We start from the raw sequence: 59,771 nt of genomic DNA, 5'->3' as shown, positions 1-59,771 counted from the left end.
TCTATGCTTGATAGCTGTGAATCAAATCAAGTTTTATTTATATAGCACATTTATAAACGATTTTTGGTCGAGTGCTGTACATATAATAAAATTAGCCTACAGTAGAGATACTTTACAGCAAATACAACAGCACAGATTGTTCAGAATATCAGTATGAGAACAACGACACCCTCTGCATGTATTATATGTTATGCTTATACTTATTATATATAATATTTTTTTATTATTATATTAATATATATTATATGTTATGCTACATTACTAGTTGGCTAAATATACTGTCTATGCTCGATAGCTGTGCATGTATTATATGTTATGTTATATATAGAGATGTCCAGATCCGATCACGTGATCGGGGATTGGAGCCGATCACGCGATTTTTAAAAGATCGGAATCGGGAGAAAAAGATCGGGGATCGGGAATCCTTACAATTTTTTTTATTTAATGTTACAAAACAAAAATGACCATGTTCACGTCTTAAAGTCATCCTGAGGCCTTAGTTTTGGTTTAAAATTACACAACATCATGTATGTGTTGCTTCTTTTGGGCTTGTTTTCAGACCTGGTTGCTTATTTCTCTGAAATCTGGCAACAGAGTGGGCAGGGCGCAGTGTCTAATAGTAGCAGTAAGCTAACGAGAGGCTACGTTCAGCTGGTGACTCGGGAGTCGGGACAGAGCAAATGTCAGGAGTTTGGAAGTATTATAAAATTGAAAGAGAAGGCAGTGTAACAGCCAGATGCAATGTTTGCAAGAAGGAGGTTCCGCGTGGTGGAAAGAACAGAGCTACGTTCAACATGACCAATCTAATACGATTGTTTGTTTTTTCTAAAACGAAGAAAACTGGATATAAACTCCCCAAACAGTTGAAAACCTACCAGTTTCACCAACTGTCTCTGCCACCTCCCGCCATGCCTGGTTCCTCCGGTTTAGGTCCCGGTAGGTGAACAGAGTACAGTCATACAAGACTGGGACATTTGCCCCGGCAATGATTAATTTGTCCTCCATTTTATGACATGGAAAATAGTCAAGACCTGCGGGATCAGCATACACGCGGTTTGATTGGCTAGCGCTTGTACTGGCGGGAATTGCATAAACAGGATTTGATTGGCTGATGCCAAGCATCGAGCCTCAAAGGTTGAACATTGTTCAACTTTTGATGCCGATAGATGCTCGCGATGCTTGCAAAGCCATGCCATGCTCCCCACAATGCAGTTCAGCGAAATTTAAAAATCTTCTACGTCACCCCATTCAAATGAATGGGCGAAGCGTTGAAAGCATTTTTTGATGCCTGTAGTGTAGACGGGGCGTAAACCTGTTCTGCCTTTGGTTCGTTCCCTTTTCTCCTGCTGCCAAGACGAAGTAAGTAAGCTTTCCCAGCGGGAGGAACCAGGGCCGGGGTAATCCGGATTACTTCGTGAAGTTGTATTATTGTATCTTTTGCCATAATCAGCATATTTGTTATAACCTTACCAATGGTTGCTGTGAATTATTCCTCTGTTAATCTAACCCATTCACAAAAGGACGTGCGGGGGCAGAGGGGGGCCTGACGGCCCGTCTACACTACAGGCATCAAAAAATCTTGAAGCTGGGCGTGTCTGAGGCTTGGCGATTTCTCGCACCCAAGGCGACGAACAACCAATCAGGAATCTCCCGCCCGCCCCCGGCATACAAAGCAATAGCAATGTTAAAACGAAGTAAACTGGATATAAAATCCCCAAACAGGCGAAAACCTACCAGTTTCATCCACTGTCTCTTCCATCTCCCCACAATGCAGTTCGGCTAAGCTTAAAAATCTTCTACGTCACCCCATTCAAATGAATGGGCGAAGCGTTGAAAGCATTTTTCGATGCCTGTAGTGTAGACGGGCCGTTAGAGCCCCCACCAAAGAATGGCGTCTGCCACAACAAGGCTCATTTGCTTCTTGACATTATTTCTGGCAATAATACAGTATAAATTAAAATGTTAACCACGATTTGTCCTTTGTGCAGTTATTAACAGCTTACAGTAGATATTAGCTAAGTTAACACTAGATATGTAGCCAGCTAGCTAGCTTACTTTGCATGCTAACTTGTTGTCCAACCGATTCAAATAATGTAAAGCTTGCTGGAGAGGTGCAGCATAAAATACACAATTACATTACCTTTTAATGCTGCAGTTGCTATAGCATCCATGCCCGGATATGTGATATCTCTTCCATTTTCATCCATGGCGTAGTTAAATGTGAAATCACGGAGGTTCAGTCTTCTGCCTGAAGGAAAGCTAGCCAGCAACCCTGAAGCTAACACACGCCCTTAATGGACCCTTTTCGCGGTTCCCATTGGAAGGTACCATTTGTTTAAAAAAAAGAGGGGTGACAGAGATATTGTATATGTTGCAAACATTAGAAATATTAATAACTGATGCGGTCATAGGTAACATTTCAAACATCTGTTTCTAGATGCACATCATTCCACAAGTTATTCCCAGGTATTTTTATGACGCGTGTATATATATATATATATATACAGTGGCGGCGGGTCATTAGGGGCAGGTGGGGCACAGCCCCACCTAGTGTCAGAAGAAAGTATTACAAATAATGATTACAAAAAAATACTAAAAAAACATATAAAATATATTTTAAGGTCATGTTTAATAATATGATTCGTCTGTACATTGCTGTTTTAGTCTGTGTTCTTCTAATTAGTGTCTAGAGTGCCGTTTTGAGCTGTTTAGAGCCATGTGGGACAAAACCCGATCCTGCCCCTCCCTCTCACAGTCTAAGTGAACGGCGATTGTAAAAACTACACTGCGCATGCTCAGAGTATTTTTCTATTTAATGTGTGTGGCAAAAAAATAATGACCGTAGGGGCATAGTGCTCCCATCCCCACCATACGTCATCTCACATAATTCAGAATTGATTGGCTGTAAGTACTCACGTGCTGCGAAACGTCACGTGTAGTTTGAAGAGGAGACGAGAGAGCAGCATATAGCTAACATCACCAGCGATTAAAAGAAGTAAAAAACGGAAAGAAAATGAATGAAGTTGACCATTTACTGGAGCACACATTTGAGACACTTAGTCTCGGAGAGAAACTGGAGGTAAAGCGCCTCGGTGCCCACCATCCACCGGATTTCCAAATGGTCCAGACTGCGGGCAAAGTTAAACGTGGGTTTAACGCTGAGTGGTTTGCTAAAAAGAAATGGCTAACGGCGAGCATCCAGAAGAATTCCCTCTTTTGCTTTCCTTGCCTGCTTTTTGGTGAAGATCAAGGTACTTGGTCGAGGACAGGTTACAAGGACTTAAAGCATCTTTCGGAGAGGACAATGAAGCATGAGAGCAGCAACAGTCATTTAGAAAATTGGGATTACTTGGAAGGGTGAATGTTGCAGCTCAGATTGACAGCGCCTACAGACGCGGCATTGATTCTCATAATAGGAAGGTGGAAGAAAACAGGTACGTGCTTGGTCGGATCATCACCTGTATTAAACTGTGTGGGAAATGTGAGACAGCACTGCGGGGCCACAATGAGTCGGCGGACTCTCTGAATCCAGGGATATTCAGGTCAATTTTCGAGACAATGTGTGAGGGCGATTCCAGGCTTCAACGGCACTACGAAGCTCAGCTTGTTTTCAAAGGGACATCAAGCACCATACAGAATGAACTCTTGGACTGCATGTATGAAGTGTACAGGGAAGAAATAGCCAAGCAAGTGGACAACACATCATTTGTTGCCGTTCAGGCCGACGAGACAACCGATGTCTCCTGTAAATCGCAAATGGTGATTGTGCTGCGATACATTATGCCTGACCTCACAGTTACAGAGCGTTTTTTGGAGTTTGTGGAAGTAAAGGACAAAACTGGTGTAGGTCTCTCTAACAGCATCAAGGCTGTTCTGGAACCCCTGAAGCTGAAAGAAAAGCTAATCGCTCAGACCTATGACGGGGCGGCCGTCATGAGCGGTAACGTGCGCGGGGTACAGACGGTGATGAAGGAGACGGTATGTAATTTGACACTCCCCCTCTCTCTGTCCTCCCCCCCCTCTCTCTGTCCCCCCTCTCTCTCTCCTCCCTCTCTCTGCCCCCCCCTCTCTCTCTCCCCCCACCTCTTTCTGCCCCCCCAGTTTTGTACACCTAGAAACGCCACTGTATATATATATATATATATATAGGAACATGACTCACCGGCCTCCCCCATACAGCTAGAGAATGTGATAAACCCACTTCATTAGTTATTTCCCCCAACGTTTCCTGCTGCAGCAGAAACGTTTTAATAACTTATAAATTATTATTGAGCCATATTAATTGACTGCACAGTCTCAGCCCTGACTTCAGGTTGCTCTGTGGCGTTGATGGATGCACTGAGGAATATAGAGTGTACAACTCATTCTACCATCATGTAAAGAGAAGACACTTTCAGCATCTTCTTGAAGACACCAGACCTTGCGACGCCACACGTGGAGATGAAAACCGACAGGAGGAAACCCAAGCCCAGCAGCAAAAAGTAAGTAACGGCTGCTAGGTCAGCTAAGATTGTTAGCTACAGTGGTTGGGCCACGTGCTTAAAAAACTCGGATACAGGGTTAGTTTCGTACGTTTTGTGATGTTACAGATAGCGTTAGCCAGTACTGATCATCCTGGCCACATTTAGTTATTATAAATCCATTAGCATTAACTAATTAATCTGCTAGGGCAAGGCTACAAGCAGGCGGGTCCGTGTACGTTTTGTCAGTTTGATTTTTCGTTTAAACCAAAAGCCAAAAAACGAAAATACCAGCCTTTTTCCGTTTTTGATTTAAAACGAAAGAACGGAAAACCAAAGCCATTTTCCCGTTTGTGAAGTCTGAATCAAAAGATGGATAATGAGAAAACCTAAAAAAAGTCTGTACGTTTTGTTAGTTTGATTTTTCGTTTGAACCAAAAAAACGACAATACCAGCCTTTTTTCGTTTTAAATCAAAAACGAAAAAACGTGAAACCAAAGCCATTTTCCTGTTTATGTTGTCTGAATAAAAAAACGGATAACAAGAAGACCTAATAACATATTTCAAAATAAAAGACAGGAGGATATAATGGCAATGCTGTAAAAGACCCAGAAGTCTGACGACCCTTGACCCCCCTGCTTCCGGCACCCATGCTGACGAGGATACGTTTATTTCTGCATTCACATGCAGATATGCGTTTATAGAGATTAATACAAGTATACAAGCTCTGTGCATAACTTTATTTGGCTGACTTCCGGTTTGTGCTGTGTCGGCAAATCCAGTGTCCATTGAACAACGTCATGTTTGTTGCATACCTGCAAGATTTACCTGTGACAAATGTCAGCGATGTGAACAGAACTGTCACCCTACTTTCACCTGCACCCAGCAGCAAGCGGGAGAACAATATATCATACAGTCGACCCCTAAAACAGTTCACACAGTAATGGAACAGTTGTTAAGCATTATTTTGTCCAACTAGTCTCTACTACATTATGAATTTGATGTTTGTCTCAACTGCTAAGAAGCTGACAGCTGAGTTAGAACAGAAAGAAATGCAGGACATAATCACTAGATGCTCAAAAGAGTGTGTGTAAGGCTTACATGAACTGAATTGAAACACTGTCCATTAGTTGATTAATAAACAAGACATTCAAGTCAAAGTTTTATGCATTTGCATTTGTAGCATGCTGTAAATATGGACTATGAATGAACACATGCAATGTGGAAACACACAAATAGGTTTATTCTCAATACTCATAACAGTATCAGACACAATGACTTTACTGAGAGTGAAGATGACATGAACATATAGTTACTGTATGGTACTGAAGACAAAATACAGTATATTGCATTTACCTCTTCCTCTAACTCTCTCTCCAAAAGTAGCCTCCATTGTTGTGCACAACAAAGTGTTCAAGCTCAGGTTTCTAAGTGATATAATTTTAACATGTGCATTCTGGGGGCAGGGGTTTGATAATTGAGTGTGGTATTTCAGTGGCAGTGTTTTACAAACAACACACAGGCTGTCGGTTTTGAATAACGTGTCTAATGTAAATAAGAGTGTGTAGTTATTTGGTCAATCCAGTGTCCAGCTTGTCGCTGTGTGACAACGTCATGTTTGTTGCGATACCTACAAGATTTACCTGTGACAAATGTCAGTGATGTACAGAAATGTCAACCTGCTTTCACCTGCACCCAGCAGCAAGCGGGAGACATGTTTCAAGTTGTACTTGTGAAGTTACGTCTACAATTAGAATAATAGTAATAGAATGGTTTTGAATAATAAATGAGTAAAATTTACGTCACTTTACAGCCCGCCCACTTTTGGGGAAACCACGATCAAGCCTGCCCTGAAGCCACAGAGATCTTCTGTTACTGTCCTTTCTTCTTAGAGGAAGTACAGAAACACACACACACACACACACACACACACACACACACACACACACACACACACACACACACACACACACACACACACACACACACACACACACACACACACACACACACACACACACACACACACACACACACACACGCACACACACACACACACACGCACACGCAAAGAAAACCTTTTGAATTCATATAGAGTTGTTTTTTCTATTTCTTCTGAATTGTAGAAATCCTTGGTGTTTCAATACCCTCGTATTATATCATTGTTGCCCTGAGGCAACAAACCAACCCCTGGTTGAGGGGTGTGGGGGGGTCACATTTTATAATTGATATAATATCATTGACCCCTAAGCTCCTAAAACACATGGTGAAACATTGTTTTTCCTCACAAAATAAAAAGTCAAACAAATGGACCGTAGATACACGGATTGGCCGTCCTCATCTGCGCTCTTATTTTGAAAGACAACTTCCGGTAGAAGAATATGAAAAACCGGGTTTTTTGTTTGTTTCTGTTCTCTTGTGATTTTATTTTTTGTTTTGAGAAGTAGAAATTGAAAATCATCCCGTTTAGTAAATCCATTTCTGATCATGATAAAGAAAAACACCTTGTATTTCAATTTTGGTTTTTCAATTTGAAAACGAAAATCAAATATCCAGTCGTTTTTTGTTTTTGAATATCCATTTGTGAATGCAGGACTTTTTATTGTAACCGAGTATTCCTGCACTCTGGTACTTTTACTCAAGTACAAGACCTGAACCTCTCCCAACAATATTTGTATCACTCATTGCAGGGAAAAAATGAAGAGCAGTTCATTTGAAAAAAACAACTCGAGAGACGGCTGACCCTGGTGCCAGAAAGCCACACGTGGGATACACTGTGAACCTCTATCGCCTGTCAGCGCAATTTACATGATGCCTTTAAAACATATAATAATAAAGGGCGGTGCCGGCCGTCAGCAAACCGAGCCGGCACGGTAGTTTTTTCATATTCTGTTTTCTATTGATTTAGTTTTTCTCAAAACAAAAAATAAAAATCACTAGAAAACAGAAAGAAAAAACCCCCCCGTTTTTTCATAGTTGTCTTACAAAATAAGAGCGCAGATCAGTCGTGTGTCTCTATCGTCTCTATCCATCCATGTGCTCGGAAGTAGAAGGTCAAAAAGTGCGGTGCTAGTTAATAGACATGGATCAATACGTAGTCTTTCGCAACAGTAAAAAAGTGTGTCTCAGAGTAGAAGATATGACTGCAGAAAAACTAAGCCGCATTTTTCAGATAAAAATACAAATAATACTATATAGACAGACTACAATCAGAGAATTAGCTAGCTACTAGCTAACATTACAGCTCTGTGCCTTTGTGAAGCCTGTTAGCCTAGTTGTTGGGGATTTTGCATCCTTGAAGTCCGCCTGAACCTGAATTATTATTATTATTATTATGTGAATAATTATAATAATAATCACTTAATTTTGAGGTTCACCATTTGGTGAGGTTTCCTCAGTAGTCACTAGGGCTGTCCCGAATACCATTTTTCGGGCTCCGGATATTCGGTAGTAATCAGCAGCGAATATTCGGTGCGGAAGGATTTTTTATTTTTTTTTCACAAAAAAAATTCATAACACGCTCCGAGACACCTGGCAACATGCTGTGAAGCAGAAGTGCAGAAAGAGCATACTATTACGATTTATATTTATTTATTGTCTCAGTACTCGCATACATTAAAACTAAATGTGTCCTCTGCATAAATGAAGAACGAAAAATAAATGAACGAACTGTATGCCAATAATTGCCTTAGTCCCAGATGTTCCCACATTGCTCCTATTATTTTCACTATTCGGATCAAATTGAAATTCGGTTGCTTGCTTGCAACTATTTTCCAAGCAAAGTAAGTGCACGATTTTATCATGTGTAACGTTACTGTTTAAACGGCGGATAAAGCAGCTTCATCATGGCAACTTGACAACAGCTAAGCTAAGCTAAGCTAGGCTAGTACTTACAGCATCCGGTGACTTTTCAGAGTTGTTGTGCCACCGTGGTAGGCCAGTTTCTTGTCGCATATTTGGCACACTGCCTTCTTCTTACCATCGTCCAATTTAAAATGGTCCCACACAGCTGAAGTCTTCGGAATTTTGTGTTCAGGTGTGTGAAACGAGGTGAAGCGTGCCGTTTGCGTTCGTGACTGTGAGTGAACGCGATGTCAGGAGCACAGGCTGAGATTGTATATATTTCCACATTTTAACAGTGCAATTCAAAAGTATAAATATAGTATAAGAATATGGAAATTCGCCTTTATTGATAGCATACATTTAGGATTTTTTTTTTATTGAAAATAAAAACGAAAAATCCGAATAATGAAATTAAAACCCGAATAGTTGACCAACGAACGAATAGTCGAATATTCGGGTACAGCCCTAGTAGTCACAATCATATATAAAGGTTTGGAAGTAACGACTAGCACTAGGAGTTAATTGACTTATGATTGTTTTTGACAGGTCTCATCTCAAAGTCTCTATGTGAGTGATGACGCGGCCTATGTGAGTGATGACGCGAACGTGGCCTTGTTTCCTGGAGCATCAGGTGTTTTCAACTCCTCTGATCTCACTCCCAGAGGTCACTATGAGGTGCATGGTGAGGACGATGTCCCGCCATCAGCTTCAAGTAACATGGGCCAACGATTTTCTTTCATGCGAACACCTGCAACTACTTCTGCTAGTTCACCTGCACAGCGAGCTTCAGGCCCCCCAAGGGCCACTGTCTCCAAAACATTTCAAAGGTAACCTTAAAGTCGCTTACTAAGTTACTGTGAAACGTTATTTTAAAATGTACTAATTACGAGATGGGAAATTAATTCTAATTTCATTTAGTTGAAAAATCGATAGATAAGATTTGAAATGAGGAAATTATCATTTCAAATCCAGTTTCCATTCTTTATATAATTCGTAGTTATTTGTGTAATAATAGTTAATACCACTTTATGCACATTTTAACATTATTCCCTAAAAAATGCTCGACGTTGTCTTTTGTTGATATAGAAATGACACATATATATTAACCATTGCTATGATTATTAATGCCTTCAGTGTCATAGCATTTATGTGGGTATGATATTTTTACAGATCAGTGTACCTAGCTGAGCTGGTTGGTGGGAGACTGAGTCCCAGCAGAATAATGGTTATCCGGTTTTTGGAATGCGAGGCTTCCATTCAGGGGATCATTGGAAAGGTGCAAGATGCCATTGGAAGTCATGACCCCATTATATTAACCGATGCCCAGGGAAATGAAATGTTGGAGTCAGAGGGAACAACAGGTGGTCAATATTAATGAATCATGTGTATATATTACATGCCACAATACTACTCGTGACTGAACTAGCCACTTAAGTTATATTGTTTTGTTCTACTCCTAAGGGTCACAATACTGGAAACAAAATGCAAGAAGAATTCTTGCTGTAGCAGAACGGGACTTTCAGGACTTGCAAGGCACAAAGCGGAGAAGAGTGAGGTATCTGTATTCATATTACTCGTATACATAATTCAATCATTGAAGTACATTGTTTTTTTCTTGCTTTTATCCTTAAGCTTTCTTATTCCGACTATTAAAAACAACTGTTTTTTATTTCAAATCAGCACATATCTTCTGGCCATTACTGCTTATTTATTAACACTTTTGCATGCTGCTAGTGAACGGGTTCCCCCACCAAAAAAAGTGCCTGTCAATAAAAAAACTAAACTTTTCCCCACAATCAAGATTAGCAATTTACCTTGATACACCCTATTGCAATTTTGCTGTCTTGTTTTGAACTATGTATAACATGTAATATAAACCCCATAGAAAACAGCCCTGACTTGGCCAAGCTACATTCATAAATAAAACACTTGCATTTTATAATATTTCAAACAAATGGTAAGACCACGATTAGCATAAACAATTTAACAGTACCATTAACTATGTGTTATGTTGTTTCTGTTTAACAGCAGAAACGATGAACATGCTGCAGGCATTGGAGAAGTGACGAAATTGAAGAGCTGGTACTGGCATCACAGAGCTTATCAGATGTCACTGCATCAATCAGAGAGCTCACCAATCTGACTGCCACTCAAAGAGTCACCCTGAGTCCTTCCCAGCTACAGATCATCAAGCAAGGTTTTTGCTGTGTTGTTTGTTTGAGTAAGTATGCAATGGATACTTGAATAATTTTCACACACATAAGGTAACTTTAAATCCATTTAATATTGTGTCTACCATTGTACAAATACGCATTTTTACATTCACATAACAAGGTCATTTGTGTCTTATACACTACAGGTAATTGCATGTACTGACGTAGACCTTTGTATAACAGGCCATAGTATGCTATAATAACAAAGACATTTTCCACAGCATTAAAGTTGTGTTATAAGTAAACACTATCACCCAATACACCAACAATATTTAACAGGGACATGCATACAGAGAATGACTAGATTTTCTCAATTTTCTTTTTAGGGTTCATCGAAGAGCCAGTCTTCACACAATGTTGCAAGAGCATCATTGGCTGCAATAGATGTGTGGAGCAGTGGCAGGAGACCTCTGACTACTGTGCAAAATGTAGGGGGAACTCCGATAACAGCACCATAGTTGAGGTTAATGGACTGTCAGAAGTATTTTCTGTTCTGAAATCCCTTTTTGATGAGGAGTAACATGTTTCCCTTTTATACACACGGACAGGCATGGTGTTTTTGAGTTGACTTTAGTTACTGATATTTGGGTCACAGTTCTTGTTTATTATTTCTTAAGCATAAAGAGTAAACATGTGACCACTGTTTTTATTGACATAATTATTTGATTGACATTAACATTTGTCTTTACCAGTCACCCACTGTCACCAAGTTTGTGTTGCCGTTACTAATTTACATTCTTCAAAGGAATTGTTCAACATTTCAATGTTTTAGCTTGTTGCAGATCTTTTGCCTGAAGCTACAGATGCTGCAGACTGCTATCATCAGGAAGTGGGGTCCTCTCTGACACGAGTGTCGCTGTTTGGGAGAAACCCATTTGCCACTGTGGAGCACCAGACAGCAGCTGAACAAGAATTTGCAAGAAACTATGTGGACATTGCTGAACTCTTTGAACGTGCCATTCCAAAACGGGATAAAGGATCTCATAGGCATTGTAAGAAGATATGTGTAAAGGCAAGTGCAGGGATCAGGAGCCAGTGTATACCCAGGTTGCTGGACTGTCTGCAGCACTGGATGCTTTAAGGGCCCTACCCTAAAAGTTATGAAAAAAATTATGTTTCTAAACACAAATAGCTGCATACGTAAGGCAATACAATCAAACACTATTATTTTATCATCCACGCACCAACAGAACATTTGGAAATCAACCATTAATCAGAGGTTGTCGAAGTAATCAGATCTTGTACTTGAGTAAAAGTAGAAGTACTCAGATCTTGTACTTGAGTGAAAGTAGAAGTACTCAGATCTTGTACTTGAGTCAAAGTAGAAGTACTCAGGTCTTGTACTTTAGTAAAAGTAGAAGTACCAGAGTGTAGGAATACTCTGTTACAGTAAAAGTCCTGCATTCAAAATGTTCCTCAAGTGAAAGTAGAAAAGTATTCTCATCAAAATATAGTGAAAGTAGCAACAGTAAAAGTAGTCGTTGTGCAGATTGGTCCATTTCAGAACAATATATATGATGTGTTTTATAATGATTGATCATGAAAGTGTTCTCAAAGCTGGTAAAGGTGCAGCTAGTTTGAATGACTTTGTATACTGCAGGGTAGCTTGTGAATGTACTCCAGGTGGAACTAAAGTCTGATTTAAGTGTTGATTACATTTCACATTATTTTCTATACTTACATCTTCTTATACATACTGATATGAATTGATTTACTTTTATACTATGAACGAAGAAAAATGACTCTTTAACAACAGAACAGGAACAAAACACAACTGTGACCTCTGTGCAGCACACACAGACCAGTCAGTCCATTTCTGGGGAGTAGCTACCTTGTGCTAGTTATATTAAAGTTGATGTTTTACTATTGGCTGTGTCTAACCTGTCTGAAATGAGCCGAATCCCCAGGAACATGTTGAACCAGACGGTAACTAAGACAGTAACACTTCATCCTGAACTCACTGTGGGGCCTGTCTTCATGGACCTGTAGCATAACACCCTGACACATACAAAAATACATGGTATGTTCATTAATACATAATTAATCCAAATCTGTAAAGTTACTAAAGGTTTTAAATACATGTAGTGGAGTAAAAATGGCTACGCTTTAAACTCTAAAATATAGTTACAGAAAGACAGACAGACATCGAGATAGAAAGACATCGAGACAGACATATACATAGAAAGACAGACATACGGACAGGCTGTCTTCTGTACTTGTATGTATGAATATAATAATATACGTATATTTGTAACGCAGTCTAAAGGCAAAGACGAAGAACCTTTATTTTGAAGAGTACAGCGCAAGCATAGGGCACACTAGCCAATCAGAAGCAAGGAGGCGCTGGAGACACACCCACTTATGGAAACGAAACATTGAGTGGTATACTTGTTTTAACAGTAAGAACAGAAAAACGAAAAAACGAGCTGAATTTCCGTTTTTTCGTTTTGGGGAAAAATTGAAAAACAAAAAAAACGACCCGTTTCTGCTTTTTTTTTCTTCCAATTAGAACGAAAAAACAAACGGTTAAAACGTACCTTCGTATCTACCGTCCAATTGTTTTTCTTTATTAAACACGTAAACGGAAGAGCGTTTGAGAGGCCTTTTTGCTTTTTACCTTACTAAATGGTCTCATGGTCATTGGAGCGAGGGGCGGGGCGAAACTCACGAAAGTGATTTCAAAACAAAAGCGGTGATAATATTATAAACAAAGGGAAACAAGGTTTTAGCGATCACAACGAAAACGGCGAATTGAGCCCAGAAATGGATGTTATTAAGGGCTGTAAATATAATAAGCCTCTGTTTAAAATGGACAACGTTGTTAGGAGATTTAAACTAGGCTACAGCGATTCTGCACTGCGGTCACTCGGCCGCCTCTCGAGTTTTTTCAAATCAGCTGCTCTTCATTCCTGCCAGGGGCGGACTGGCCATTGGGAATACCGGGAGTTTCCCCGGTGGGCCGGTGCTGTGTGTGGGCCGGAGGGCCACAAAAAGAAAAGAAAAAAAAGAAGTTTATAAAAAAAAAAAAGATTCTTTTTTTTTTGCCTAAATCCTACCGGCCCACATTTGTAAGTGTTCCGGCCCAGCCCAGCCCAGTGGGGTGTGGCCAGGGTTGGGTTGTAACGGAATACATGTAACGGTGTTACGTAATCAGAATACAAAAATCAAGTAACTGTATTCAGCTCGCGTTACATTTGAAAAACGAGTAATCTGATTACAGTTACTTTCGTAAACCTGAAGTGAATACATTTTGGATTACTTATTGGAATTATTGGTGGAAAGATTTCCTCACAACATTTAATATTCATTACTAAAGGTACAGCCGAATTACCACAGCGCACAAAACCGCGCAGATGGACCAAAAAGGGGAGCGTTTGAAAAAAATGTGCGGGTCCGCTCAGTGAAACAATAACAACGTAACATGGAGGAACAAAAGTCTGCGTTTAAATTGTGTGTGTGTGTGTGTGTGTGTGTGTGTGTAGAGGTGTGTGTGGTTAAAACACATCAGCCACACCGCTCTTTAGCCTTTCTAATGATTCTGAAGGTAAACACAGTGAAAGGCGGTGCGTGAAAGGTGGTGCGTGAAAGGCACTGCGCGCTCGTCTTCTCAGAGGCTGAGTTAACCCTCCCGCTGCCTCCTGGTGCTGCAGAGATTTCATGAAGTGAAGGAGGTGTTCCTTCTATAAAACAGCTGCGGGCAGCAGATACTGTGAGAGTCACAGACATGAATACATAGATCAAGGCAGACTGGTGCACACACTCTATAGCTCTACACCCCTGGCCGAAATGTCCATAAAATGAAGTCCGAGTTCGACATTTTAATTAATGTCCTGCCAACACTGGCAGGACAGAAGGCGACACGCCCTTTCTAAGCCATGTCCTCACATCCCAAGCTGCATCCCGAAAAAGTGTATTATGTTGTTACAACAGGGTTCAGGGGGAGTGGCTGTACAGCTGTACCCGTAGGATAGAAAAGGGGGAAGTGACGTCTGACTCAGAGGTCGCGCGGCTGTGGAGAAGAACGTGTTGCCCACATTCTGTTACTGAGTTTAGGCTAGTTAGCTAGCAGGTTTATTGTTTTGGGTGCAGTCACTTTTGCCTCCACTTGCTGTTCAAATAAATGTTGAAAGAAAAAGTTAATCTGTTTACAGTTCTGTTTTATATGGGTGTTGAAGAAGAAGAAGAAGAAGAAGAAGAAGAAGAAGAAGAAGAAGAAGAAGAACTGGGAGGGATGAAACCCTCTTTAATGGTCACACATGCAGAGCACACAGCACACACAGTGAAATGTGTTTTCTGCTTTTAACCCATCCTAGTACCAGGAGTCTAGTACTAGGAGCAGTGGGCAGCTCTTGTACAGCGCCCGCAGAGCAATGGGATTGACGGGGGAAGGGGGATGTCTTGTGCCTTGCTCAAGGGCACCACGGCAGGAGGTGAACTGGGACCTCTCCAAGTAGAAGTCCATACTCCAAATAGGTCTGGTCGGGGACTTGAACCGGCGACCCTACGGCTCACAGTCCAAGCCCCTACTGACTGCCATAGATTTAGTCCCTAATTTTGCTCTCAAAATGGACCAGATTGATGCATTTAACTTCAACATTTAAAAAAAAATCTTCCCGGGGGAGCATGCCCCCGGACCCCCTAGAGGAGGTGAGGTCCACCACATGCCCACACCCCCTGTTAAATTGTCTCACCCACATTGAGGATGCTTCCTACGCCCATGTTTTATTCCATGTGTCAAGTCAGGCAAATTGGGTCAAAATGTTATTGCATCAATGATCTGTTAACATTAAAATCACTAAATATATGCCGTAACTATTTTGCTCTGGCAACTCAAGGGCTCAGGTAATGTGATTACTATATGAATAATTGTCCAAAATAACATAAAATGCATAGGGTTTTTTGTTAAGTAACATACTTTCGTCGCCGGCCGGCCGATACATGCCGCGCATTAAGTGGGCCTGTCTGTCAATTAATCCCCGGGCCACTTTTTCCCCCCAGTCCGCCCCTGATTCCTGCTATATTTGATGAGTGATACAAATATGTTTTACCACAAGTTCTTAAGGAAACTGACACTGTTGGACTCGGTTCTAGTTTGACTTCTACCAGAAATAAAGTAGCCTACTTTTACTGTGTAGCCTACGAGTAATGTGAGTAATCCTCTGTCAAAGTCCCCTCCTTAGTAGCCTAGTACATAATGCATGTTTTTCTGCTATCTTTGATGAATGATAAGAATATAATGTTACCATTAGTTTGACTTTGTTTTACTTAGCCTACTACTTACAATACATTGAAGTACTTTTACTGTGTATTTTTTGAGAAATCCTCTGTCAAAGTCCCCTGCTGAGAACAAAATCAAGCCACTTCTGCTAAATTTGATGAGGGAATTCTTTTTTTGTTGCCATTAGTTCTTCGTGAGGTTGATCCTGTTGGACTCAGTACTAGTGAAACTACCCCCACAAGTACTATGAAGTACTTACTGTGTACTGTTCCAGTACTCCTCTGTCAATGTCCCCTCCTGAGAACAAGCATGCATGTTTCTCTGCTATTTTGAATATGTGTTAAAACAAAACCTTTCTTCCTGAGACTGATATTGTTGGACAGAGTATTTTAAGAGGATGGTAGACATGATATCAGCAATACTTCCAGTCAGTACTCCGGCAGCAGCATTTGTACCCCTTGGAAAGTCTGGATAGCTGGTCTATCCTTCAGCAAAGTGACACACTCTGTCACTCTTGTTGGCCTCTTATGAAGCTGCTGTCTTTTAAAATATGATTATTTCTCTGCTCCAGTTCATTCCTAGCAGATTCTTTCTTCAGTCCCAGTCATTGCATGTCAGTCAATAGAGCTTTGAAAAATGTGTCCAATTCAACTAAATGTTTTTTTGTGAGTGAAGGCCAGAGCTAAATTATAGATTGTTTGATTGTGTGAAAGAAAATAAATCCACATCCTCCTATGAAACGTATTTTATTTCCTTTTCCATGTTATGTTTATACTTACTTGCATTAGAACATTTGCATGTTGAACTACATGATATCTTCCCCAACCTCTGAGCCTCAAGGAAATACATTAAAATATAGATGGATTCATCATTTTTTTTAAATTGATACAAATGTATAAATTAATAATGTTGTGTGCAAACATTTCAAATTTAAATATGAAATGAAAAATAAGTTTACGTTTGAAATTATTTCTCACAAAAACCTTTCTAAATTATGGTAAACTATTAAAAAAGGTTTGGTCAATATACGTTTTTCTGCCTAAAATAGTTGAAATTGAACGTAAACTATCAAACACCACATGCATGGCAATTAACCCATTTTTTGCCCGCTATTTAAAGGAATGGTCCACTCATTAGATAATTAATCAAAACTTCAGTATTTAGTGAAACGTTATGTTTAAACCATACCCTGAAGAAATCAGCGATATTCCCCGGTAAATAATGATTTTATAGCTCTTTTTTATCAAGACCTGTATATTCCGTCTGGCCGCCGCCATGTTTGCCATTTTCAGTAGTCACGTGATGGTCGTGACGTCATCCATGCGTTCACTTTGTCAACACACGGAAATATGGTGGAGTATTTCAGTTCGAACTCGTCAGCAGAGGAACAAGTTTTGACCAATGTGAAGAGATTGGATGGGGGAATTCAGCCATACATATCAGTATGACAATACGACACCCTCTGTCCTAAGACCCTCACATCGTACAAGGAAAAACTTCCGAAGAAAACCCACAGTTTAAAGGGAACATGGGAGAAACCTCAGGGAGAGCAACAGAGGAGGGATCCCTCTCCCAGGACGGACAGACGTGCAATAGATGCCGTGTGTAAATTGAAAAGATAATACATTTGCAACATAGGTAGTCCAAATGTTTGGAAATGCATGTGTGTATAATGGGAAGATGATATAAGATACTATATGTATGCATGTAGTACCACCCTTGCTAGCGATTCCCTCTCTAGTTTAGCATACTCAGCTTCGTTGTCCCTGGCCATAGAATCACGATTTTATGGGGCCGGAAAAAACTGGGGGAAAATACACACTAGCCGGTGTTGTGTCACATTATGCCTCCCCGTCATGAAATGCCCCCCTTGTCACGGGAACGCGCATTTCTAAATGATACGTTTACGCCTCTAAATGACACGTTTACACCATAGGTTTACACCTTAAAAATATGTTTAAAATGAAAAGTAAACGTTCAGGGGTTTTATTAATGGTAATATTCAGACTGTGAGTTGTTTAGTGGTAGCTCATAGTCTGATTCTTATGGTTTAACTTTCGCTCCGTATTTGAGATGTCGAAATGCATTCGTCACTTCCTTTTCAGTTTTTGTTTTTTTTAATCTTTTTTTTATCATTATTGTTACGTCCTGTCTGTATAAACGTGCTTTAAAATGTATCGTTTAATTTTACATAGTTGTCATCTAATAATCAAAATATGTTTACAAATGTTACATAGTCTTTGTCAGCATATTATTATATACGCTATGCGTACAAAATAAAAGTGTGACATTCATGAAACTTGCTCCATTTATTGGTGCCAGTCCTAGAACCATACCCTGAAAAGTGCTTGAGGGTGGGATTCATAGAAACCTCTTTTTTGGGGGGGGGCATTTTATGACAGGCCTGGCCATCACGATATGCCCCCCCTTGCTATCTTACAAAATAAAAGTGTGACATTCCTGAAACTTGCTCCATTTATTGGTGCCAGTACTAGTACTATTTCTTTCTCATAACACAACATTTATGTTTTTGAAAGATTTCGATAATTGAAGGAATGGTTAGAATGTTAGTGGGAAATACATTAGAGATATTCTATTATCATAAAAAAAATCCCATAATGCATACCTTACATAACAAGTATTTATTGTTTTCTCAGATTTGCTGTGACATTTGTCAGCGGTGGTACCACCACCAATGTGTACAAAGGCCTCCAGTGGATCAACCGTACTTGTGCCCTGGATGCACATAATGCCCTGAAGGGACGATCATTAACCCACTGTCATTGCAACCAATACAACTATTGTTTGGCCTGTCATTACATTACATTACATTACATTACATTGCATTTAGCTGACGCTTTTATCCAAAGTGACTTACAACAAGTACATTCGACCAGGAAGACACAACCTTGAAGAAAACAGAATCATATAAGAACATCAGGTTTCAAAGAGCCAATCGTTTCAAGTGCTACTCAACCGGCTTTAGATAAGCCAGTCCTTTATTAGTATATAAGTGCTCTGTTAGCAGTTCTTTGTTAGTCATTCTATCACTCGAAGTGGAGTCGAAAGAGATGAGTTTTCAGTCTGCGCCGGAAGGTGTGTAAGCTATCTGCGGTCCTGATTTCAATGGGGAGCTCATTAAAATGCCCCCACCCCAAAAGATGTTTCTATGAATCCCACCGTCAAGCATTTTTCAGGGTATGGTTCTAGGACTGGCACCAATAAATGGAGCAAGTTTCAGGAATGTCACACTTTTATTTTGTAAGATAGCAAGGGGGGGGCATATCGTGATGGCCAGGCCTGTCATAAAATTCCCCCCCCAAAAAAGAGGTTTCTATGAATCCCACCGTCAAGCATTTTTCAGGGTATGGTTCTAGGACTGGCACCAATAAATGGAGCAAGTTTCATGAATGTCACACTTTTATTTTGTACGCATAGCTTATATAATAATATGCTGACAAAGACTATGTAACATTTGTAAACATATTTTGATTATTAGATGACAACTATGTAAAATTAAACAATACATTTTAAAGCACGTTTATACAGACAGGACGTAACAATAATGATAAAAAAAAAGATTAATAAAAACAAAAACTGAAAAGGAAGTGACGAATGCATTTCGACATCTCAAATACGGAGCGAAAGTTAAACAACTCACAGTCTGAATATTACCATTAATAAAACCCCTGAACGTTTACTTTTCGTTTTAAACATCTTTTTAAGGTGTAAACCTATGGTGTAAACGTGTCATTTAGAGGCGTAAACGTATCATTTAGAAATGCGCGTTCCCGTGACAAGGGGGGCATTTCATGACGGGGAGGCATAATGTGACACAACACCGGTACTACGCTATATGTAAAAGGCCACCAAAAACTGTCCTGGCCTGGACGCTAAAGGACGTTAAAACGGGGCTAGCCGCTGCAATGGAAATGCGCTATAACATACCTTGCAGAGGGCGATTTCTTAACTGGCCGAACTGGTGTCCTGGTCGGTGATGACACCAGAAAGACCGATGGTACTGCATCTCCATTGAGTAATGGTTGTTCTTTAAATCCCATGTTATGTTTGATCATACTCTCAGAGTAGTCGTCCGGAAATGTGAAATGTTCGCTGCATACATGAGCCTGTAAATCTCTCGGTTCGGGCCGGCCACATTTCGCTAGCCACTGCCTCCGAATGTACTTCTTACGCTTACCTTTTGGCAACAGATGGAACCGAGCATTCCGTGGATTGTTCCTATCCGAATTATGGCAATATTTCGCGATACAGTGAGGCATATTTGAATAGAGAAACTACAGTAAATAACATGGAGATCAAGTGTCTTCGAAAACCAAACGCATGGATTACGTCACGTCCGGGAAATGGCGGCGCCCACAGTGTTGATGTTATTTCGGTATATAATCAGTTTAAAATCACTGATAATGTCATCGGATTAAAAAAAAAAAAGAGAGAGACTGGCAGAGACTGGTCTGTTTTATCGGATGATAATTTTTAAAAAATGAGTGTCATGAGCATACCATTCCTTTAAATTGACTTTGGTTAGTTAATAAAAATATTGATATTATATATATATATATAATTGATGCAGTCTTTCTGAACACTTTTTTAAAAAAATACTGCAAATGAAGAATATTTTAAATGTTAACTTGAAAAGATTTGTGAAAGGATACATTCTTCATGGGCTTCAATGGCTCTAGTAAAGGGTGTGTTATGGTTGCTTGTATTATCCTCAGATAGTGGTTTGTTTAAATAACTAGTGACATTTTAATAAATATTGCAAAAAAGGGCTCCAAAAAAGGCATATATAATCTGGCCGGCTTAACCAGTGTGTATTTTTTCAAGCACCACAAGATCCAGAGTTTATAAAGTACAATTCTGGGCCATTGATTGTGTCATTTCTCCAAACACATACAGTAAAAATGCCTGTTTTGAAGCCTTAAAATGGTGGAGGAAAAAGACTTTACATTGGGTTATACTTAAAGACAGGGCTATTCAGTTAAGAGAAGAGAAAAAGGAAAGAAAATTGTTATAATGGGTGATGTAACATTAATGACAGACATAATATGAGGTCCTTGGCACTGTGTGATCATGGGGCATCACCCTTACAGCATCAGGACAATATCATATGGAGTCAGACACTGGAAGTGTGCTGGAGGCGTTGACTGGGACTGATGGAATGAGACTGAAGAATCTGCGAGGTACGAACTAGCGGCGGAGGAATAATCATATATTAAAAGACAGCAGCATCATAAGAGGCCAACAAGAGTGACAGAGTGGGTCAGTGTGCAGTCTACCATCCTCTTAAAATACTCTGTCCAACAGTCTCATTTTTAACGCTTATTCAAAATAGCAGAGAAACATGCATTCTTGTACTCAGGAGGGGACATTGACAGAGGATTGTTGGAAAAGTACACAGTAAGTACTTCATAGTAGCCTACTTGTGGGGGTAGTTTCACTAGTACTGAGTCCAACAGGTTCAATCTCACGAAGAACTAATGGCAACAAAAAATAATTCCCTCATCAAACTTAGCAGAAGTGGCTTGATTTTGTTCTCAGCAGGGGACTTTGTACACAGTAAAAGTACTTCAATGTATTGTAAGTAGTAGGCTAACTAATACAAAGTCAAACAGTATCAATTTCATTAAGAACTAATGGTAAAATTATATTTGTATCATTCATCAAAGATATAGCAGAAAAACATGCATTATGTACTATGGAGGGGACTTTGACAGAGGATTACTCACAAAGTACACAGTAAAAGTACTTCATTTTATTTCTGGTAGAAGTCAAACTAGAACCGAGTCCAACAGTGTCAGTTTTCTTAAGAACTTGTGGTAAAACATATTTGTATCACTCGTCAAATATAGCAGGACAAATGAAGAGCAGCTGATTTGAAAAAACAAACGCGAGAGGCGGAACCGCTGTATAGTTTAAATCTCCTAACAATGTTGTCCATTTTAGACATAGGCTTATTATATTTACAGCCTTAATAACATTCATTTTCTGGGCTCAATATGTGTCTTGGCCGTTTTCGTTGTGATCGCTAAATTCACCTTGTTTATAATAATCACCGTTCCTTCAGCAGGATACTGACAAAGTGTGATTTTAGCAAACGAGTGCTTTTGTTTTGAAATCACTTCCGTGAGTTTCGCCCCGCCTCTCGCTCCAAGGACGCAAAAAGCAAAAACGTCTCTCAGACGCTCTTCCGTTTACGTGTTTAATAAAGAAAAACAATTGGACGGTAGATACACGGATTATAAATACACTCATATAATTAATTTTATCTTAAATGGACACCTTTTGAATAATTAATAGGATTATTTTACTTTTGCCATAGTCTACGTATATTAAGATGCATACAGGCTGCTTATTGTATGTAGACACCCAAAGGCAAAGACCTAGGCTACTTAAACAATATTTTTGAACGCATTACTTTTACTTGTAACAGAGTATTTTTACACTTTGGAATTTCTCATTTTAAATGAAAAATCTCAGTACTTCGGATTTATTTATAATGACAACGTATCATCATTTTGAGTCATCACTAAATTGTCGCAGCCAGCAGAGGGGACTGTCACTTTCCCCTCTCTATTAAAATGCTTCCCCACCCGCCATCTTTATTATGGGCAAACAACGTCCGGCGTTGACGTAGAGATGTTCTCTTGTGTGATTGGTGGAAATGGGTCATGCCAAAGGTCACGTATATTTGGCGCTCTTCATTCACTAGTAATCTGGCGCGTTTTTGAAAGAGCAAAATACGTCAAGAAGAAACATGTTTTTGAAACCTTACTCGGAAACAATGGAGATTATAATCGTTTAACGCTTTCCTTGGTGCTTTAATATGTCCGTCGCTGACATGTTGGAAATGTTTGGACCACTTTTGGAAGCTGTGAGGAGTGGAGTGTGTTTGAAAGTAGCTTCCATTGAAGTCTGCTAGCTTGTTGTTTTACAGAGACATTTATAAGTCTGGTGGCAACACACACAGCTGTCCGTCTCACACAATGAATTTATACTGTTTGTTCACATTCTCGGGGAGGTGAATAAGTAAGAGAAAGAAGAAGACGAAGTTGCAGAAGGTTCTGTTTTTATTGGTAAGTAGTTTCCTTTATTTGTATACTTGCTCGTCATTTGTCACAAACACTGGAGGAAGAAGCAGTTAGGCACAGGGCGCCATGATGATTCTAATGTCAGCTGTTACTGGCTGTCCGTGACGCCTATACGATTTATACTAATATGCTGTTTATAAACACTTCATACTGACTTTGCTTCACTAAAACTAACTTCCTGCATTGTTTGGTATTATTGCTTTTTTACAGTACTGTTTTGTGTAGGACTGTTTACACTGTCGGATACCATGGCGGTAAATTGACTAACATTAAAATGTATTGATTTGATCATTTGTATATTCTTATTTGAAACATCCAAATACATTTTTACATTACAGTGTTGTGTTTTTTCACTTTTCTGTTGAAGCAAGAAAGATTATTGAAATCTATAATAATAATAATTGCCGTGTTACTTTTGATAAAGCTTCCTAACTTCTCAGGGCAACTCGTTTTTATGGCATGGGATTTAGACCACTGTACTCATTTGAATATAATTAGAGTTCCTCTCTATATTCTCCAAGCACATAACAGTATTTCCCTTTTTGATTTAGGTCTCTTCAAATGATGGCTGGTGTTGTGGCTATGGCATCTGTCATTGAGGACTTTGACACCCAGGTATGTCTATGACACAGATCTGTCCCATATCTAAAATGCAAAGCAGCTTTTGGGAAGTGTTCTTATTATTTCCTTTTGCATTATGTAGTTGATAATTTTGTCACTCCTTTTACAGTCTTGCAAGAAATCTCACAAAGATGGCAGCAGTCCTGTTGTCAAGACGATCAAAAACTACTTCTCTCCTGTGCCCAAGCCTGAGGAGAAACCCTTTTCACCTCCGCGCTCCAACAACATCATGGACTACTTTAACCGTAAGGCTCCGTCCTCTAAAGAAAAGACCAGCTCACCTGAACTGTCAAAAGAGAACTGTCGGACTTCTCAACCTGCTGGAAAACACACCAGCCCACAGGCAGCAGTGAAAAAGCCATCACAGAAACGGACTAGAAAGGCCAGCAAAGTTGCAAGAAAACTTGTGGAGGCTGAAACCATAAGTTTTACAGAGGAACCAAGCTGCCTGATTGTAGAAGAACAACATGAAAGCAGAGACTCAGCATCAGAAACCATCAGCAGCTGTGGTGTTCTTGGCAGTGATACAGCAGCCCTGATCGCCCAGCTTAGTGCTGAGGCCTATATCACTGGGGGGGAATGGGAGAGTAATACCACTAAGACTGTCAGTGTTGAGCAGGCTGAAGAAGATGGTTCCAAATGTGGAAACGGTGTCGAACCTAATCTGGAACTGATTGGTATTGAATTATCTCCAATTGTACCATCAAAAGATAAAGCAAAACGAGTCAAAACTGTGGCACGGAATACTAAGAAGGCGAAGCACTCGGAACCAGAGGAGAACGAGAGCCCCTTGTGTGATGTTAGTATGGAGGTCAATTTGGATGAGGCCTCTCAGTTAAACCACAGCACTGTCACGGTCTCCTTTGAGGAATTTGTGCGGAACCAGGACAAGAGGAGGGGTGCAGAGGACAAAGAAGATGCAAGTAAAATCACACCTGAGGCAGAAGGAATAGCCCCTGACCAAATGGAGATCCTTAAAGCAGAGGAAAATGTTATTTCAGGGGTGTCACCTTTCCATGTCTCGCCCCGAACTGTCACCATCCAGGCAGAGGTGCATGTAGTCTCACCTAAACACGAAGTAGCGAAGGCAGGAGGAAAGTTAGCTACAATCTTCAACAGGAGAAAAGGTCAGATGAGCCCTGCAAAGGTTGTATCGTCTCCTCACACAGAGTCCGGACACCAACTTCCTTTTGCCTCTTTGACTGTCAAGCGTAAATCTAACGTGGTTCTTCAAGAGGAAGACTTGGAGCTGGCTGTGATCGAGAGTGAATCCACACCAAGGAGCAGCGAGGCAGTGAAGAAGCAGTTCATGGCTGCCTTCAAACAGCCCGGTCTGGATGGGTCCAAAAGCAAGCCTGGAAAGAGCCAGGGCAAGCAGAAGCAAGCTGGAGAGAAAGCTGCAGATGATGCAGACAAAGCTGCTGAAGAAGTAACTCCAGCCTCTGCTGAGCAAGTCCCTGCTGCTATGCAAGAAAATAAAGTGGCTAAAAAGAAACAAGCAAGAAAAGGCAGAAAGAAAGCTAAAGAAGAAAAGGATGCTCCACCTGCTGCTGCTGAAGCTGAAGAAACAGCAGCCATAGTTGTTGAGGTTGATGATGAGCCTCCCATCACTTCAACTCCCTCCGTCCCAGAAGCGAGGAGATCCAGGAGAGAGGGGGCAGTAAGGCAAGCTCCCGAAGCCCCCCCAACATCCCCTATCAGGAAAACCAAGAAACGAAACAAGTCAAAGGATGCTGCTGCGGACAGCCCTGCACATATTTCCACCTCAAAGACACGCAAGTCCAAACATGGAGTCTTCTTATCGGAGGTTGTGTGCCCACCTGACACACAAGAAAGTCCAATAAGGTGAATGATGATGATTATTTATTTATGATTGTATGTATGTACTGTTACACATGCATTTATACACACCTGTAACTGATTTACTTTCACGAAGGTTGTCATTTTTGGTCTCTTAGTGAAACTGTTTTAAAGAGGTCTAGATTCAACTGCATGAACACTTAAAGGTGGGGTAGGTAATTCTCTTCAGAAACACTTTGTTATATTCCATGGAATGCTCTTAACATCCCGATTACAATGAATATATGAAATGCTTTGACAATAAATAGAATACTTAACAATAATTCATCTGTGGAAGCCGTGGCGCTGTAAAAAGCACGACCAATCATCTGAGCCGGCCCGGCTAAAGTAACTGGATGGCCTACCTGCCTGTCAGCCTTCCATCTGTGCACAAACTTATCTCGTGCCCTCATTGGTCATGTGCGCTTTCGTGTGTGTTGGAGGAGGGGCTCTGTAAGGAAGTCTGAAGGAAGGGGCAGATTTTTTCCGGTTGTGTACTTTCAAATTATAGTGCACTCGAGCTGGTTTCTCCATTCTTACCTACCCTACCTTTTTAAGGATGTAGTTTGTGGTGCTGTTGAATAATATTGGATCATACAGGAAAGGGTTTCTGTTGTTTAGAGTACTCTCATTGTATAGACAGAATAGAACAATTATAGAAACACTTATCACTCAAATATAATTGAGCAGCACTGAAAACGACATTCTCTGAAATTCATCATACGTAAACATCTTTCATAAACACAGTTTGTGCTAAAACTGAACATCATAACCTTCATAAACTTAGCATTTATCAACAGACTGTTCTGTTCCAGGTGTGTTTATGCATACAGTGGGGCAAAAAAGTATTTAGTCAGCCACCAATTGTGCAAGTTCTCCCACTTAAAAAGATGAGAGGCCTGTAATTTTCATCATAGGTATACCTCAACTATGAGACAAAATGAGAAGAAAAAAAATCCAGAAAATCACATTGTCTGACTTTTAAAGAATTTATTTGCAAATTATGGTGGAAAATAAGTATTTGGTCGATAACAAAAGTCCATCTCAATACTTTGTTATATACCCTTTGTTGGCAATGACAGAGGTCAAACGTTTTCTGTAAGTCTTCACAAGGTTTTCACACACTGTTGCTGGTATTTTGGCCCATTCCTCCATGCAGATCTCCTCAAGAGCAGTGATGTTTTGGGGCTGTCGCTGGGCAACACGGACTTTCAACTCCCTCAAAAGATTTTCTATGAGGTTGAGATCTGGAGACTGGCTAGGCCACTCCAGGACCTTGAAATGCTTCTTACGAAGCCACTCCTTCGTTGCCCGGGCGGTGTGTTTGAGATCATTGTCATGCTGAAAGACCCAGCCACGTTTCATCTTCAATGCCCTTGCTGATGGAAGGAGGTTGTCACTCAAAATCTCACGATACATGGCCCCATTCATTCTTTCCTTTTCACGGATCAGTCGACCTGGTCCCTTTGCAGAAAAACAGCCCCAAAGCATGATGTTTCCACCCCCATGTTTCACAGTATGGTGTTCTTTGGATGCAACTCAGCATTCTTTCTCCTCCAAACACGTCTAGTTGAGTTTTTACCAAAAAGTTCTATTTTGGTTTCATCTGACCATATGACATTCTCCCAATCCTCTTCTGGATCATCTAAATGCTCTCTAGCAAACTTCAGACGGGCCTGGACATGTACTGGCTTAAGCAGGGGGACACGTCTGGCACTGCAGGATTTGAGTCCCTGGCGGCGTAGTGTGTTACTGATGGTAGCCTTTGTTACTTTGGTCCCAGCTCCCTGCAGGTCATTGACTCGGTCCCCCCGTGTGGTTCTGGGATTTTTGCTCACCGTTCTTGTGATCATTTTGACCCCACGGGGTGAGATCTTGCGTGGAGCCCCAGATCGAGGGAGATTATCAGTGGTCTTGTATGTCTTCCATTTTCTAATAATTGCTCCCACAGTTGATTTCTTCACGCCAAGCTGTTTACTTATTGCAGATTCAGTCTTCCCAGCCTGGTGCAGGTCTACAATTTTGTTTCTGGTGTCCTTTGACAGCTCTTTGGTCTTGGCCATAGTGGAGTTTGGAGTGTGACTGTTTGAGGTTGTGGACAGGTGTCTTTTATACTGATAACAAGTTCAAACAGGTGCCATTAATACAGTTAACAAGTGGAGGACAGAGGAGGCTCTTAAAGAAGTTACAGGTCTGTGAGAGCCAGAAATCTTGTTTGTTTGTAGGTGATCAAATACTTATTTTACCGAGGAATTTACCAATTCATTCATTAAAAATCCTACAATGTGATTTCATGGATTCTTTCCCCCATTCTGTCTCTCATAGTTGAAGTGTACCTAGGATGAAAATTACAGCCCTCTCATCTTTTTAAGTGGGAGAATTTGCACAATTGGTGGCTGACTAAATACTTTTTTGCCCCACTGTATGTGTGGTCTCTTTCGACTCCACTTAGAGCGATAGAACTATTAACAAAGCACTTATATACTAATAAAGGACTGGCTTATCTAAAGCCAGTTGAGTAGCACTTGAAATGTTTTTGCTCTATAAAACCTGATGTACTTATATGATTCTGTTGTCTTCAAGTTTGTATTTTGTTGGTCGAACGCACTTATTGTAAGTCGCTTTGGATAAAAGCGTCAGCTAAATGCAATGTAATGTAATGTTTTTTTAAAGGTTGCCGTTTTAATTCAATGTTGTTGTTTTCTTCAAAAGGATCAGATTTACCAGAGTCCATAGAAATGTTCCCAAGTCCAAGGCTAACAGTGAAAGTAGCAGCAACACCTCTTTAGCTACTAAAGTAAGTACAATTGTGTTTTTTTTACAGATCAATAAATGTAATGAATTTATTACCAAATGGAAAAACACATTTGAATATTTTTTAATGTGGGCTTTAGATGATGAAGGAATGGTTTTATTTCTTTCAGCCATCAAAGGACTCTAAAACAAGGAAGCAGGCAAAGAAGTTGGTGAAGAAAGCCAAAGTGATTCAGCAGAGTAAAAAAACTGCCGTCAAGGAGAAGTGCACCTTAAGGCGTTCGTCTCGAACTGAGGCCGCCTCCTACGACAAGAAGATCTACTGTGAAGACGAGGTACAGTGAAAGGCCACAGGATGAATCGCACTGTAGTGAAGGGGATGGTTTACATTATATATACACATGAAGAGTCAATGAAACGCCATGACGATGATGATCAGATAAACGTACATGCAGGATCTTTTTATTATTTCACATTGTGTGTTATCTTTCCATTTTTCAATTGTACATGAATTAGGGCTGCTCAATTCATCGTATTTTAATCGCAATTACGATTTTGGCTTGCAACGATTATGAAAACAACATAATCGAAATAAAACTTTTTTTTTTTTTGGTTTTTCAGTTGAATTATACTTAAAGTTCAGGGTAATCAACTGTTAAAAACATACTGTTCACATTTTTTTTATCAATAAATTGATGTTTTCAAAGTAAATGAATAATCGTTTTTAATAATCTTGATATCAATTATTGACCCAAATAATCGAGATGATGATTTTTGCCATAATCGAGCAGCCCTAACATGAATGCATAAATACAGACTAGCACACATTAGGGTAGCAACCTTATTACAGTTACATTGACCCTGTTGAAACATGCACAATTTATTATACACCATCAAATCTTTTAGCACCATCAGTTGTCCTTCCTTTGAGAAAGTGCATTTTAGCCCAATATGAAGCATATGCAATCACACAACCCTCAATGGCAAAGCAGCTTAATAAGGCATGGTGTAGAATAAGTGTTTCACTCTTATTTGGGATTTCTAAACGTAATGAGCAATAAAACCATTTGATCATATTTGAACAGTCGCCCCATGAGCTGTACATAAACACTTGGGCCATTTAGGGACTTCCACAATGGGACAACTTTATAAAAAATGTACGCCAAAACTTAATTTGTGTATTCACTTGTTTTTCTTATCTTTGTTGTTTCAGAACTCTGTCATCTGCGTGGAGAACGAACAGACGGCCACTCCTCAGAAGGCAAAAGAAAAGAGTAAAAGCAAGAAGCATTTACGGAGTCTGAATGAAGTTCTGGGGAAAGCTTCATCTGCCAAGACTAGCCCAGGTAGTCTTTCGTATTTTGAATCACCGTTTTCTGTTCAGCATTTCTTTTTTTAAATCTCTCCGAATACAAAATGAACCACCAGAAAGTGGCTAAATCCATAACCACCGACTTGGAAACATTGGTGTGTAATCATCTGATTCATATTTACATCCAAAACGTTACTTATTCTTTGAGCATCAAAACATGGATTATGGTGAAAAAATAATCGTTTTATTTTGATTACGTTGTTTTCGTAATCGTTGCAAGCCATAATCGTAATTGCAATTAAAATATGATTAATTGAGCAGCCCTAACCTTTACCACAAACAATAGAAATGTCTTCTAATGGTGCGGTATTTTTCTTCCTCCAAGGCTCCAAAGGGGCCGCGCTGGTCCAAGAGAAGAAGGTCCCCGCAGTGATTTCCATCTTTGATGAGAGCGGCTCTGAAAACTCCCAGGATGACGAGCAGTTCAGGGCACGCAGAGATTTCTTAAAGAGCGGCCTGCCCGAGACCTTCAGGAAACAGATCGCCAAGACAACTGCAACCAGAGAGGCCTACTCGCTGTCCTGCTCCTCCTTTCAGACTGTTACTCACATCCAGCAACAACCACAAGGTGAGCTGTTCCTTCACAGACATACAAAGACTTTCATCTCCATTTGACATTTCTTACACTTCATTTCAGAGACACATTTTAATCTCACCTCACATTATTTATTTGATAACTTATAAGTGTATGGATTAATAATGCGAAACATCATTTACATCATGATTTATTTGTACAGATTACAATTGCATTCAAATGATCTCGTTTTAGACATCACAAACTACCCCTAAAGAAATAGCCCTACCTTCAGCAGCTGCAACACATTAAAGTATTGATAACTTGAATTCAATTATATAATATACATTCTTCCGAAATGAGCCATTTGTCCAAAAGCTAAATGGTGCAAATACTTTTACTTTTGTAGTTATAAATACATTTAGACGATAATACTTTCTAATGCAGGACTCTAACCGGCAACAGAAAATGTCTACACTGTAATATTGCTGCTTTTACTTACATATATGACTTAATGTATTATTATTTTTGTTAATAATGAGTGGTAAGTTGATAATGAATCAAGACAGGGACGATTAAAACCTGTTTTTGTTGTGTTTTGACAGACTGCCCCCTTTGGAGTTTACTATGGCCCGAGTCTTCGTTACTGTGTCACCTGAAAGAGCTTTGGAGCCAAACATCAAACCCTCCACCTGTGAGCGGCTCCCTCTGTGTGAAGACACAACCAGACCCAAGAGCCTTTTGCCAACGGGTATGCTGTATTTATTTATATCTGGTTTAAAATTACTACCTCTCTGCAAGTATAGCTGTGTTGTTTTTACAAATAATTTAAAAGGCTTAAAGGAGACATTTCATGCTTTTCCGGTTATTACCCGTCCCCTTGTGTGTTATGAAGGTTTTTATGCATGTAAACGGTCTGCAGAGTCAAAAACCCTCAAAGTACACCCTGTAGCGAGTAAACTCTAACACAGAAAATACCTCCCCAAAACGCCTCGTTGGAGATACGTCACTGTCCATTTGATTCTTCCGGGTAGGGCATGATGTCAACCGTACCCGGAACGAAATGGACCAATCCGTGGAGCCGTTACGCTAAGCCCCCGCTGATTGGTCCAAATTGACCAATCCACGGACTTTCTCTCTCTCTCTCACACACACACACACACACACACACACACACACACACACACACACACACACACACACACACACACACACACACACACACACACACACACACACACACACACACACACACACACACACACACACACAGTGCAGGCAGCTCTGCTGATTTCTCCTCCCTGGCTGCAGGCTGATAACAGACAGTTGGGATCGCGGTGAGATTCTCTCTGCAGACCCATTCTCACAGCGTTTATCAACCTTTTTCTTACTCAATATCAAGCCACACTTATTGTTTTTACTTCGGCTGTGACTTTGTGTGTGCTCAGGGTGAGTTTGGCTGTGTTTCGCTGTGTATCGCTAAACAAGGAAACGACACCTCCACGGAGCTCAGCGCAATTCACAACGTCCCGACCAATCAGAGCACACTATGCTCACAGGGAGGGTGGGGGCTGGAGCTATTGGAGCTCCAACGAGCCGTTAAAGGCAGAGAGTGAAATTCAGTGAATACACATAGTTTACAGAGATGCTGTTTGAGAAACCAATGTGAGTTTAGAAAATTGCACAATATAAATCTATTCTAGTAGACTTCAATCAATGTTTATTTATATAGCCCAATATCACAAATGTTACATTTGTCTCAGTGGACTTCACAGTGTGTACAGAATATCAGTGTGACAATACGACACCCTCTGTCCTTAGACCCTCACATCATACAAGGAAAAACTTCCGGAGGAAAACCCACAGCTTAAAGGGAAAAATGGGAGAAACCTCAGGGAGAGCAACAGAGGAGGGATCCCTCTCCCAGGATGGACAGACGTGCAATAGATGCTGTGTGTAAATTGAAAAGATAATACATTTGCAACATAGGTAGTCCAAATGTTTGGAAATGCATGTGTGTATAATAGGAAGATGAATCCACGAGGATATCCATCCAGGACCGATGATCCAGGACCACAGCCACGACTCAAGATCCAGGGCTCGCGATGCAGGACACAGGACCGCAGGATCATCCATGACTCCGGATCCCGGCGTATATAGACACCAAAAAGAAAGACATTTGGGGAAGCTGGGTTAATCGGAACATGAGTGTACACGGGTACAGACAGAGAGAAGGAAGAAGTAAGATGTCCCCCGACAAACTAAGCCTATATCAGCAAAACTAGGGGCTGAATCTAATCAGCCCTAACTATAAGCTTTATCAAAAAGGAAGGTCTTAAGCGCACTCTTAAAAATGGATAGGGTGTCTGCCGCCCGAACACAAACTGGAAGCTGATTCCACAAATGTGGAGCATGATAAGAAAAGGCTCTGGCTCCCATTGTACTTTTAGAGACTCTAGGAACAACCAACAACCCTGCATTCTTGGAACGCAATGCCCCAGTAGGACAGTAGGGTATAATGAGTTCTTTAAGGTAAGATGGCGCCTGCCCATTAAGGGCTTTGTAGGCGAGAAGAAGAATTTAAAATTCTATCCTGTGTTCTATAGGGAGCCAGTGTAAGGCAGCCAGAACAGGAGTAATGTGGTCCCCTTTCCTAACTCTGGTTAGTACACGAGCCGCAGCATTTTGAATCAGCTGAAGCGACTTGACTGACTTCTTGGTACTCCCTGATAATAAAGAGTTACAATAATCCAGCCTTGAAGTAACAAATGCATGGACTAGTTCAACAATGGAATTATGATCAGTGGAAATGGCCATGACATGTTTCCTTTAAATGCTCATTTGTCTACAATAAGTGTGCTTTGTAGTGTTTGATTATAACTTTGTATCCATCCAGCTACAGTGGGGTTAACCAGCAGACCCAGTATTAAATAAAAGTACATTTGTTCTTTGAAGGGTTCTGGCTGGAGGCCTGAGATCTCTGAAAGTGTTCGCCGGCTTCTAACGGAGGAGATCAGCACCGCTAACCCTTCCTTCGATGTTGAGATGTTCCTCTCTCGCTTCCTAAAGAGACGCGCTGACCAACAGCAGCAGTGCATGGCCTCAGGTCAGTCTGACAGGGAGTTCATTCACTTGAGACAAGAGTTTACATGTTGAGTTTCAAAGCATCAGGTTGCAGTAACAGTTTATTTCAGGCTGGGTTAAAGCTTGACGTCATGTAACATCTTGACTGCATTAAGTATTGACCCTGTATTTCTGCATCTACAGGAAGAACAGTTTCTTGAATGTTCATGAATGTTACATATATCAACATTTTCAAATCGGTTAAATTCATGTTTACAAATGAGCCAAAATAAGTACATCAATCTAAAGATTCTCAACATCCTGTGCATGTCACTAACTAGACCCTGAAGCTGAAACCAGAGTCTCCAGCACCACACCGCCCGCTGAACCAGTGGTAGGGAAGAGGAAGAGGAGGGATGATGAGGGGGAAACGACCGCCAAGCTTGCCAAGAAGCAGCGCGCCAACTGTGCCAAGGAAATCGTTTCAGAGCCCGAGCCAACGAAAAGACGAGGACGCCCGAGACGAGCTCAGAGATCGAGGACAGAGGACGCGGCGAATGAGAACTCAAAGCCTTCAGCCAAAAGTGCTGCCTCCCCGTCTGAAGATGACTCTGTGGTTGAGGTCGGTGACTCGCCTGTCGGAGAGAGCGCTGGGAAAAAAGGTGTGGTACTGCATTTCATGGTCTCCCCCATCTGATTGAATGATATCTCTATCTACTCAGTGTGCAAACCTTAAATCAATCCATGGGAGAAAGAAAAAATCCTTCTCTTACCTGTATTGCTATTGTTATGTTTAGATTGTTTTGGTGCGAGTTTCCAGATGTGGTAGATATCACCCATTGAGATGTGTGCCTACTTTTTAATGGAACAAAATGGCACACACACGTTTGAAAAGCAGTGTCTCTTTCCAGAAATCACGACCCTGTTACTCAAAGTAATCCTTGAAACCTTGGTTAAATTATTTCATACAAGAACTATTTTCTTTTTCCAAACAACACCTGGAACCCGAGGAAGGAAGAGGAGGCCTGAGCTCATTTATTGTCGTGTGTAGTTCAGTAGATAGAAAATAGTTACTTTTGTCTAAAATGTGTTACTGGCATGACAACTTTCATACATATAAGGAGATCATTTGTGTGCTCATTATTAAAATAGGTGCTGAATTGATCCAGTTGCTGTCTGTACATTTCATTGTCAGTAATGAACCAATGATTTGTTGATCAGATGTGATGAAGGAGGACGTGCTCTGGACGGACAAATATCAGCCCCAGCACACCAGTGACATCATCGGCAACACCGCTTCAGTGAGGAGGCTGCACAGGTGAGGAGATGAAACGGCTTTCATTTGACTAAATAAATATTATTTTTAATTTTAAGCTTTTAATGATTTCAAATGGAACTTTGAATTTCATATTTATGTCGTTTTCACAATTAAAGATCTTTGAACAAAGTCCAAACTTTTCTGTCTCTTCATTAAGCGGGAGAGCAGTTTTTTTGACTGCAGTTAGGTACAGGAAAAATATGATGGAATCCGATTCTGCAAATAGTACCATACTATTAATATGAGTGTAGCCTAACCCTTTTCTTTGCAGATAAAGCATGTTTTGAATGAAGCTTCAAACTAGGCTGAACAGCCCTAAAGAACCGTAAACACTGTATTTGCTTTAAACTGTATCTCTTTCATTGTAACTGCAAGTTACACAAGTTTGCACTATATGTGTGTGAGACCACTTCTGTTATTGTCTCAGGAACTTTGGGTTCATATTACATGTTTTTGTTCTTATGTTCAGCTGGCTGAAAGAATGGAAACTTCGTGCAGATCGGGAAGAGAGAAAAAATCAGAAAGAGAAGAAACGGGAGGAAAGTGGAAATGGTAGGAGATTAGATCATTTGTTCTCCTCATAACTTCTCTCTGGTGGATGGGTGTGCTGACTGCATGGTGGCTCTTTGTGTCCAGACTCAGAGTGGGACTGCGGAGAGGAGGACTCTCAGGATGGAGAGGACACGTTGTGTAATACGATGATCATCACCGGACCCACTGGAGTAGGGAAGACTGCAGCGGTCTACGCCTGTGCCCAGGAGCTGGGCTTCAAGGTACAGAAGCTTCAAAGTACACAACTGTAACATCTGTGAAAGAATTGTCTTCACTTCCTTACGTCCTCTATGGTCTTCCAAGGTGTTTGAGGTGAATGCTTCGTCTCAGCGCAGCGGCCGTCTGATCCTGTCCCAGCTGAAGGAAGCCACTCAGTCTCACCAGGTGGACAGTCAGGGGGTCAACGCACACAAACCCACCTACTTCAACAGCTACAGCACAAGCAGCAGCGCTGGCCCTCTCAAGCCTGGATCCTCGCCCAGTACGTACAGACACTCACGTTTATAGCACCGGGGCTAAAGGATTTGGGGGGTTGTGTTTTATGCACATTTTGGGAAACTTTGAGAATGACCATACAGTTTAAATGATTTGTTTTTGGAATCTACTTGAGTGCACTTTCAGAACATACTAGGAAGAAAACAACCCCAGTTGGTTAACATCAGACCGGAGCTGAAGAGCTTTGTTGAATAGCATTTGGTCTGATATAATATTTAAATGTAATTTAATGTTTAAATTAGGGCTGTCAAGTTAACGTGTTAATAACAAAAAAAAAATAACGCCACTAATTATTTTAACGCGATTAAGGCATGTGTATATCTTTTTTCCTCGGCCGCCCCGTAGCTTCAGAGCGCATCGAGTTTAAAATACCATCTACAAGCTGATGCTGACAGCCCCGCTCCTGCTGCCCGCTTGTGGCAGACCACACTTCCACGCTCACCGGCAGGCCCCGACTGGCCATCGGGAGGACCGGGAGGGTGTGTGTATGTGTGGCCCGAGCGAGCGAGAGAGAGACCTTACGTGCATTGTTGTTGTTGTTAGCATGTGATGCTAGCTAGCTGCGCTAACAGATATAAGAAGCTGTTTAAATGAAAACAGAGGAGCGACATGTCGCCACAACTGCGCCGAGCACTTGACTTTATGCAGGAAGCCAGACAGTGGGACATTGTACGAAAAGTCAGCACACTCAGCACGAATCGTGCGCGCAACATCATTGCAGAGTCCAGGCAGCTCCCGTTCGAGCATATATGAGAGAGGTTCCAGGTTGAATTGAGGCGAATATTTGTAATGTTCAGAGGTTGTTGTGTTTAATATTCATGAGGATATTTGTCATTGTTACATTACATTACATTGCATTTAGCTGACGCTTTTATCCAAAGCGACTTACAATAAGTACATTCGACCAGGAAGACACAACCTTGAAGAAAACAGAATCATATAAGAACATCAGGTTTCATAGAGCCAAGTATTTCAAGTGCTACTCAACTGGCTTTAGATAAGCCAGTCCTTTATTAGTATATAAGTGCTTTGTTAATAGTTCTATCGCTCGAAGTGGAGTCGAAAGAGATGAGTTTTCAGTCTGCCCCGGAAGGTGTGTAAGCTATCTGCTGTCCTGATGTCAATGGGGAGCTCATTCCACCATTTTGGAGCCAGGATAGCAAACCCACATTGTTCAAATGATAATAAACATTAGCATAAAGCATATTTGTCCACTCATATGTTGATAAGAGTATTAAAAACTTGAAAAATATTCCTCTAAGGTACATTTAGAACAGATCAAAAATGTGCGATTAATCGCGATTAAATATTTTAATCGACTGACAGCCCTAGTTTAAATGTAACGTATTAGGTCTGAAGCTATGAACCAAAAGTCCCTAAATGTCACAAGAGTTAATGGATATTCTTGTTATCTCCTTTTTTTGGTAGTGATAAATAAAAAACCTAAAGACAAAAACCTAAAAGTGAAATAAGATGTTTTAGTTACTATATTGATTGTTTAGGGGGGGGCATGTGGCATAGTGGGTTGTCCGTAGGTGTTCGGATCAGGGGGTCACAGGTTCAAACCCCACTGCAGTCAGCATGTCGTGTGTCCCTGAGACACTTCACCCCAAATTGCTCCTGTGGGGATTGCCCACAGTATTGAGTATGTAAGTTGCTTTGGACAAAAGCGTCTAATAAGTAACATGGAATGTAATGTTTACGTAAAAGTTTTGGAAGTTGATCACTGATTATTTTCTTTTTTCTTCCAGGAAAGTTGAACTCTCCTCGCAGGGTGGTTTCCTCTCCCAGGAAACATCCGCAGTCCCCAAGAGTTGCTCGGAAAGGAAACCTGGCTCCAACCTCCTTAGCTAACTTCTTCAAAATGGGTCGACCCACCGATGTGGAGACACCCAACACCAAGAAGAATGAACAAACGGGTACATTTCACCTTCAATGTGTCAATTGTCGACTTATATGATGATTTAACCTTCATGAAAAGTTATCAGCGCTTTAATAGTAAGATTTGTATCATTTCTTTCTCTCTCTCCTCCATCTTTTCATATAGCTGCTTCCAAGAAAGTCATCAAAGCAAAAGAATGTGCCATCAAGCCCAAAGCCCCTGCGGTGGATTCAGCAGCAGCTACCACCCCTAAAGAGAAGAACAGTGAAGAACAGAGCAAGAAGACGGCCACCTCGCTGATCCTGTTTGAAGAAGTGGATGTTATTTTTGACGATGACTCAGGGTTTCTAGCTGCCATCAAGACTTTTATGACGACTACAAAGCGGCCAGTTATCCTCACCACCAGCGGTGAGTAGAAGCAGAAAGGTCAAATGACTCACAGTTTGCTATGCGTTTATTTATTTACGCTCTGTCGGGACTTCTGAGTTCAAATCTAATCCTGCCTGTTTTGTAGATCCTGCTTTCAGCTCCATGTTCGATGGCGACTTTGAAGAGATCCTTTTCAAAACACCCTCAATGGTGAGTGGATGGTTTCTAAACCTTGTTTGTTTGTTTTGGCTTATTGACTGAATGTGGTGATTTCATTTTTTTAATTTTTTTATTTATTCTACTAATTCATCCAAAAAAGAAAAATATATAATTCATACACACTAAGATAAACAAAATGAGTAGAAGCGGGAGGGCTGAAGCATAGCTTATGGGAAGTAGCCCTCCCGTGAATCATCCTAATATAACATTGGCATTATTGCGTCAAAAACATATAGAAATGAAGGAGTATAAAGAAAACTGCAAAAAAATAAATAAATGCATATATATATATATATATATACATGAAAACTAGATATAGGGTCATTTTCTGCACATGTCAATAGCAGTTGACCTACTTTTTTTGTATACAAATATATATATGTACACATGTACTTGGCAAATAAATAATAATAATATAGGCATATAATAATATATGAATATAAACATTGTGAACACTTATTTTCAAGTGACTTTCTTTACATTCATATGTTCACACATACACAGAATATACATCAGCACCATATGTTCAGGTGTACAAGTACACAAATGCACTCCTATACATCAATACAAATATTACAAGGCAATTTCCAGGGCTGAAATAATAATTCAACCGCATAACGATGAAAAGAAATAAAATGAAAAGAAGGTAAAAATTATAAAAAGTAATGTAAACAATATTAAATAAATAAACAAACTGAAAAGTTATTATTTCTAAAAATATTAATTGATTCTGGGAATACCCAATATTTGTTAGCTGGAGTAATCTGCAAATATAATTGTTTTTGATTTGATTGATGCAAATGAAGTACGAGAGGTCAGATGTATGTAGTGTTTGTGCACCAGTCAGTTATGTGTTGGTCCTTCTCTCCCTGGTGCAGTTGGATGTGAGCAGCTTCCTGCAGCTGTTGTGTCTGACGGAGGACGTGAGGACAGACGTCCCGGACATCAGCGCTCTGCTCAGACTCAACGGATGCGACATCAGGCAGAGTTTACTGCAGCTGCAGTTCTGGACGCGCAGCGCAGGAGGCCGCCACCTGACCAGGCCACTGACACACACTGGCAAAAGTGGTGAGCTCTATTTCTTTTTTAGTGTGTCAAAACATCTTTAATCTTTCTTCTTGATCAGGAGGGAGATAGGCTTTTCCATCCCTTCTGTATAACTACCTATTCTGCACTCACCGCCTAAAATCGTTTAAATCACTCGCAAAGCAATAAACTGATTAGCTACAAGTCACACAGTAAAATAGAACAGAAGAGCTTTTTCTGTTGACCAAAGTCTAGACTTACAACCAAGCATTTGCTACCATGGCATGAGTTGAAGGTCCCAATCCGCACAGCAACAGGTTTTTTATTGATTTTTAGATTTGAACTGACTTGTATTGTTTCTCCGTGACAGTTTTACATTTAGTATTTTTTTTACAGCATAATTGGATTTCTATCTCTCGTCATTTTGTAAACCGCTGTGTAGAAAATGTGTTATCATTTTTATAAATGACTTTTTTTAACCTGATGTTATTTTTCCGTCTCATTCGCAGAGCTAAAGCCAGAGGCTGATGAAGAGGCGGCAGGGGTCACTCTCCCTCCCTGTGAAAGCGGCTGCACAGAGAGCATGCTGGGTCTTCTGAATGTGGAGCCTGAGAGAGACATGTGGGAGCTGCTCAGGGTAAAACATTACATTACCTAATACACTGCTTAGATGAAGAACATGTACCAAGTTGAGTCCTTGATTCACCCTGTATGTGTTGTCAACAGGGTCCGGGCGAGGAGACGTTACGCTGGGAGCTTCTGACTCACTGCAAGCATCGAGGAGTGGACCTGCTCTATTCCAACATGGAGACTCTCTTACCTCTACCACACACACAGCTGACTACCTCCACATACAAACCAGAGCCATCTGTCCCTGCAGCACAAGAACATCCTGCTGATCCAAAAGAGCTGCCATCACATACTACATACTACATACTACAAACCTCAGAGTCTGCAGATTGCTCCGAAGACAGCAGTCCAGTGAAGATGTCCAACAGAATGAAGAAGAACAAGAAGCGGCACTGTCTACCTGAAAGGGACGGACTGAACTCCGACTCGGAGTCAGAAGACGGCTTTCTATCCCTCTGCAAGCCGCAGGGCGCTCCTCAAGCGAAGGAGGAAGTCAAGGAGACGTTGGTTTCCCAGAAGGTGAAGAGAAAGCCTCTGACTCCAGAGGAGAGGCTAAAAAGTCTCCCCATCTCGCAGTGTCTAGACTCAATAGCTGACTTTTTCGACAACATGTCGTACATGGACTCCTTGCTTGTTGGGGGTGACGAGCGCAGAAATATGTCCTCGCTGGGAGCGGTGCTGAAAGACGGGATGACCGATGAGTCGCGGCTGGAGTCTGACAGTGAGAGCTGGATGAGAGCAGAGCGCATCATGGAGATCCCTGCCGCTGTGGAGGCTCTGAGCTTCAACAGGTGTCGGGTCGCAGCAGTGGAGGCCTGGAGGAGAGCCCAGCAGCTGCAGGGGGAGCTGGGAGAGCAGGCGGCGGCAGAGCTCACCCTGCCTGTAGCTGCTCATTGTGAGGGTTACAGCTTCACCCAGGACGGCCCCTGTCAACCACAGTGAGTGATGCCTGTCATTTATAAACTAATGCACTGTGGCGTAGGGCTGTGCAATTAATCCTATTTTAATCTCGATTACGATTTTGGCTTGCATCGATTACGAAAACAACGAAATAAAACGATTATTATTTTTTATTAAAAATAATAATAAATGTAGTTATTATTATTTATAATATTTTTTTGGTTTTTCAGTTGAATTATGCTTAAAGTACAGGGTAATCAACTGTTTAATCAACTAGTTTTTAATAATCGTGATATCAATTATTGACAAATAATCGTGATTATGATTTTTGCCATAATCGCACAGCCCTACTGTGGCGTAGTCAACATGGGCAAGGTCGACATTGGTCACTGAATGAACACCTTCTAACCCCGACCAGTTAAACCTCTGAACCCTAAAGCTCACCCTGAACCCTTTTCACAAAAATATACAACTCCTTATGGAAACAGCAAAAATAACAGCTAGAAATGGGGATATCTCAAAAATGTCTTTAGTGCAATAGTTGTAATGCCATAAATCATACAAATAATAAATACAAATGTTTCACTTTGCCTTTCCCAAATATTGAGATCTCACCATGTGTAAAGTGTATAACTATATATATTTGTAAAAGCTATACTTGCATCCTCTCGTTTCCTGCCATCTTTGCTCCGGGTCATCTTATATGTTGTTAGTTCCTCTGCTGAAGTGCTTGTCTCCAAAGATTAGTTCAAGGACATCTGTTGATGTTTTTAAAATGTCTTGATATGATGTTATTTTTGTGGCAAAAAAATAAAAGATTATTTTCAAAGCTACAGAAGGGGTTGCGGGGCTCATAACCTTGAGATGACATTTGTCTTTAAAGTGTGCTATATAAATCAAATGTATTATTATTATTATTATTTTCATAAGGACCAGTTAAGATAAGATATACTTGATTTTTGGGCTTCAATGCCACAATGCAATCCTAGATCATCATAAATAGACTCATGCATAAGTGTTTCGATGTGTTCCAGGATGGCCCAGCGGAGGAGGGAAGTGATGGACAGTCTGATGTTCAGAGGAGTTTTTGGTACTCTGGGAAACAGACCAGCCGCTGCCCTGGATTATTTACCCACCCTCCGCAACGTCTGCAGATCAGAGCAGCTGAAGGAGCAGGGCAAGGTTAAACGAAGGTGAGCATGCAAAAACAATAATAAGCTATGTACTTGGCCACAAGCACTAGGGTCTGGGTTTAAAGCATGGATGTATTTTAAGAACTGAATACGACCGAGGTAGGGCCTCATTCAGTCCTATGAGAACTGCTCTGGCTCATGAAGACAAAATGGCCTGACGCTGTCGAGAGCAGAACCTCACAAATGACCCATCATGCCTGGCTGTCGAGAGCACAAATACCTGTATGTGCGCTCATAGAGCATGCACAGTTGAGTTTTCCATGAAGTCCCGCCTCTGATCTCCCGCTCTCGGCTCAGTAGAATGAATGGAGAGAAAATAAATCTGGATTCAGCTTTTAGCGCATTTTACAACTTTTAAAACCTAATGATATAAATAAGGGCTATAAAAGTGTTCTAACTGGGTCGTTTATTTAGTTTAAAAAAATATATATACTGATTTACAGACGTCTCTTTCCCAATGTAACTCAACAGGAGAAAGTGTTTTTGGGCTCAGTGTCCGGCACACTTCCTGGGGGCTTGGTTTAAAGTTATGATGTAGGATTTGATTTTGACACAAAGTGCATATAACTGATGGACTACAAATACATGTGTTAAAGTGTAAACAGAATACTCTAAGCAGTTTTTTCCCTCCTCTAGGTTCCTGCACTACCTGGAGGCGATCCACCTCGGTCTAGACAAGACAACTCTGCAGCTCCTGGCTGAAGACTTCCCCTGAACCACTGAGGGGAAAGCTCCATATTAATTGGCTATTTAATTGGAACTCTTTTGTATTTTCTGTCTGCCCCTTTGTCTCTTATGATTCTGACCTGGTCAGAGGTGCGTGTGCACAATGGATGCTGGGTGAGGTTTCCACATATTTATTCCAAGATGGAAATGACTGACTCACTGAATACAGAACATGTATTCTCACCTGAAGGGGCCACAGCTAAATCACCTCAAATGTTGTCACATCTTTAGAATGCACTAAAGAGTTCTACTTTATATAATGTTTGTAATATTGAGCGCTGCTGGAGTGTGCTTTTGTACAGTTGTTTTATTCGTAGAAGCCTCATTTATAATTTTCTTTTGGAAATTGCTTTTGAGGCGCAAATATGTTTCATTGAAGATTTGTATTGGATTCACATGTAAAATAGAGGTTGTAAAGGATGGTATACATTGTTATTCTCCACGCAAGTTCACCTACATCACCTTCACACAGTGACTTTTTTTTATTTGTAATTTTTTGCTTGTTTTTTAACCTTAAATATGTACACATTCACAGTGGATTTTTGTTTTGACCAAATAAAGGTTTATAACAACTCAATTAATAGATCTCTCAGCGTGTATGTGCTTGAGGTGAGATAATACAGTCAAAAACATGTTTCATGCACTGGTCAATAGGGTTAGAAAAGTGGAGGAAAGTCATTACTATTACATTTTAGTTTTACTAACTTCGTTTATTTGCATTTTTACTTTTTTCCTAAAATCACCAAAAGTCAGCTTTAGACAAGCATTTGCATATATAAATATAACATTTCCGAAAACTTGCAATGTAAACATGTGTTGTCTTAATACAACTAATGAACTGCGAGACTTTCAAGAAGATGAGTATTTTTTACTTTATTTCTCACCTGCGGAGTTCTCCGAATTAGTTTTTTTCTCATACGTTGAGGAAGAAATCTCCACCAAAATAGCATAAACTTTCCAGCTCCATTTCTATCTATATTCTGAAGGTTTTGTTCATACATCTTTTTAAACCCTTAATTATTGAACATTTGCTTCATAAAAACATGGCTGTTGATAGTATTTTCTGATCTATGTATACAAAAAAAATCCTTCTGCAAAAATACGTCCTAATAATTCAACAAACTACAGTAAAATGTTTAACCTATAGCTTCATCAAATAAGATGTTTGACAAAATAAGACATTTTCTCATTTACATGTTGCAAATATCAGATAAAACAAAAAAAATCAAGCGGGTAACGTTCATGGTGACAATAGTTATAAACTTCACACAGTCTACGGTTACAGGTCTATTGTCCTGCAGTGACTCCTGGGATCAGTGAGACTAAACGGTGGATGGTATTTTGGAGGCAGGCACAAATGGTTCATTACGCTAAATGCGCAAAGCCTGTAAATTCACTGCAGTGGTTTGACCGATTTCCGCAAAGACTCAGCAGGTTTTTTTTGTCAAACCACTTTGCACAGAGAGATTTTATGAAAGGACAACCCCCAGTGACAGAAAGGTAAACCGGTCCGTACCTGCTTCGTGTTTTAACATTCAAAACGTTTCTTATCGGTCACATGTTTCAGTTTTCAGATGCATTTTGCCGCGCGTAAAACCATGTGAGCAACATGTTTAGTTTAGAAAACGCGATTCTTTGTCGAAATTTAGTCGAGACCGTGACCTTATACCAAAATGGCAAACCATGAGCGGAACACAAATATTTTACTGCAACTTATAAAGCTGCCGGACAACAGCCGGTGCGCGGAGTGCGGGGCTCCTGGTAAGCAACATGTCACTGTTATATTAATACACATTACACGATATTTTATCTATATTATAAGCTTATTTCAAATATTGAAATGTAAGATACACAGAGCCAACACCCTTTAGATAAGAAAAAAAAAAGTAAGCTTAAATCTGATATTTCAAAGCAGTTGTATTATTGTCAGGTGACTGTGAATGTAATTCTGTCAATGCAAACAAGCCTGATTTACCAACCAGGGAAAGTGGGCAAAAGCCACTGTTGTGGTAGTTTGATCTAATGTTGTATGGGAAAATGCACACAGCATGATGTAAATCCACGTGTAACATACAAAATAAAGTGTCGTGCATAAACCACTTTCTTTTGTTCATTCAAGTACTTGATAGTAATAATATCTTCATAACATCAGAATCTCAAAAAAAAAAAAGAAGTTACATTACAGCTTAACACATGTACAAGATGTAAAACATGATAAATAGATGACATCAGTTAAGAAAACAATAAGATTAAGTATTAAAAGAGATTTAAAAGACATAGGCTATTCCAGTAAAGAAAAACAGCGTAAAAGCCAGGACAATCTGGCCTTGAGTGTTTAATGTTAGTCCCACTTCTTCTGCACACCTCAGATCCAGAGTGGGCTTCCTACACGCTGGGTATGTTTGTGTGTCTGAACTGCTCTGGCATCCACCGCAGCCTGTCCAGCCGGGTCAAATCCATAAAGCTGGACTACTGGGATGATAAGATGGTAGAGGTACTGTCCCCCTGCCTTTCTTTTCAAATGATTGATCCAATAAGATATTCTTCAGGTGAACTGTAACCTTCAGGTGTGTCTTTTTTATTAAGTTCATGAAGTCCAATGGCAATGCCAAAAACCGAGCTTTGTACGAGAAAGCTGTTCCACCATACTACTATCGGCCCAAGGAAAGTGACTGTGTGTAAGTAACTTTTGACAAAAACTGTCTTAGAAATGTTATATTTTATTATGTGTGCCAACCAAGTGCTGACAATGCAATGCCACAACAATAGTGCAACTCACTGTAGAAGATGCATTTCTGCTGCTAATTCAAAGCTTAATGATTAATTTCCTTATAATATCCACTGTTTGTAGAAGTGTGTTTTGCCTGTCTAAAAATATTTGTATGTCTGTCTCTTGAACCGCAGCGTCTTAAAAGAGCAGTGGATTCGGGCTAAATATGAAAGGATGGAATTCACAGGAGAAACCAAGTATCCACCACTATCTTACACCACAGGTGACGTTTTCACAGTTTCAAACACACGCCTACTGCAGAACAAAAACCCTTATCAGCCTGTTGTCGTAACACTACAATGAACAATATGGTTCCTCATGCAGATTAGAACCGTGCAAGAAAAACCTGTTCTTTGCATTACAAAACAGCCAGGAAGTGAGAGCTGGACAGAGTTTTTTCTATATGTTTACCTAAACAAAACGTTAATAATTTTAAGACCCGGGTGTATTGCCTCATCTTTGACCCAGTACACCTTTTGTTTTATAACCAGGTTTCTATGAAGGGATGCTTTGGAAGAAAGGGAAAGAGAACACACAGTTTCTGAAGAGGAAGTTCGTACTGTCAGAGAGAGAATTTACTCTGACCTACTACAACAAGGAAAATGTGTGTTTCCTGCAGGTTTTACACATTTAATCTGCACTGTATGCCATACATAAAACCACTATTTTAATATATTTTACATGTGTAATCTAAAAGCATGTGTATTGATATTATCTTGTCCAATCTAAAGGAATATATTGGCTCTTTTGTAAGAGGGCTTGAGTTATATAGTCAGTGTAATATCTACAGTAGATTGCAGTCAGCACTTTGGTGCATTCGTACTAAACCTTCACTTAACAATACAAACAAACAACCTTAGTTAGTTCCTCATAACGCCCTACTTCAAAAAATCTGAACTATTCCTATCCCTTTAAATGCTAACATTCTCCGAATGGCATGGTTAGCATGCAGATTTTTAGCAGGTTAAATGTTTACTTCGTTCACCATCTCAGTTTGGTGTTCAGCATGCTAAGGTTTGCTAATTTGCACTAAAACAAAGTACAGCTGCGTTATTACAGTCCAGACCAAAATGTAGGACTGGCCTGGCTACAACATTGCCATCACTAATTTCGCAATTTCTATAAAATGAGTTGCATTTTTATTGATCAAGGTTTTCTATCCTTACTACTAACTCTGCTCATCTATTTGTGATCCAGGAGTCCAAAGGCCCTAAAGCTTTAATCTCCATCAAGGACATAAATGCCACTTTCCAACCAGAGAAGATTGGTCATCCCAATGGGCTGCAGATCACCTACCAAGACGACGATCACACCAGGAACCTCTATGTCTATCACGAGAGTCCTCAGGTGGGATTGCTTAATCATCGAAAGCATAAATAACAGTTACCAGAAATATTTGTACTGATTTTTAAAAGCTTAGTGTCTGTGCCTTTACTCCAGGAAATAGTGACATGGTACAATGCTATTCGTGCTGCTCGCTATGCATACCTGAGGACAGCGTACCCCACTGGAAGGGATACAGAAGTAAGCATCAAACCTTCTCAAAGCCATAATGACTGACAAGATGATGCACATTAACATGCATGAAAAAACACACTAAATGCAGTGGAAATCAACGGCAATAAAGAGACCTTTTTGCCTCTTTTTGCTTTATGTTTTAAAGCTTAACACACAATTTTGTCTCTCTGTCAGCTGATACCAAAGATAACAAGAAACTACCTCAAAGAGGGCTACATGGAAAAGACAGGGCCATTGGTAAGTTGGTAAAGAACCAAACATTAAATATAAATATGATTTATTTGTACATTTATATTGTCAGCACTTGAAAGCAGCTTTGACTTAAGCATGCAATGAGAAAAGCACTCCAGGCACAGTCTTCCCTAGCAGAGTTGGTGTTGTTAGTGACAGTAGAAACACAATGAGAGGGTTTTTTGTTCCTCTTACATACTAACGCAAATCACACAGAAAATGTAATGATCTCTTTTGTAAGAATGGATATAAGGTTCTATGGAATTGAAGCTTGGGCAGAAAACGTGCCAATTTACCCAGTATATTTTCTAGTGAAGCATTACATGTTTTTTTTTACAGCAAAAGGAGCCATTCAAAAAGAGGTGGTTTGTTTTGGACTCTCAAAACAGGAAGCTCTTCTACTTCAAAGGCCAGCTGGTGAGGAACTCTCTTTATAACCCAATGCTTTCTTTAATGATGTTTGTCAAGCACTTGAAACAACCTTTATGTGTGTCTTGTTTTCCTCACTGAATGTAGGATGCAGAGGAGTTAGGGGTGGTGTTCATCGGCACAGAGAAGAAAGGTTACTCTGTGAAGGAGTGTGTCCTAAAACATGCTCAGGGAAACAAGTGGAAGTGGGGTGTCATGGTGGAGACGCCCAAGCGACAGTTTGTCTTCATGTGCGAGCAGGACAGGGAGCAGAAGGAGTGGCTGGACGCCCTCAAACTGGTCCTGTCCAGACCCATGTCTCCACTGCACCAGTAAGCAAGGCCAGAAAATACTAAGCTAAGATCTTAGAGGAACATTTCAGGTTTTACAGCTCCAAAATGACAGAAATAAGTACAGTAAATGAGAAAAGAATACAGGAATACATCAAATATACAAATGGTTTAATAGAAACTTTAGCAATTAAAGGAAAACTTAGAGAAACTGAGATCCTGACAAGTTAAAGTAACAAGGTAAAGTGTCAGTATGGTAAACATACTGATAATATAATAAAATAACATAGTAAAACAGTTGAATTACAGTGTAGTGACGTTGCCATGCACAAATCCATGCTACTAATGTGCTTAATACAAAAATAAAAGAGTTACTCAGTAGTTTTGGTTCCTGTTGCAGGTGGTTTTCAAGTCGACCACAGCATTAACCATTCATGTGCAGTTAGATTATGCTCTAATGTTTTGCTTTTTTTCTCATTCCTGTTGAAGCCAACCTCAAGTATAAAAGATGAACTACAGACATGTATGTGAACAGAATCTCAGGAGGAAGACTGCATGGTTTTTAAATCACTTTCAAATACTGCAGTGATCTGCTGTGCCTGGGCCGTATCAGCACTGATGTATTGCTCTGTAGATCTAGTGTCACTTGTTATGACCCTGGGTCATTATGCAGGTGGTGCCCGTTAGCTGATTGGCTGCCTTCAACAGGCTGATTGGCTGCCTTCGACAAGCTGATTGGTCCACCTGAAGAGACAGGAGCATTTAAGCTGCANGCCACCAGTTCCTCTGCCCTCTGTCTCATCGACCTCTCCTACTCCCAACTCCGTGTTTGTTGTAGAAAACCTGATCTATTGTTCTGTGTGGTTAAATCTAAAGATTACCGGTCCTTTTGTGCATTTTGGTAACTTTGTAAGGATAAGCTAATTTAATTCGTCTTGAAAGACAAGTTTTACTTTGCCCAGGAGTGTGAAACCCTTTTTCTTTTGTTCTTCTCCTGTTTTTTCGTTAGGTTAGGTAAGAAGCCTGTATTTTATTTGACTTATTTTGTTAGGCAAGATTTATGCATGCCCAGGGTTATTTGTTTATGTGGGTTGTCTCGCCTCCTTTAAAAACAAACAGGTAATTAAAATTACCAAAGGTATTTTTCTGTCTCAATGTCCATTTCTTGGGAGTGGGAAGAGTGGGGAGAGTGCAATGTTGTGCTGCGCCTAGGTTCCCCTAGACCTGGGTGTAACACACTTCAACTGACACTAGATCTCATGCTTCATCTGAGACTTCAGGAAATACTGTATCATTATGTGAAAATCCACACTTATAAACTGATGACTGCAACTGCTTTATGGAAGTTTTTAAAACAAAAATTGAAAATATCAGGCTTAACATCGCCAAAGCCTCCTCAAACCGACCTGCCTCTCCACAACATCCTGTACTTGCTCCATCAAATGCACCAACCCTAAACTGCTTCGCGGAGGTCACGCAAGCTGAGCTTTCAAAAATCATCTCAGCTATGACCTCATCTAGCTGCACCCTTGAGCCTATCCCCACCTCCCTACTGAAAACCTGCTCTCCATCCATTATTCCAACTGCCACCATCATAATTAATCAAATCCTTGTTGAGTGGTGAGGTCCCCCCCTCCCTCAAGCTGGCAGCCATCAGACCTGTCCTGAAGAAGCACAATCTGGATCCTGAGGTACTCACAAACTACCGCCCCATCTCAAACCTGTCTTTTCTAGCAAAAGTTCATACTCATGAGCTCTATGAAACCTTCCAGTCTGGTTTCAGACCAGCTCACAGCACTGAAACAGCTCTGGTCAGGGTTCTAAATTACCTGCTGATGGCGGCTGACTCTGGTTCCCCAAGCCTACTCATCTTGCTGGACTTAAGTGCAGCATTTGACACTGTTGACCATCGCATCATGTGTCGGCGACTCCAGGAGGTGGGAATCGTTGGCAAGGCTCTGGACTTTTTCCACTCGTACCTCACAGGAAGACAGGAATATGTCCGTCTTGGAAAGAGCACCTCCGACATACACTGTGTCACCTCTGGTGTACCCCAAGGGTCAGTCCTTGGGCCACTGCTCTTTTTAATTTGCATGTTGCCCCTGGAACAAATACCTAGGAGCCATAACATCAGCTTCCACACATATGCTGATGACACACAGATTTATTTCCAAACTGCCCCGGATAAACATCTGGCACTTTCAAATGTCTCAAGATGCCTGGAGCACATACACCACTAGATGAGCAACAACTCCCTCCAACTGAATAGCAGCAAATCAGAGGCCATTCTGATTGGAACACCACATCAAACACAAAAAACTGATATCCCTCATATCAGCATCAATGGCCACTCCATTCCCCTCTCCCCACTTGTAACAAGCCTTGGTGTGAAACTGCACTCATCCCTTTCATTCCAAGCACACATAAAGACGGTCTGCCAAGCCTCATACTACCACCTGAGAAACATCTCCAAAATGCGACACTCCCTCACCAAACCGGATGCAGAAAAACTGGTCCATGCCTTCATCACCTCCGGCATTGATTACTGCAATTCTCTGCTTGCAATTCCAGCAAAAACCACTCGGAGGCTACAATATGTACAAAACTGTGCCGCCCGGATACTCACAAAAACACGCAAATCAGAGCACATCACCCCCATCCTTCATTCACTCCACTGGCTCCCTGTAACACACCGGATTAACTACAAAGTCCTCATAATGGTAACGCCATCAACCACACTGGCCCCACCTACAGGAACGGCTAACCAGAAAACATTCCCATACCTCACGCACACTCAGGTCAGACAGCTCCAATCTCCTGGCTGTTCCGCGGAAAAAACTGGTCACCATGGGAAACCGTGCTTTCTCCTCCCTGGGTCCACGTCTGTGGAATCAGCTTCCAGAGAACATACGGACCTCGGCATCACTCTCAGTTTTTAGGAAATGTCTCAAGACCTTTTATGCTCTTAACCTTTTATTTTCTCCTCTCCCCCAAGGTGTCCCCCAAGGTTCAGTTCTCGGCCCCCTCCTCTTCATCCTCCACCTGCTTCTCCTTTATTTTATTTTATCTTCACTATATCTGTAAAGCGTCTTTGAGCACCTGTAAAAGCGCCAACAAATTAAATCTATTATTATTATTATTATTAATCCGCCGTCATGGACTTCAATTCCACTGCTTTGCCGACGACATCCAGCTTCTCATCTCCACCAAGTCCATCTCCACTGCTACCCACTCCATCCTGACAAACTGCATCACTGAAATGAAATCCTGGCTCCAACTCAACTTCCTGAAACTCAACTGCGATAAATCTGAGATAATAATCATTGGACAAAAAAAGCTCACCAAATCTATCCATAACTTCACCCTCAACATAGACGGCTTCCCAGTTCCAAACTCCCCTCACATCCGGAACCTATGCATCATATTTGACCAAACCCTCTCCTACAACAAATACATCAAACAGATAACAAAGACAGCCTTCTTCCACCTCAAAAATATCGCCCGTCTACGTCCATCCCTCTCCCCCACTGCTGCCGAAACCCTCATCCACGCCTTCATCACCTCCCGTCTGGACTATTGCAACAGCCTCCTCTATGGTTCACCTAAAATCCTCAACAAACTACAATACATCCAGAACTCCGCCGCCCGCCTACTCACCCACACCTACTCAGCCAACCTCCTGTCCCTCCCCACCCGGACCAACCTCAAGTCCTGGGGTGGCAGAGCCTTCTCCGTTGCTGCACCCCCTCTGGAACTCACTACCCCAATCCATCAGAGATTCTTCCTCCCTCACAACATTCAAAACATCACTCAAATCCCACCTGTTCAACACTGCATTCAACCACTGACCCCTGCCTCCCCTATTTTCTGTTTTGTTTATGTCTTTTTGTATTTATTTGTTTGTTCTATTTCGTATAAGGCTTCGCCCTCTAAGGCTATCGCTATTGGGTAAACCCCACTGCACGTGTGCAGCACTGACAGACTTATTCCATGCCCACCTACGACGTGTGCCCCACCTCCGGGCTCACTTCCGTATAAATAGGAAGTAGGCCCTACAATCCGCTCCTACTTTTCTTCAGCACTCCGTTGCAGAAGCATTGACAGGCAAAAACGGTTCTTTTGAGAGCTACCTCTGAAAAACAAAGATTCCTCCTAAAAAGCTTTGTTTTTCTAACATGGAGACTGGACAGGAAAGTCAAGGCTGTGTCAGGGATTGCCTCGTGTGCGGGTCGGGCTACATCATGAGCTTTGACAGGCACTCACAGTGTGAGTCCTGCCCAGTGGCGTTTCTATATGTACAAAAGTGGTGGGGCACAAAAAACTCAGATGTCTATATAAGCTTCTGCAGAGAGGTTCATGGCTGGTGAGGCACAAGCTTTTTTTGTCTGATGCTTCAATTACTTTTAAACAGACAGTTCAACAGAAGGATACCAAAAAAAATGTAATTTTATCATTTAAATATTGAATTGTTCTCTCTTAGTAAGATCTTATTTTCAATAACATTGCAGTCTTACCTTGACTTGAAGATTAAGTCCATTTGCCTATCCTTCTGGACAATAATCTCTATTACTTTTTTGTAAAAGTCCTCCTTATCTTCTTGTAGTTTCAAAAGTCTATCATAAATCTAATCTAATCAATAGATTTTTGATTCGAAAATGATAAAAGTAGGGTAGACATGTGGATATTATCCGGCTGAACAAAACGTACATTTATCTAACAGCTATGTTTCCCACAGATCTTATTTTGAGCTATTTTCTAAAATCCTATGGAGAAATCTCATTGCTTTTTTGTGGAGGGAAGCCGTGCGCAGCTTACTTCCTGGTTTTAGGACGCCTCACTGCAGCTCTCTCTCCTCCTCTCCACACACCACACTTTTCGCGGCACACGTACTTACAGCCAATCAGCTCTGAATTATGTGAGATGACGTATGGTGGGGATGGCAGCACTTTGCCCCTATGGTCATTATTTTTTGCCACACACATTAAATAGGAAAATACTCTGAGCATGCGCAGTGTAGTTTTTGCAGTCACCGTTCACTTAGACAGTCAGAGGGAGGGGCAGGATCAGGTTTTGTCCCGCATGGCTCTAAACAGCTCAATAGGCACACACTGTAGACACTAATTAGAAGAACACAGACTAAAACAGCAATGTACAGACGAATCAGATGATTAAACATGATCTTAAAATATATTTTATATATTTTTTAATTTATTTTTTGCATTTTGTTGTAATCATTATTTTAATACTTTCTGCTGACACCAGTCGCCACTGGTCCTGCCTGGGAATAGAGCATGCGAATGCTGCTCTCATTCCCGGGGTAGCATGCTCGCATTGTGCCCGTCTCCCGCTGGCCCTGACAGCAGAGAGCGGACGCTCTCGCTGCTGCAGCTGCCGAGGACGATTGGCACGTCCGGGAGGAGTACTCCGGGGACAAAGCCATTGCTTTTCTGGATCAGAGTGGAGGGCACGAGTCGGACGACTACGTCCCCTCCATACAGGGATCAACGGGTGATTCCCCCATTATCTCTCCCCTCCGGACGGAGGAGACAGATAGGGAAACCGGTGTAGGTCCGGTGTATGATCCCGTGATCCCTATCTCCGCCAACACGGCATTGCCGTCGATTGGCGGGATTCTCCTGGAACTGCCAGAGATCATATCCAAGGCGGCCGCCTGGAGAAATCTCCCCGTTCCCCTAGCTCAGGAGAGCTCTCCGCCGGATGATATGTCCGGGGTGTTCTCCCGGGTACACAGGGTCAGGAGGGACCCGGTCTGGCCACGCTTCCTGGCCATAAGGAAGTACCAGGAGGGGGCGGCAGCGGACCCTGGAGCCATGAGGTCTCCGATAGGGACATACGTGCCTCTCACGAGAGTGGAGGGACTCACGGACGTGGGTTTCCCGACCGTGCCTCCGCTAGAGCCGAACCTCACGGCATTCTTTGGGGCTAGGCAGGCCAGCTCGGTTTCCGGACGGCAACCCATGCTGGCTGCCACCAAAGACAGGTTTGTCGCCAAACAGACGGACCGGATGCACCAGTGTGCTTTCCAGGCGTCAGCGGCGGCAAATAACATAGCGTTGCTGACAAACTCCATGGTGGAAATGTCGGAGCAGTCTAAGACTATGTCCTCAGGGGAGGCTGAGGAGATAGGCAAGGCGGCCAGTACTGCACTCACCCTGTGCGCAGCAGTCGCAGTCTCGCAGGCGCGGATTGCGGCATGGGCGACACAGGTCCACCGGTATCTCTGGCTACAGCAGGGGAATATACCGGAGGGTGCAGGAAAATACCTTCTGGAGGCTCCAATTAGTCCGGACGGACTATTTGGACCACAGTTCCATGCCATGGTGGAAGGTATGAAGTCTGCTTCAGAGCAAGCAGACGACATAAGGCGTCATGCTAGCTGGCTACAGGACAAACGTCCGCAGCGACAGCAGCGTCAGCAACGACAGCATCCGCAGCCCCCGCTACAGTCTCAACGGGGGCAGAGCGGGCAACGGCGAGAGCAGCAACGGCGTCAGCACCGCCCTTCGGCAGCGGCAGGGGCTCCGTCCCAGGTCTCCGCTCCTTCGCCGCAGAGACAGGATCTGCAGGCGGCGAGTCGGAGGGGAAGGAAGAACCCCCGCTCCTGGTCTGCTCCTCCGAGAGAACCTCCGAGGAAGCAGAACAGAAGATGACTCTTTGGGGGGGTTATGTGGGAAGAGAGATTGGTCAATAAAAATGATTCAAATCTCAACAGTGTGTCTGTAGCATCTGTGTCTCACGTATCCCCCACACTAGTCAGGCCGGTTGCTATTAATCTATTGATTAAAAAGCAGCGGGACTTGTTGCATAATCCATCTGCTGTTAACCGGTCGGTTAATAGACAGAGGGACTCGCTGGTGGAGCCAGCTGTTTCTAATCGAACGGTTAGCAAACAGCTAGGCTCGCTGTATAAGCCTGCGGTATTTAACCAGTCGGTTATAAGACAGCAGGGCTTGACATTTAAATCGGCCGCTTCTATCCTTACGGGTAACAAGCAGCGCGATTTTTCCTCTGTCTCAGTTGTGCCCACACAGTCGTATTAAGCCTAGCACGGCTGTTACGCAGGAGGTGAAAAACACTGCACACATCTCCACAAGTTGGAGCATAAACCCGCCTCAGGGTCCTGTTTATGAGCCTTCTCATAAACAGAGACAGGATGAGAGTCGGGGTGTGATGCAGCGTGTGGAGACCCCTTCACAGCCCTTTAGGGTGGGGCCCCCCTTGGGTTGCGTCACGAGCAACGGCGGCAAGGGCTCTGGCATGGCTAGTCACCATGACTACCACAGCACAACAAAAACAGGTACGCCCGCTCTCAGAGCGATGCTCAGAGTGGAGGCGGCTATGTTTAATGGACGGATGGATGAGCAGGCTGATCAGCAGAGGGTACTCTCTGCAATTTGCCTCCCCCCCCCCGCAGTTCAATGGGATTCAGGAAACACTTATCATCCCAAGAACAGTGCCTGGCGCTCCAGACGGAGCTGCAGGAACTCCTGGTAAAAAGTGCGATTTCCAGGGTTCCTCAGGGGGAAGAAAATCGGGGGTTTTACTCCCGTTATTTTCTTATCCCGAAAAAGGCCGGGGGGATGAGACCCATCCTAGATCTGTCAGCATTCAACAGAGTGATACGGAAAAGACCGTTTCACATGCTGACAATCAAACAGGTAATGGAGTGTGTTCACCAGGGAGATTGGTGCACCTCTATAGACCTGAAGGATGCTTACTTCCATATAACCATCATCCCAAAACACAGGAAATTCCTGCGTTTTTCATTCCAGGGAATATCGTACCAGTTCAATCGACTGCCGTTCGGATATTCCCTGGCTCCACGCACTTTTTCAAAGTGTGTGGAGACGGCGCTGGAGCCGCTACGCAGAGGAGGGATGAGAGTGTTATTTTATCTGGACGACCTGCTGTTGCTGGCTCGCTCCAGAGAGGAAGCTGCTTTACAGACGGTACAACTCGTATCTCACCTGTCAAGCCTGGGTTTCATAATCAATTGGGAGAAGAGCTGTCCTCTTCCATCCCAGATCATCATGTATTTGGGAATGGAATTCAACTCAGCCCGCATGAGAGCACGACTCTCACAGCGGAGAGTGGAGAATCTGACAGCTCTCCTCAGGCGCGTCACACCCGGCAGGGTGGTGACAGCCCTTTCCGTGATGCAGCTGTTGGGCATGATGTCAGCTGGTCACGTGGTGATCCCCCTGGGTCTCCTTCACATGAGGAGACTTCAGAGGTGGTTCATTCGCCTGCGCATCGACCCCGTGCGTCAGAGGAGACGCATGGTGTGCGTTCCTCCATCCGTAGGTTTAGATCTGACCTACTGGAAAAATCCCCACATCCTGTCGGTGGGGGTTCCCCTCGGCAGAGTGACGTCACACACCTCGGTGTTTACAGACGCATCGCTCTCAGGGTGGGGAGGAACATGCATGTCGCAGGTAGTGGGGGGACAGTGGCCGCCGCACATGTCCCTTCATATAAACGCGCTGGAATTACTCGCCGTATGGAGAGTAATTCAGCACTTTGCCCCGTTGCTGTGGAATCATCATGTGATGATTCGGACAGACAACAAAACGGCGGCAGCCTACATAAATCGTCAGGGAGGTGTACGATCAGCGCAGCTGCTGGACACAGCCAGGCGGCTGTTGTGCTGGGCGCGCACACACATGCTCTCGATCAGAGCAGTGTATATTCCCGGCGAGCTGAACAGAGGGGCAGACCTCATGTCCAGAGGAGGTCCTCGACAAGGGGACTGGAGCCTCCACCCCGAGCTGGTCTCCCAATTGTGGAGCAGGTTCGGGACAGCAGAGGTGGATCTGTTCGCTGCTCGCGGGAACGCGCAGTGTGCTCTCTGGTTCTCCCTGAGAAGGCAGGATCACCCCCCCCCCCTCTGGGGGTGGACGCGTTCGCACACAGACCTTGGCCCAGGGTGTTACTGTACGCTTTCCCACCAGTCCCTCTGATCCCTCGGTTCCTGGACCGAGTGCAGGAGGAGCGACTGGTAGCGGTATTAATAGCCCCGGAGCGCACGGGAGCGTCCTGGTTTCCCTGCATGCAGCGGATGCTGTCAGGGAGACCGTGGGAAATTCCGTGGCGGAGGGATGCTCTCTCCCAGGTGGAGGGAGCAATCAGCGGTCACCCAGTATTAGGCCAACGTTTGTGGGCATGGCCCCTGAACAGGAACACTTAGAGGGGCTCTGCCTCTCTCAAGATGTTGTGAGGACTATTCAGGGATCCAGAGCCGCGTCCACCAGGGCGTTGTACACAACCAAATGGATGGCGTTCCAACGGTGGTGTGTAGGAAAAGGCGTGGACCCCGTGGCGTGTCCCCTGCCTCTCGTGCTGTCATTCCTCCAGCTGTTGCTGGACAGAAAATTGGCCCATAGCACAATAAAAACGTATGCGGCTGCCATCTCGTCATGCCATGTAGGGTTTGGGGTCAGCACGGTGTTTAGTCACCCGCTGACAAAACGTTTCCTACGAGGAGTACAGAGACTCAGACCGGTATCACGCGCTTTAGCGCCTCAATGGGATTTGGCTGTAGTACTGTGCGCACTAAGTAAAGCCCCTTTTGAACCGCTGGATCAAGTTCCCCTGAAGTTTCTGTCAGCCAAGGTAGCGCTGCTCCTGGCTCTGACGTCAGCTAAAAGGGTGAGTGATTTGTCTGCTCTCTCTGTGGCTCCTTCATGTCTCCAGATCCAAGGAGATGGTAGCTCAGCTGTGTTACGCCCGAACCCGGCGTTTATGCCGAAGGTGATCACAAGCTCGTTCAGATCGAGAGTGATAACGTTGGAGGGCTTCTTTCCTCCGCCTCACACATCAGAGGAGGAAGCCACATCTCATCTCCTCTGTCCCGTGCGCGCGCTGGCATGCTATGTTACACGCACGGCTGCGTTACGCAAATCCCAGCGTCTGTTTGTGCATTTCAGAGAGCGCTCAGTAGGGCAGCCTATATCTGCACAGCGCCTGTCACACTGGCTGGGTGAGGCGGTGTCACAGGCGTATGTTTCCTCTGGGTTGGATCCACCGGAAAACATTAAAGCGCACAGCACCAGAGGAATATCAACTTCTACGGCATTGTTCGGAGGAATGACAGTGGAAGACATTTGCACTGCTGCATCTTGGTCTTCACCCTGTTCGTTTATTCGTTTTTATTTGAGGGATGTCTCCCATTCCTCTCTGACACACTCAGTACTGAATAGTCTGCCAGATTGAGGAATATCGGGGATTTTCCAAATTGCAGGCCTCTCTCCTGCCTGTCGGCATGTAGAAAGCGGCCGTTGCTCCCCTCTCTTGATCGTTTTTAACAAGTAAGACTTAAAAAACTCTACTTTTTAAACGACAGGTAGCCCGAGTAAGCCTACCTTCGTTCCTTGATGGGGAAATATTCATTTTGGAAATGCTATATTCCCTGGGAACGTGATGCTCCATTTACGCACGGCGAAATGGACATGGGTTATTAACTGAGTAGGTGGGTTTTGTGCTTCTGGTAACGGACGGAACCAGTGGGGCGTAGACTACATCCTGCTTCGCCCTTAACCCAATAGCGATAGCCTTAGAGGGCGAAGCCTTATACGAAACAGGACTAGGGTTACGTATTGTAACCCAGCTTCTATGAGTATATGCGCAGCCCTCTAAGGTTCGGGCCCCACTGGTGCCGCGAATAGCTGAAGAAAAGCTGTGGGAGCGGATTGTAGGGCCTACTTCCTATTTATACGGAAGTGATCCCGGAGGTGGGGCCCACGTCGTAGGTGGGCGTGGAATAAGTCTGTCAGTGCTGCACACGTGCAGTGGGGTTTACCCAATAGCGATAGCCTTAGAGGGCTGCGCCTATACTCATAGAAGCTGGGTCACAATACGTAACCCTAGTCATTTTTGTTGTTGTTGTCTTTTTTAATTCTCTGTCAAAGCATCTTTGAGTTTCCAGAAAAGCGCTATATAAGTCCCATGTATTATTATTATTTTTATATTGCCATATTTGATCCAATATGCTCCTTTAGATATCTTTTTACTTATTTGTCCTTATAGCTTTGTGTAGGACCTTGAGATAACGTTTGTCTTTAAAGTGTGCTATATAGGGTGAATTGCCCTAATGTGGGACATGTTTTGCATTTCAGACTTCGGGAATATATTGCGATATGAAGCCGATACAATAAATCAAAATCCAGTACCATTCTGAAATCTCCAGGATGTGTCCTAATCAAACCACAAGAGAAAATGCAGATATTACACTCATAAAAGAAATGGTAGACATATTAGTACTCTTAGTGCCAAGTTGTCTCAGACAATTTGCATTTCCTAATGTGGGACAGTTCGCAAAATGTGGGACACTGGAAAGTCTATGTTAAAAAGCCTCAGTCACCTCAATTCATGTAATAAAAACATCTCAGGTCAGTAAAACTCAAAGCTAAATGTGCAATACCATGTTCAGCTATGTTACTATTTATAATGTTATTGTTGTTACAACAGAAGATGTTTTTCTTTAAATTGAAGTTAAATGCATCAATCTGGTGCACTTTGAGGGCAAAATTAAGAGATTTATGCATACAGCTCTCAACACTCATATGAAACAGAACTGTATATATTACAATAATCCAAAAACCATTAGAATATGCTCACAACCAATACAAAATATTTGATAAACTCCTCTCTCCTATCTTTATCTTACCTATCGTCTGCATTATTTCTTTTTTATTTATGCATATTCGACTAATCACTCCCCTTTTAAACTGTGTTTTTTAATTTTTTTACTGACCTATTGGAATGATTTCTTAACTTAGGCTATTTTTTACAACGTGTGTTGGAAGGATTTATTAAATTACTATGAATATTTGGGCTTAAATTAATTGCCATCTTTTAAACTCAGACATTTATCCCTAACATTATCCCTGACTTTGTCATACCATTTTAACAGAGCCCCCCAATTACCCCCAATTAAGCCCCAGATACCCCCAATTATTTAATATAATTTGCCCTTCACCTTAAATATCTAAAATAATGCATTAGAAGACTAAAACCCTGTAAATAACCATTGCTCTTGCACAATCCATGTCCCTTTTAGACCTGTCCCACATTAGGCATATCATTGTCCCACTTTGCGAAACATGTTTCCTAGTGGGACGATGGAACATTTGATTGAAATAAATAATATAGAGTATATTTACACCATATTATAATATGTTCTGATGAACAAACATATCATGAACACATCCTGATAAAA

The 59,771-nt window shown here is 41.9% G+C and overlaps 2 protein-coding genes across 3 annotated transcripts; both read left to right on the top strand.

Moving 5' to 3' along the window:
- Positions 1 to 22,415: 22,415 nt before the first annotated feature.
- On the top strand, positions 22,416 to 42,867 carry atad5a (ATPase family AAA domain containing 5a). Its single transcript, XM_034089860.2, has 22 exons — positions 22,416 to 22,828; positions 23,395 to 23,458; positions 23,574 to 25,309; positions 28,016 to 28,100; positions 28,228 to 28,392; positions 29,271 to 29,403; positions 29,755 to 29,997; positions 30,549 to 30,694; positions 32,899 to 33,049; positions 33,348 to 33,668; positions 34,228 to 34,324; positions 34,794 to 34,876; positions 34,961 to 35,097; positions 35,180 to 35,357; positions 37,123 to 37,290; positions 37,419 to 37,661; positions 37,768 to 37,832; positions 38,720 to 38,909; positions 39,377 to 39,504; positions 39,594 to 40,435; positions 41,432 to 41,590; positions 42,227 to 42,867. Exons 2-22 carry the CDS (start codon positions 23,405 to 23,407, stop codon positions 42,303 to 42,305), a joined length of 5,403 nt encoding a protein of 1,800 aa, XP_033945751.1. The 5' UTR covers positions 22,416 to 22,828; positions 23,395 to 23,404; the 3' UTR covers positions 42,306 to 42,867.
- A 591-nt stretch (positions 42,868 to 43,458) lies between these two features.
- adap2 (ArfGAP with dual PH domains 2) lies at positions 43,459 to 48,664 on the top strand. Of its 2 annotated transcripts, none has more exons than XM_034089561.2 (11): positions 43,459 to 44,077; positions 44,686 to 44,810; positions 44,903 to 44,994; positions 45,221 to 45,309; positions 45,578 to 45,690; positions 46,284 to 46,433; positions 46,527 to 46,610; positions 46,779 to 46,841; positions 47,175 to 47,252; positions 47,352 to 47,575; positions 48,207 to 48,664. In XM_034089561.2, exons 1-11 carry the CDS (start codon positions 43,990 to 43,992, stop codon positions 48,244 to 48,246), a joined length of 1,146 nt encoding a protein of 381 aa, XP_033945452.1. In that variant the 5' UTR covers positions 43,459 to 43,989; the 3' UTR covers positions 48,247 to 48,664. The 2 variants fall into 2 exon arrangements, with proteins under 2 accessions (XP_033945452.1, XP_033945451.1); XM_034089560.2 differs by having other exon boundaries at positions 45,578 to 45,705.
- The last annotated feature ends 11,107 nt before the right edge of the window (positions 48,665 to 59,771 follow it).

Source organism: Pseudochaenichthys georgianus, chromosome 8 (assembly GCF_902827115.2).
Source record: "Pseudochaenichthys georgianus chromosome 8, fPseGeo1.2, whole genome shotgun sequence".
In the NCBI taxonomy this organism is placed as follows: domain Eukaryota; kingdom Metazoa; phylum Chordata; class Actinopteri; order Perciformes; family Channichthyidae; genus Pseudochaenichthys; species Pseudochaenichthys georgianus.
Note: the sequence above shows the minus strand (reverse complement) of the source record. Positions and strands in the feature narration are given on the sequence as shown.

What these genes read in the sequence shown, in the direction of transcription:
- atad5a (XM_034089860.2), top strand. Translation starts at nt 23,405, where the DNA reads ATGATGGCTGGTGTTGTGGCTATGGCATCTGTCATTGAGGACTTTGAC. An exon ending in AGATCTACTGTGAAGACGAG is followed by an intron (nt 28,393 to 29,270) that starts GTACAGTGAAAG and finishes TTGTTGTTTCAG; the next exon opens with AACTCTGTCATCTGCGTGGA. An exon ending in ACATGTGGGAGCTGCTCAGG is followed by an intron (nt 39,505 to 39,593) that starts GTAAAACATTAC and finishes TGTTGTCAACAG; the next exon opens with GGTCCGGGCGAGGAGACGTT.
- adap2 (XM_034089560.2), top strand. Translation starts at nt 43,990, where the DNA reads ATGGCAAACCATGAGCGGAACACAAATATTTTACTGCAACTTATAAAG. An exon ending in ACCACTATCTTACACCACAG is followed by an intron (nt 45,310 to 45,577) that starts GTGACGTTTTCA and finishes TTTTATAACCAG; the next exon opens with GTTTCTATGAAGGGATGCTT. An exon ending in CCCATGTCTCCACTGCACCA is followed by an intron (nt 47,576 to 48,206) that starts GTAAGCAAGGCC and finishes GTCATTATGCAG; the next exon opens with GTGGTGCCCGTTAGCTGATT.